The sequence below is a fragment of the Rhyacophila brunnea genome, unplaced genomic scaffold (genome assembly GCF_057557595.1).
Source record: "Rhyacophila brunnea isolate RB1 unplaced genomic scaffold, BYU_Rbru_1.0 scaffold_7, whole genome shotgun sequence".
NCBI classification, from domain to species: Eukaryota; Metazoa; Arthropoda; class Insecta; order Trichoptera; family Rhyacophilidae; genus Rhyacophila; species Rhyacophila brunnea.
The window spans coordinates 26,696,619-26,752,031 of NW_028233339.1; the positions used below are offsets into that span (position 1 = coordinate 26,696,619).

The following is a 55,413-nucleotide window of genomic DNA, read 5'->3' on the forward strand; positions in this document are numbered from 1 at the left end:
ATATTATTCATTTGTATTTATCTGTTTATGAATTTTGTATGACCCATATGTCTATGAATACAGTCGTTTATGACAGCCTTTTTATTGTTGACATGCTTTATTAGTAACAGTTATTTACAAGTCAATAATGGTATAACAATATATTGTTTTCAATAATTGCTTTTCAATGAAAACCAATTTTACCAATTTGTCCCCTTAGCAACAGAACAAGCCCAACTGATTTTTTGTGAAAATACTTTTATTGTACTAAAAAATTCCTTTTTTGATTCGCTATATGGAGTCAGAACAACCGTATCTGAATTATGAATGTAAAAAAGGTTATCAGCTTAGATTATTCCAAGCTTAACTTCAATCTTAAAAACATTTTGGAAAAAAATTAACCTATCTGTCGTTATCTGAAGAAATATGTAACAGAATATACTTTTTAATGTTTTTTTTTTTAAAAAAATGCTTTTAACTAATGCATTATCATATATCTATCAATAAATCTTATATTTACAGTTTTCAAATTAATGACAAAAAAAGTTTAAAAGTGCTTTCCTGTAAAGTGTCAAAAAAATCAGTTAGGATTGTTCTGTTCTAAGGGGACGAATTGTTCCAGTAATTCTTACTAAGCATAGTATATTATTTACTGTGGGATTTTTGGGAGGCAAAATAAATTTAATATTGATATTCGAAAAATGATTTTTCACATTATCCAAAAAATCATGGCAAAATAATCATTAAAATTCAAAGTGTTTTGTACTTTACTTTGGAAGTGAAAAATTTTGATGTTTCAATCAACAGAAAATAATTGAATAATAATTGTTAGAGAAATACTTGCTATATTGACTTAGTGTATATTATATTATATTTAAAGCAAAAGCTTAGCACCTGAAAATCACTATGAAATAGGGAAAGATATATTAGAAAATTAAATATAAGCAAATGCTGTCTTCCTCATTTTGTGAAGGACATTGGGAATATCACCCCATCTTAGAAAAAGATGAGACATTAATGTAATTAACACATTTAGTGCTAACACCGCGATTGGTGCGGTTTGGAGCAGTTGGCCATTCAATATAATTAACGTGTTATTTAAATGTGGTAATTAAAACTTCAGCAGTGATTGTGTTAACACAATGAAGAAGACAAGATAGGTAAGATTTTGTCAGAACTTGAAAAATTCAAACCATTCTACCAATTCATGGAATAATAAGACATCAATGGATATTATTAACTCCTTCAGAACTTTTAAAACATATTTAATATATTATACAACATAATAATATACCTAATATGATATTGTGTATCTTATTACTTATTTACAAAATAGAAAAGAAATGATTTATAATTTCTGTTCGATCAAAGTGACTTTCAATAATATATAAAAAAATAAATCTTCTAATGTCCTAATAACTTAAAAATATGAATGCGTTATTCCACAAGGCATTTAAAAATCGTGTTGTGAAAAACTAGAAGACGCTAACTGATTTATAGGTATACTGAATGACTTCTGTGTAAATTAATTGAATTAGCATTTATGTGGTAGAACGGCATTATAATCTTTTTATTTACGATGATAGCTGTTTCAGGTTATAAAAAAACTCCAACTATTAATGTAGATGTGAAACAGTTTAACAGTCCTCTCATAAAACTGTTTCAACACTCAAAGATAATTGAACTCCATAGAAATAAATCTTTGCAGTGACATGAACAATAATAGAAATAAATACAGTAAGTAAAACAACAGAAAAGAGACCATATAAATATACACTGGGAGTTGCAAGCATTCAATTTTAGGTTTTGGAAATCATTGTCTTTCTGAAAAAGATTATCCGAAATAGTTATCAAAATAAATAAATGAATTATCGAAGAATAAAAAACTTTGTTTTAAAACAATTATAATTAATTGCATAATTCAGAGTTAAGTGAGTATATTAGTAAAGAAAAGATTTTTTATATGTTATACTTAATCGAACTTAAATGGAAATTATTAGTATATCAATTAAGCCTATCATAAAATCATAACTGATTTCTGAAATATTTTACTTTATCAGATCAATGACTTACGTAATACGTAGAATAGTAAACTTAAAATTAATAATAATTCGTCAGTCATTTACTGGAATGCAATACAAATGATTATTTTTTCTTATTTTTAGGAAAATACTAAATTCGATATAATATATTGTTATATTGCATCCAATCTTTGATTTTAATATTAAACTCAGGAAAAGCTGCATTTAGATTTATTATCATTTTGCATTCGACTAAAACAATGAAAACTATCTAATAGTTGTTGATAAAAAAATAAAAATATTTTATAATAATAATATAATATGTATATGCAAAATGAATATTACACTATTCGATAATCCTACACAAATAATATAAGGTACAATCTGTTATTGGGTAAAAGAATTTTAGAATAATTATAGATTTTTGTCCAATGGAAAATAATCTGTAAATGTGATGTTCAATATTGTTTTTACATTAATAACCCCACCCCCCCACCTCACACAGAAATATGACAGTTGTTACTAGAAGTAATTTTGTGTAACTATTGTAAATTGTTTAACTCTAAAACACTGTTTTCTAAAAATGTTTCAAAATTCAAAATTTTCAGTTAGAACAGTTTGTACAATACAAAAAAATATAATACATTTATTGCTATGGGAAGATATTTGGAGCTGCCAGCAGCAATCTCATAGAAATGATCAAATAAATACAATTACTCACTTATATTTTTTAAAAAGTAAATGCTAATATTTTCCCATAGTATACATTCATTGAAAAAATATCAATTGTAAGCTAACACTCATTTATATTTATTCCAATATGTTTTCTAATACATGTAATGTCCTACAGAATAAGTCCTCATCATTTTAGACATGACATAAAACTTGAAGCAATACTCAAAACACTATTATTTATCACATTCATAGGCGGTTTTAGGTACGTGGAGGTATGCTGACCAGTGATGCCCCTATGCGAAGTGTCATCGTCAGGCAGACTTACAATGCCGTCTCCTTTCATTTTTAGTCTCAAATTATATGTAAACTTTTTAGGTGCATACATATCATCTACTGAGGATTAAAGAATTTCTTCGAAATCTATTCTCAAACAGCGGCAGTTTTAGGTACATGAAGATCTGAAACGCTGACTATTTTGGAGGCACCCTTATGACTTTTTAAAACAATGATGTCGGTACTTTCTAAGGAAGCGTCCACTCGTCCACTTAGTGGAAAACCTCCAATTTTCAAAAATTGTAATGATAGTATTCGTACATTAATTTGCAGTCCTTTAAGCAACTCATAGCCTGCCTACCCCCACGAAACGTCACTGATGCTGACAGGTTTGTAAGACGTCTTTTTTGATAAATCACCATTGGTGTTATTAAAAATAGCAATATTTAGGTTTTTAGGAATAAAAAGCATCTTAAATTTTTACACTCATTGTGAAAAATACATGTATTTAAGATTTTTGTATTCTGTACGAAACAATTGGCTTATCTGCTTTATGGAAAACCGCCTCTGATCATATAAACTTATGAGTCCCCGCTGTATCACGTATCGATATTACAATATATCAAAACATAACCATGGATGTGCTAATTTGCAGGTATGTTATACTGTACTGTATTAAAATTAACCATCCGCATATAGACTAACGAAGATTATTCTGATAACGAATTTCCTGTAAGTAACAAATTATTGTCACAGAACAAAATCCACTCTGTAAATGACTTAACATCTAAAGTGTAATGAGCAAAATGAAATGTTAACTTTAGGACACATGATGTATTCCCCTCTGCTTGAGAGATTCCAAATTGAGAGGCTCCTTCAATGAGAAAAATTGAACGAGTGGCTCCGACACGAGAACTCGCTCCAGAAACTGTTCCAGGGTAATGGCCCACTCGAGGTTTGGACGGGATGGGTTGCCGTTGCGATCTGACATCTGGAAACATTACAATTAGATTTATAAACTGCAAAATTCTACCAGTTAAGTCAGTGTTTCTTAACCTTTTTGATCTGTGACCCAATTTAGGGTAATAATTTTGGTTCGCGACCCAAGATAAAATAGCATGCACTGACAAAAATTTATTTTATTTTAATAATATTGAATACAGTTTCGGTAAACAACATTATTTGATCCTGTTAATGTGAACCTTGGCTTTGGATAACCTTTGAGAGCTCATCAAAGTTTGGTGTTATATTAGACAGGCTGCATCTTAGGTCTTCTTCTGGCTGCAGTCTATTTCGAAATTTGGATTTCATTACACTCAAAGCAGAAAATCCTGATTCGCACATGTATGTTGTTGAAAAGTTTTGCAAAGTTGCAAAGAAATTATTAATTTTGACCACTGCGATCGCGTGAAACGTCAATGTTAAACAGTGTTGCTAGAATATTGTATTCAATACAAGATCTCCAGACATCCAGCTGGTAAGAATATTGTTTTGTTGAGAATATTTCACGACCCACTAAATATACCAATCGACCCAATTTTCGGTAGCGACCCATAGATTAACAAACGCTGAGTTAAGTGGACACACTAAAAATCAAGCTTGTCTAATGTCCCGTATAATTTTATTCAAAGTGAGATTTCATACTCTTTTCCAGCTTTCTTCTAAAAATCTCGTCAAGTAGGTAGTTATATACATAGACATAAAGAATGGCTGACAACTTTTATTGTACCTTTCTTACTTCTGTTATTCTTATATTCTTTGAGACCACTGTGTGGTGGCCATATGATTCACTTAGTTATATATACACTTAGGATTTGTATGCAACAAAAAACATAGCTATATGCATGCACGTATGCACTTAAAATCAATAAAATATGCACTAAAACCGAAGAAATATGCAGTTAAAAATTGACATTTTTTGTAGGAAAAAATTGTAAATTCCCACTTTACCCAATATTACTGACAAAAAATCGAATAACTAGTTAATAATTTTTCAACATAATATGATATCAGAACAAAAAACACAAACAAAGAATATAAAGTTAATCAATTACAATTTTCAAAATAGTTTTTTCACAAGTACCTACAAATAATTGAATAATAAATGCAATGTAAACCAAACATAACTTAAAAAACAAAAACGACACACTTAACTATTCCTAAATACTATTTTCTGTTTTTTGCTAGAAAAAAAATAAGTACATTATTTTTTTCAATATTATGCTCTGGCATTAAATTTTTCCGCATAGGTATCTGTCAGTATTTTGTTTATATGCGGAAAACTACCTCTCAACGTCCACTTGGGCAAACTTTAAATAATAGTGCCCGAGTTGACTTCACTTTTTCCACTGATAAATCCACAGCTCGGAGATGGCATTAAAAATGCAAGTGCATCTAAACTATCTTTCTTCCTAACTTAGTTATATTTCGATAAAATAATTTAAAAAAAACTAAAAATATACATTCAAAAGCTCTAAAATATGCATTTATTTATGAAATATGCACTAATGTCTCAAATATGCTCTAACGTCTCAAATATGCATTTATATGCACAATAATTTTTTTATTTTTGGATTCTGTGTCTTTCAAAACAGATTCCTGTGCAACTCTCATAGCTGTGCATACACCCTAACAAAACATGCACAAGCATATAAATCCGGGCTCTAGTGATGATGTATGAAGAAAAAAAGTAGTTGGATAATTTTTTTGCCTTAAACAATGAGACTTTATTTCGCTATCCCTACCGGAGACACTTTAAGCTATGCACAAAAACAGCGTATTGACTACTGTCAGTATAGACATTCTCGAAGTTAGCTGCATAATAGTGAAATAAAACCTCATTGACTGCACACCGCTTCATAGGAATTGGCTGACCAACGTGTGTTAAAAACTATCAACTCGTAAAACCTATATGAAATTTCAATGATCTTAAAACATAAAAGGTGAAAACAAGGAAATGTTCCTTACGGGTGATAGTATTTCATGGACGTCCCTAGCTTCCGAAGAGAGACTGTCTATGGATGTTTCTCTTTCAGGAGGCCAACAGCATCTCGCAGCACCGATTTTCAGTAAATCTTCGCCTGAAAATTGCATACCAATTATTTTAATATGATAATGTAATAATATTATGATCAGATATATATTTTTTTTATAACCCAAGGATAGATCAACCAGTATAGTAACATGTATATTGCGGCATTTTTTTGGAACTCAAAACTTATTATGAGCTGTCTACAGGGATGTTAAGATGAATACTTAGAGCACACATGGGATGATTTTGTAGATTAATTAGTGCATATATTTGCTTTGCTCCAACATTTATTTTCTTTAACCAAAATCATAGTAAATTTCCATTTTTGCTCCTATGCAGAGCATATCATATGGGTCTCCAAAGAATTGAGGTTATATTAAAAATTATCATTCACCATTCGCCTAGATTTACAGCAAATAATACACTTTGAAAAATTATGTTGTTTTTGGTAGATACGGTATTTGAACCCTGGAGCTATATTAAATAATATTAAGATGCATCTCACAGCAAATGATTAGAAGATGTTACTTACCAACGTTGGCCAGTTCCATGGCCAGGTCGTCGAGATCGTCTTTGGGCACGATGTCATTGAGGAGTTTCCACATTTCGATGAAGTGCGGTAGAGGCAGGGAGAGGCGGCTGTATTTCACCTGGTTGAAGTCGTAAGCGGCCATTGATGCGGAGGGAGTGGAAGGGACGGACGACTCGGATCCTGCTGAACCCATAGCGATCAGCAGCAGGGACGTCATGCTGTGGACATCCCAGCACTCACTCACACCTATAATGAATCAAGTATCTTCATGTTTACACTAAGGCTTGCAATCCTAGAATGACAGGATTAATTTTAAATGGCTTGTTGACAATAGTAGATTTTCATTATGTAAATAAAACAACCAATTTCTATATTAAATGGACAATTTATGCGAAATTGTAATTCAAGTCCATGTAATTTCATATTCATGATAGAAACCAATGTAGCTTAAAAGTTGAATGACCATTTTCCGAAAATAGTTTTGAAATTAGCAGACTTATTTATTATTTTGTAATTATAGGATCGGCCACTTTGTTTATATAGATGTTTGTACATAACTGTAAAACATGCTCCCTGCTTAACCAATCACGATAAAAAAAAATGTCACTAAATGTGTTTTTTATTGTATAGGTACATTTTTTTAACATAGAAGGGCACAGACAGAAAAATGGTATGGGGGGTCCATTTCGAAAAAATATTCTTAATAATATATTATTGATATTTTAAGGCGACGAGAGGAGGAAAATCTAGCAGGTGGCATTGACTTCTGAATTTACCTCGCCTTCTACTTACAGCATCTCGACGCGTCAACCGTACCCCCCCCCACACTTTCTGGGGACATTCCCCATATCCAGACAGAACACCTGGCCTGCAGCTATAGCAACGGGTGCTCACTTACGACTGGTTGCATTCAAGAGTGGTTATTGAATGTGTGTGGCCTAATAATCTTAATTATCAGGATTGTTAGTGTCCGTTAGTGTCGTCCGTGCTGTTTTTTAGAGATCTCACATCAGAACATTAGAACAAACATGGGATGCCTCAGATTGTTGCACTAATTCGTGAGTTCCACTGACACAGGCCTAATGTGTCGTACAATGCCGAAAAGAGAGAAGCCTCTTCGTCAGGTTAATTGTTTTCATTGAATTAAGAGTACAAATTGCAGATGGTGTTAGTTAGTTTTTTAATCCATGTTATCTTTGTCTAACCAAACCATAATAGATAAAAAATATTCTTCTATCTATAAAATATCTAAAATTATGTACCTATATTTTAATGGCATAATTTTAAATATTTTATAGCTAGATGCATATTTTTAGACCGTTATCTATTATGGCTTGGTTTACGCAGGGTTTAATTGAAATTAAAAAATTAACCAACACCATTTGCAATTTGTAGTCTTAGTAGAAAACAAATATGAATGACTAACAAAATAATATAGTGTGCACTATTAATGGCGAATCTTCACAGCCTACCTCCATCATTTGCCACTGTAAAATATAATATACATTCATGTGGTGTGATCATGATTACCGAGCATATATATGCCATTCTGTCTTTTAAACTATGGTACCTATAAGTAATGTCCTGACTCAGTAGTTGAATATGTCAAATAAATTTAAGGAACCAATTGAGTAGTGAAGAATGAATGCATCACAAAATAAATAATGTACAAACTAAAAAGCTAAGAGTATTGCAATTCTTCAACGATGTATTGTAGATTTATATCGATTATGGGATTCACAAGACCTTGTTGACTAGTCGTGCTGCCTGTAGACTGTTCCATCTGAGTGGCTTCGACGGCCGAAGACGACGCCATGTCACTGACGGAGCGTTGTAAGGAAGACGAGCCCATGGGGTCGAACATGGGAGATTCCAAAGGTGTGTCAGGTGTCTCCATGCTGAAATAAAACACGGCGATTTGGTTTATTCCCTAGTATTACAGCATAAGTTAAATATAGGCATGGTGGAGTGGGTCACTTTATTCAAGTCAAGAAGTCTTCCAGTTGCTACATTGAAATATGGCCCATGTAATAAAATGAGATAATTATAACCTGGAAAAGATGGTTGTCACTGGGAATGTCTTTCCATATATGGCAACAGGATAATCTCCTGTTATTTGAATGAACAGAGAGAAAGAAATAGGATTGCAGTCCCTTATATGCTGCATTGGTGAAAGTACAGAACTGATGAAAGTGGACGTAGATGGTGCAAACCGTTGGCATTGACTATAATATTAAAACATCAGCAATATCATGGAAGCTATGGGTAACTCAGAATAAACCAGCTCCTGATATTAGTAAAATAACATGCTGGTTCATATTGAATAATTGCTAATCTTCTTCTTCCACGGCGCTACATCCCGGGGTGGGATTTGGCCTCCTTATCAACCGCTCTCCACTCACTCCGGTCTCTCGCTACACTTCTCCAGTTACCGGGTCTTCCTATATGAGAATAATCGCCAATAAGATTTCAAAATAAACCTATGGAAGAAGTCAACAGCATCGGCGGCGACTTCTTCTCCGGTGGGTAGTGGAGGAGGGGCCCGGAGATCCGCCGTGGCAAGGAGAGGTGGGGCGTGGAGGCAAAATAGAGCCCGGATTCTCACAGAGGCGGCAGCTCGTCCCCCGATACCTGCCCAAATGCATGCAATGCGAATGTTCACTGTTCCGGTATCCCCACGCTCTGAAAGCTTCAAATATCATACAATTTTATTTTAGACAAAACTGTCTTATCAAAAGGAAGTAAATAAATGATCATAACAAACTATAGGAATACACACTTGCGGCAGTAATCAATTTGTTATAATATATACTAACAGGTGGCAATTTGACATATCATCATATTTGGTTTAACTCAAAAGTTTTATAATTAACGGATATGTTCAGTTTATTTTAAATATTATTTTTGCATGAAAAATGGGGTTTCATAAGTGTGATCGCTAATAACCAATATTCATACAATAAAGTTATTAGGCCTTGATGGCTATAATGTCGTGGGTCCCAGGTTCGAATCCTGAGTCTGGTAAATACACATTTTGATTTTCAATTTGTGTTTGGAGGCTGAGTATGGACCTAATGGGTTGAGCAAGTGGCCAACATTCATTTTTCGTAAAAACAAAAATCTGTGAATACAAAATCTCTGGAGGCCCATATGATCTTATAAGGATCGATCGGACATGGTCAAAAAAAAATTAATTATAAGTTAAATTTCTCATAATTATTTAAATTGTTTTTAGAAGCTAAAATAAACATTTAGTATAGAGTCTTCGCCAAAACTATAATATGTCCTCGAAATTTTTGAAAGCCTTCACTATTGCTTTAGTTGGAAGAGAAGAATGTGAAGAGGTGAAAAATAATAATTTTTTCTTACTCAATTACTGTCACAAAATGAAAAACAATCCATTTGTAATAAATATACTGTACATTCCAACATTTTTATGCAAGGTTTTGTAAACAATTTTTAAAAACAAACAAGTGTTGAATTTACCCTGAACATTCTGGCAGCGAGGCTCTCAGCCGCCTGTCCCTTGGCCCAAGGGTTCATAACGCTGATGAGGGAGCAGAACTGGTTGAAGTTGAGCAAGTACGCGTCGCATGGGGATCCGCCCAAGCCGTCCGATTTCTCGTAGAGCGTTCTCTTGGCCCACAGTATATCTTCACGCACCACTCCTACAATCTCCTGTCAACGGTAATATAAACCATTACAGATTCGGTGATATTTTTCATGACAAATTACTAGACTAAAACTACTATGTTAAGTAGATATTCTTAACCCGGCACCTGCCTCAAAAATCGTATGACGCACCATAACTACGCATGAATTTCATTATCGTCTTTGTTCTATACTAAAAAAAGCAATAAAAAATATGTCACAGCTCCAGTCGAGAACCCAAAACCATTAAAATAATTTCGACACACTAAAAAACCGTAATAAATCAGTTATAATATCAGAAACACTCGAACAAACGAATGCTATCCAAATTTGAAAGAACTCACCGTAAGACGCCATTTTGTAGCCAATAGTTAGAGCTCTGCGCGGTGTGTACTATTTCGACACTTGTGCATTACGTTCCCACGAATTGAAGTGTTACTAATTTTCAAGTGCATATCGATAAATCACATATTAATGTCTTCGGGTTGAGTCGTAAACAAATATAAAGGGGACCCTTTTAATATATTTAAACTACACAAACACTTAACTTATTGAATATTATTGATAAATTAACACGAACTCAGATATTAAAAAAAAAACAAATACAATAATAAACCTATTTTAAAATTCTTTTGACGTGTGATATATTTTAAAGCAAGGTGACAGACATAACGCAACATCACACGTTGGGCACATATAGCGAGAGAGTTTTGTTTTTTTCGGATTTTTTTTAGAATTCCCGCATACGAAACATCTCCTTCTAGGCTTATCGGTATTTTGTGTCGGTAAAATGTATTCTGGCAAATGTCCCGTTGCACTTTTGGGCAATAATCGTACGGGATTATCGCTAGTTGACGCTGTCGGCTTGGGCAGGGGTGCATTTGAAATTCTCACACAATATTTGTTCACTAATTGTTTTATTACACAGAGTTGAAAATCGCCCAATGTTTTTTTGTCACATTTAATAAATTTATATAAATAAAAAGCATTTAATAAATATAAGTCGATCATGTAGAATGCGACCTTTTTATACCACTTGATCGACTTTCTCATACACGACAAGTTGCTAAGCATCATGTCGGACTTATCTACCGTACCCATATTTTTGTTATAATCTATAACACATTTTGGTTTTTCGATGTTTTCGCCAGTTCTATAGTTCACTTTTCCCGTTGGTCCAAATGATGCATCGTGGAGGGTGGATAGCATGTGAACATCCCTCCTATCGTGCCATTTCAGAGCCAAAAGTGGACTATTGTACTTAGACTCGGTATCTCCCTTTTTCAGTTTGCTGAACTCTGGCATATCTTTACGATTTTTTCTCACTGTACCGCAAGCATTCGTTTTGTGAGAGTGAAGGTATTTAAAAAGCGCCGGACTCGAATACCAGTTATCACACCATAAGGTGTGACCTTTCCCGATGTAGTCTTTCATTAGCGTTGTCACTACCGCACCGGAAATACCGAGATTTTCATTGTCTTGTATGTCAGTCCCTTCCCCACAATAAATTATAAAGTCAATAATATATCCTGTCATTACGTCACACATCACAAACATTTTTATTCCAAATCGATGTCTTTTGGAAGGAATGAATTGTTTAAAAATTAATCTACCCTTAAACACGATTATGCTCTCATCTATGCAAAGATTCTGATACGGTATCATCGTTTCCCTAAAAATTGTTCTTGTGTGTTCTAACAGTAATCTAATTTTAGCTAGTCTATCATTTGAGGCGGTCACACTAGGATCAGAAAAATGAAGCATTTGTAAAATAAGTTGGTATCGATTTCTAGCCATTATTTTCCCAAAAATGTCTGCATGCAGGTAAGGATCGGTACTCCAATGTTCCTCTATCGACGTGTGCTTATTTCGAGTCATCAGCATTGATACGGCAAAAAATGTATACAACTCCGGCACTGACGTGTCTGTCCAATTGTGTGATCGCGATTTCGGTCCAAGGTCTCCCGCACTGTACGAATGGTTAAAAAATGTATTCGTTTGGTTCACTATTTCCGACATTATATTTTTATTCAAAAAATGTTCAAAGAAAAGACATTCGGGAGAGGATTCGTTCAAGTCGTTCGATGTCACGCCAGATCGACAATCATTGAATTCGTGAACTATTGGAATATACGGGCCAGTTCTCCACGACCGCAAAAATTCAATTGGCTCGTCAGAGTCCGTATCGTCGACGTCATGATCAGTCTCATGCTGTTCCAATTCCTCTTCCGACATATCATAATCTGAGTCCAATTCCTCATTAGTACGCACATTTTCTTCCTCCATATTTACGCACTATAAAACTATGAAATGTTTTTAAAATGTTTAACTACAGTATTAGGGAACGCCAAATCACAGAAACCATTAAACTCACACACAATAGTTATTGATATCAGTATTAATTTTCACATTCACTAAAATGGGACACGGTAGACAGTACAAAAAGTATTTTAAAAATCGCGGTAAAATAAAATCATACGTTCAATAGTTAATCATGCCAGTTTTAATGTGATAAGTACACCAGACAGCAAAAAAAGTATTTATCAACGATTGCGGTAAATATTCAACTTGTATGCGATAAATACAATCCCGCGCAATGGCCCGCTCGGTTGAAAGTCTGTCGTATACTGCGCAGTCGCGGCGCGCAGTTCAAACTGATTTCTGTCGACCGGCAAAACTTGGCCGTACGAATTGGTTCGAAACTTTGGTGATTATTTTATATTTAGAACCAATGCTTTTAAAATATGTCATAGGTGGCAGGAGAAGGACAAATCAGGCCAAATTTACGTGAAAAAATCAGTCCCGTATGATAAATATGGACGCGGTGACATCGATTTATACACATGCGCATTGCGAATTTGGCCGATTTGTACAAGGTGTGTGACATCGGCGCCGGCCGGGTTAAGAATATTACATTTATTTGATATGGCGAACTGCATATTATGTACCTACAATTTAAATGTAACCCGTTTTTTCACAGTATCTAAATTGATAAAGCAATAGGTCTCCCACCTGAAGCTCATCTTGTGAATAGAATCCATCTTGCTGCATGGACCTGATGGCGTTCTTTTCCACCAAGTTCTCCAGTTGTCGGATGACTTTCAAGCGATGCTTGAGCCGCTTCTCTTCGATAGCTTCGCTGCTCATCTTTCCAAAGCGAGTGTACGACTCGTACACCAGCTGCTGCACAGGAATCAACTGGAATAGATTTTTTTTCAGATTACAAAATCAGTTATTAACTTTACTCCCGTTTGAGAGAGTGAATATGAGGAAGTATAGATTGCAATACCGAATGAAAATACCAATACCGGTATTTCGATATTTACTATTGAATACTGGTATTCGTAAAATAAATGGGAAAAAAACAGAAGTATTTACCAATATAATGTATATATATATATATATATATATATAAATCTCTTTAAAATATTAATATTTTACAGCATGTATCATTGCTGATCACTAAGGACGATGAAGGGCCACGGAGGTAAACCAGACATTGCGTAACCTTACAAAAAAATTAGTCCTGTTAATTAATACATTATGTTTCCACTGTCAAAACCGAATATATCGGTAGGTATTGTCTGATTTTTAAAACCGGTATTTCGGTATCGAAAAATACTGGGATATTGTTTTGAAATACCGGTATTGCAATCCCTATGAGGAAAGACAATGGTAATTCGTTGTTGTGAAATATGGTGCCTAACCCAGACCGAAGAAAATAAGTTAGCAGTCTTTGAATGAAAAATATTGCAAAGAATTTTTGGACCAATTTTAGAAAATTGGGCTTTCAAAAGAAAAATTAACCATGAGCTGGATATCATAATGAAACAAAAATCATAGGTAAAATTTGTTAAGTGTAAAGATTGCAATGTGCAAGTCACATGAAAGGATGCCAGACAACATGGCACCAAAGATCCTGTCCAGTTGAAGCGACCGAGAATTGACAATGTGAAGAAGAACTGGAGCCAAATGGTAGACCTGGAAACTGGAAAGAACTGACGGGAGATAGGGGTCAGTGGAGGACTTTTGTGGAGGAGGCCAAATCCCCTTCTGAAATGTAGCGGATTGATTTATGATTAAAAATATTGCCTGAAGGTCAGGTTAGTAAATGCGAGACTTGATTGCAACATGTGCGTGAGACTTCTATGTATGGGGTGCAAGTATAATATTCCCTTTCTAAAACGGTTGATAGTGGATGGTATTTGTAACAATGCGATAATATATTGTGTTTGATTAAATTCATTTATTTTATTTACTAGATATTCTTGTAATATAATAAAACTACTTAACCATCAACAAGATGATATCTTTCTTGTCTTTTTATAAACAAAGCATTATGTAATATTTTGTTTTTTTATTTATGGTAACGATCTATTAATAATTATCTCTGGGATCATCTTGGTCATATTGACACCTGACAGTCCAATTTCCAATCCGCAGTATGTTTTAACAAAGAAACTGAAAAATATATTATGTTCAACCATCTGCTCGAATTTTGGCTCTAGCGACTGCAAAGTTTTGTTTACTCTATGACATGTTTAAAGTAATTCATTTTGTAACCTTCATTTGGATTTGTACTCCTAATTGAAGTGCCTGTTTCTTTTTTTGTAAAATGCTGCCCCGTACCATTATTTTTTTTGTAAATTAAGTTCCTACATACTTAATTTTATTATTACTTTTCGCCACATGCAATGAAACTCTTTAAAATTCTGACATACAGATCACACGGCATTTAAGGGTCGTCCATATATGACATCATGCCATGTCATTTATTGTTGCTTGCTGCATAATGAAATATACAAAATATCATCCATGAAAATCTTAATAATTATTACCTGGACTATGTTTTCCATAAACATGGTAAAGGTAAATGATGTCGTCAGTTAACCCATTGTGCCCAAACACGAGAAATTCTAGTGTTAGAACAGTTAGATGGTAATGTTTATTTTTACACTATATTAGGGCATCTATTGAATATTTCTGGTATTGAATGTGTTTAGAAATAAGTTCGCTATAGGATGAATATATTATTAGAAAACAGGGATTCTTACCAACCAGTATAAAATATTAGATATTAAAAATATCATACAAAAAACTACAGCACTTTAAATATTTTTTTAAATTTTCCGTTACAGAATAAAATGATGTATTCATGTTTCCGTGATGGAAAACATTAAAAAATATGTGTCACAAAAGTTGTTGACCTTTTTTTATCGGTGTTAAGAATGAACATCTGTTAAAATATTAACTTTCGAAACGATTTTAGATACAGGATAATACAAGGAACAGTTTTATTACACATTATCATTTGTATTTTGAAGTTACGGAACAAAAAATTCTAACCTCTGAAATTTCGGAAAAAGTTGGCGAAATTACACTTATTGCTAGAAATGCGAAAAGTATGGAATTTACAGATATTTTATGGGTTATCGTATGAAAATAGATTACGTTATATAATAAAAGCAGTTTTTTAAATCTTTAAGAGGTATTTGGTAATTTATTTCGCACTAAACTTAAAATTCTGAAGAAAAATAAACGAAAGTTTTTATTTACTGAACTTTGAACCTCCCTATATTAAATCATATTAAAGCATACTATTTTTATTTATGTTCAAAAAATCAAATGATTTAAAAAAAATATAGTTCTTGAGTTATTAATATTTGATTGTTGGAAGTCAGTTTAGTATTCTATAGGATAGATATACAAAAATAAAGTCAGTCACAATGGGTTAATTAAAACTATTATGGCTCGTCTTACGTGAGCGACGTCGTCGAAGCGATGAACGGCGTGCGCAACTCAAACTTATCAAACATATCAACCAATTTAATTAAAAATAATATGTAAGTCTAAAGTTGGGAGAGAATAAAATATTTTATCGTTATCTGCAACACTTTCACAAAATAGATAAATTGACTTATGTATTCCATACCGATTAAAAGGTTGACCATCACTGCTTTATGTGGAATGTTTGTTATTGATATAATCAGATTAAATAATAACAGAAAACATTTTTCCTTTATTTCTGATAACATAAAATAGCAAACAATAAGTATAGAAACATAAACATAATAAGATTAATGCCATTGTTGATTGACACTTTATCAGTTATATAAAAGAATATGATTGATGAAGTAACATTTACAATAAAATAATATAACCTGTTACTACTTGATACATAACACTAGATATATATTTATTTATATCACAAATCAGTGTATTTCTTTGTCATTTGTATAAGGCAATAATGTAATGATTTGGGATCTGCTTAATTCAAACAATAAATACCTTTGGCCTGTCCTTGTGTTCGCTGGTAGTCGCTGTGGCCGCCTCTTCATTGTAAACTCCTGTCAAATAGTCTGCCAGGATCTGCATCGCCTCTCCGTCGTCGTGGCAACTTAGCAGTTTTTCCTTGTTCTTATCCAGGATGGTCAAGGCCACCTGCAGGAAAGAATATAAGGAATATAGTTGATTCTGTACCTTAGAAGATATCATCCTTGAGCTCTTAATACTTCTGATGTGACAATTTTGTCAAAATGGTTTTTTTTTTAATATTTTTTATTTATCTTATATTAATTTTACCACAGTTATTTAGTAAAAACTTCAATGACATAATAATATACCTACCACCAAAATTAATTATAGAAACGTATGATTTAATAGCTATCATAAGAGCATAATACAGTGACATCCTGTGGGGGTGGGTAGGCAGGCCGTGCATTGCTTAGGGGAGGCAAATTATAAAGGGCGGTAAATGAAGAAACAAATACGATCATTATAGTTTTTGAAAGCAGTGGCTGTTTTCCATGAAGCGAAGATGAGGTCACTTCCTTATTATGTACCTACTGGGATCTTATTTTTAAAAAATCACAAGGGATCCTCCAAACTAGAAAGCACTTCAGACCTCCATCTACTTACAACCGCCGTTGCTTGAAAATTGATTTCAAAGAAATTCTCTAATCTCCAGTAGATAATATGAGTGGCAAAGGGCTAAAGCAGCCTATACAATGAATATGTTGAAATGAGATAATGGGAATCCTAACGATTTTACATACAATTTACTAAAATGAAATGAAATTACTAAAAATGAAAGGGGACGGCATTCTTAGTCTGCATAAGGGCGGCACCTTGCCTACGGAATGCCGTAATACCTCCAATGTGTGATAGTGACAAGCCCCCCCCCCCACAACCTGTTATTTAGATTCTTCAAATTATTCAGACTTACAAATAAAATAATTGTTTCATTTTTGTGTTTATAAAGTGATTTTTTTTGTGTCAAACGTGAAATGTGAACAAAATAATCAAAGATAAATAGATAAGATTGATCTTCAATAAAGTTAATATAGAAAAGTCTCACGCTTTGGTCTGTTTGACAAGTTGATAAATAAATAAATGATCAGTTATTATCTTCCAGTCATGATCTATTACCTTATCAAAGCACAGAGACGAAAAACAATTAAATAGGTCGCATAATCTGATTTAAAAAAATATGATTTAATCATAATAAGGTTTAAAAAAAACATTAAATCTATACAATATGTGAAGAGTTGAAGATGACAAGGATCCAAGTGCATAGTTAAACAGGTTAAGTAAATCCTAGTTAAAGATGTGATTGTAAATCTAACATTCTGTAATATTATTGTGGTATTCTCAAATGATCCATTATTATTATTCTCAGGAAAAAATGATATCCCACTACATGGCCGCTGCTCGTTATATGGCTTTGCACAATTTCGATTTATAACCCAATTATTTTGAGGATTGAGAAGAATATTTTTCATTTTTGACATTGGAAAAAATCGATTGTTCTTGTAAAAATATATTTATGCATAGCATGCATAAACGATAAAATTGGAGATGGAAATATTTGAACCAGATGCAAAACGGTAATAAATTATGAACATCTCTGCATCATAAAATTCAACAAATGACATGTGACAAGAACTACTCAGCCGACACTTAGCCCTCATTTCGAATAAGGAATAAACATCCCAGTTCAATATGATTTCGATAAAGAACGCATTTACTTTTGTAATGGAAATGTTATTTTGAAATAAATAAAATTCAATTTCAATTTAAAACTACTTATGCGATATTATAATTTTCTGATTCTACGGAAACACTGCAAATTTATATGGAAATAAATGATTAGTACCACATTTCGCATTAATTTTTCATTAATACAATTCAGCCGTAAACCAAAGTGTTAGTGTATTAATTTATGTTTATTAGTATTTGATGGTACATGTCAGGCAAAAATATTCAAATTAGAGGAGTTTCTATGAAAATAATAACACCATTTTGTTCACAGGGCACGAGGAGTAGAGTTGGGTTTCGAGAATTTCCAATGGGAATTCTCGAGAAATTTTCAAGATTTTCTATCCCGAATCTCGAGAATCTTTTCTCGAGATTCGGGATTTCTTTATTATCAAATATTAAATTGAAAAAAAAACGATTTTTCTATATGAAAAAAGTGGACAGAAAACACAAAAGGTTCAAAGACTGATCGGGGCATTTAACACAATTAAGCCAACGTCGCGACTCAAAATGAGGGCAATTTTTCAACTTCAGGGAATTTTGTATCTCAAAAGCGTACGCGATTGTCAGACGCAGCCATTGACAGTCTGTGTTTTTTGAAATTCTATTTTAATAAGTAATGTTTTGAATTATTTTTGTTTTCCTACTTCTATTCTTCTTACTTAAATAAAAAAAATCATATTTTTTTGGAATTTGTCTGTTTTAGACTGATTTTAGGATTTTTACAGGTTTTTTTTTTAATATTCTCGATATATCGAGAATTCTTTTCTGGAAATCCCGAATCTTGTGATTGAGATTTTCTCAGGAAATACCCAACTCTAACGAGGCGTGAATGTTAGGAATAAAATGATTATAATTTTACATACAAAACAGTTACATGTTTTAATCTTTTTTAATGCATACATACATGTGGCAATGTGAAAACTGTTAATTTTTTTACTTATAATGTCATCTAATGCAGAAACAGATAGTGATCACTTCACGGGATTTTTTTATAAGCTCCTGCCACGGGCACAGTCGTTTTCCTTGGCATTAAAATGTATCAGAACAATACCGAAGTCACCTCACTTACTTTATGTCATACCACCAACCTCACGTATGATAGAACGTTTTTTTTTTTAAATTTAAATTATAATATTTAATTTATACATTTTCGACTCATATGATCTTGGTGCTGCTGGTGGGCTGGTTTGAAAATGGACAAGATTTTAATTGAAAAAGTTGGAGAAATGAGGCATACACAATCATAGATTGTCTCATTATCAATATATTTGCCAAGAAGCTTCAGAGGAAATTGAAATAGAGTTACAAATGGTGTGCAATTAAAATAATGTTTTTGTACGTTATAATCATTAATAACAATTTGTTTCTGGACTTATACTCCTTTAATCTTCGGCCCCCCATATATAATTATTGATTTAACTATACCAGCACGGAGAAGAAAAAAGAAGTGATAATAATATTATTGTGAAAATACTGTACTGATATGGGTAACAAAGAGAAAGTTATATGCCAATGCACTTTTAAGGGTCACTTGTAATAATAGTATTGTTAAGAATGATATGTTGGTAGTTTGCTCATTGTTATGTTACCTACCTGAAATATAACTTTGGCCCCGTCATAAAAGAAGCAGTCCATAATGTGGACGGCGCTCTCGTAAGACATTACGCTGATGAAGATGGTGAGGAACCAAGCCAGAGAGATCATCTCCATCATGCCCAGCTCAGGCAGCTTGGCGTGAAGCTCCGGGAGGTGCTCCTCTGTCAGGTCGGCCAACACGCCCTGGTCGATCTGTCCATGACAAATGTATCAATTATCATTTTGACTAAATCAACGTTGATTATTATGACAACTTGTAATATAAATTATTTGCCCACCGCAAAGTAGTCCGGCACGCTAAGCTTGCTTTGGTAGGTTGCTGGTTTGAAGTTCACTAAATTACTTTTGAATACGGTAGAACCTTGATTTTAAATTATTCAGATTTCTTTTTGATCATCAGTTTCGTATGATTATAAGAAAATGGTATGTACAATTTAAAATATATAATTGGTAAAAAAAGGGACTTTAAAAACGTTTATTCCAGACGTAAAATTAGTTATAATTATGATTATTTTGATTATTTGAATAATTATATCATTATTTGGACTATCTTGATCCCCAATTAGTCCGGATAATCTAGGTTCTATTTATATGCGTTTCAATTCCATGACATAATTTCAAGTTGAGCGAATGACCTACAACGAATTCTCGAAAGATGTTTGTTTAGATACCTCCACACTAAGTCTTTGGTTCTGATATAGTAATTAATCTAAAGAGATTGAACTATAGAAACTCTCTTATACCAAAACATTAGATAGTGATTCCGGCTGTCATTTGGTAGATGTAGTTCAATCGGTAAGTATAGAAAAATTAATATTGTGTGTTGGCAACACTGAATGCATTGTTTGTAAATAAAAAAAAATAAGTTGATATCGTACTTCGGTATATTTTGAAATATGAAATTGAATCATTAATCTTGTATTAAATGGATGTGTAATAGTTTACCAGGGCCCCGATGACTCTAGTGTTATAGTAGTCAGTGAGGAGGGTCTCGCAGATGGTGGTGAGGAGCCAGAAGGCCTGCTCTTCCGGGCAATAAATTAACAGCACCGACGCCACAATGTTCATAGCCTGGCAGTAGCCCACTTGGGGATTTCGCAGGGCATACGCACACAGGACTCGTCTCAGTGCAGAAATACCTGAAATCACAATTATTTATCTTTCTAAAACAATCCATATTTTTCAATAAAAAAATTATATAATGACAACATGTTTTATTTATTGGGTCATGAAATGTTATCTAATGTTAGCGGTGTTTTGTAATATTTACAAATTTCATATATTTTCTTCAAAGCCAACATTTAATTTTCATATGGAACAGTAAATACTACAGTTGTCAGAATGAAGTATGTATTTTTTTGCTTCTAAACTATTTCTCTAAAGGAATTGCATTTGACAAATAGTGGATAGTCATTTAACCATTCGATGGATGTTTGGAATAGAATGGAAAGGTGAGGAAATTAGAGTATAGAGACAGGAGCAAAAGCTGGCGAAGGACACGTGAAGAGGTCAAATCATGCTTTGGGATGTAGCGCCGAGAAAGAGAAGAAGAGGATAGATGTTCAGAACTGGCATCTTCATAAATAAAAAAATTGGTAAAGTATCATTTTCTGCTCCAATGCAGATCATATGGACTACAACAGAATGCGGATTATCTTAATCACTTTATTTTAACGAGGAATGGTTGTCAGCCATTCACTCAACTCATTAGATCTATAGTCGGGATCCAAAGACAGATTTAACAAATAACATCTTGAATTTATAAATATTGTAATGTATGTACATATTATATTGTAAATTAAATATTTGGTACAACCACAGAATTCAGAAATGGCCGTGATAAATACTAGATCAGGGGTCGGTAACCGGCAACATAAATTAGAAATGATTAATAATACTAAAAAAATGCCCACTGATGACCGTTATATTAAATTAATTTAATAATAAATTGTATATGTATTGATATCATCATGCAACTTGGTATGAGTCGACTTTACTGTCAGAGTCAATGGATGATTTGATGGTGAAATATTTGATCAATCACTTTCACGAAGAAGATGATGGTCATATTTGGAAGAATATATTATTATTATATTTACGAACAAGCATTTTCTGCCTTGAGTTTTAAAAAGAATAAATTTCCTTTTTGACTGACTTTGACTACAGAAAAACAGTTACAAAGGTCACATTAAGACTAAGCGAAGAGACATGCAGTGATGCATAAGCTCTATTTTGTTTTTAACCAATTTCATAAAAAGTGCTCACCGACTTCATTCTGGAAGGCGGGGTGTTCCGGCAGTGATCGATGCAGGTCACGCTCGATCTCATCATTGGCCTGGCTTTTGCAGGAGAGCGCCTGGTCTACGAGGCGCCGGTAGAGGCCATGATGCTGTGCCCTCATGAGGACGGAGCCCGAGAAGACGCCCCATAGCTCGCCACGAAGAGCCTCAGGGATGCCCTGCACCACCAACTCGCAGCCCGCCACCGTGCGGTACATGCTGATGCCCCGTCCCATCTCTGCCATGTGTGCCTCCCATTTCCTCTCCTGGAATATTTTCAACATATCCTTATATTAAATTACTAAAAATATATAGATGGGTACTGTCGACATGCTCAAAGTACTTGAATGTCCCTGCTGTTGCAAAACCGACTTTAACATCCTTCAAAAAATATTTTTAAATAAAAATTAATTGCATATTTTTTTGTTGTTTTTGTAACATTTAGAGTCAATGTTCGCAAGTCGATGCTGAAATTGCATCTCACTCGTGCACTCTTCTCTGGTCACTCAGACAATGTGGAAGGTGGTTTTGTGAATTCTGGCTATGGAAACATTTTTTGTATTTATAAAAGTGTGCACTGCATAATATGTTGTTAATTAATTTTAGCTGAGTTTGGAATCGAAATATAAGTAAGCCAATTGATATCAGTTTTTGGAAATGCAATACGTGTTATTTAATTTTAGTCTTGAAGTCGTAGATAGATTGGTCTTGGTTCTCATTAGGAGGAGGGATGAATAAGCGTAACTAATTCCCCACTCACCACATTATCAATACAAGTTTCCAAAGGATAATACGGGGGGAATGAAGCAATTTCCTCACTACTACCCCCCTCCCAGAGATATCAGTACATACCAATTATGGTACCGTGTTTAGGAAAAAGGGCGTAACCCTCACAGAACAAATTTTACAGGAGGGGCAAATAACGTTTTTTGAATGATTTTAGCTTAATATTTTAAAAAAAATAGGCACAGACATTAGGTGCATGATGATTTGGTGTAATATATTTTCGATCTAATAATAATTAAAGAAGTTATTACAGAAAAATCATTAAAATTGAGGGTAAATGTTTTTTTCCTTAAATTCAAACATAATTAATCACAATTAAAACCTGAATTTAGATAATAATTCGGCATTTGCGGCTTACTTCCTTTTTCTAGAACGTGTATTTAGTTGTATGCATTGTTAATATCTAATAAAAGCACTTTTCGAAAAATCGAAGGTTACGCCCTTTTTCTTAAACACAGTCGATATTATATCATTAGAAGTTTCAGATGCAACAGGAATATTCAAATATCTGTTTTTATCAAGTTTCTATTGAATGCTCTTAGCAAAGGTAGTTTAGTTAATAGTCACATTAATTTTTTCACTAATAGCTTTGAGAAATTTGTCTAGAAACTAATATTCCTTAAAAATTTTGTGCAGGCAGTAATTATTATGACAAATTAAATTGTTATTATATGAATCTAAATCATATCCATCTCTTTCTTTTCCTAATTGACAGATAAAGAAATATTATGTCTTTGTATGTGTGCGATGAAAGTGGTAGGGAAGACTTGTGATTGAAATCAGTCGTTTAATGAAATAAAACATTCCTTTATAAATAAATCACAATTGTTTGTTAAAAGGTCAGTTCACTGGCGGCACTGGCCACAGTAACACGTCAAATAATAAAGTGAAGTTTGTGAAATACATACATTGGTAGTGTGATATAAATTGCATTAGGCATTTTTTTTTATATAGTGAGGGTTTACAGTAGGTACTGTAACATTATCTACATAAGTATAGTAAATTTGTCAAGATCTTGACGGTAATTGTCAAATGGCATTTCTTATAATCCTAAAGTGAACCACATAAATTGGCCTAGTTTAATGTCAAATGGTTTTGTGTTTTTTTTTTTTGCTCATGTGGATAATATTATAGGATATTATTTATGTTCATTTATACCTACAATAATGATTAATTTTATTATGATATGATTTATATGAATATATTTGATTGGCATGCTATGTTTAAGGAAAGGAAAAAGAATAACAAAAAAACGTAATATAATTGTTGATATATTATTTACCTACTGTACAAATTATCATAAGGTTAGAGGTTCATGTTTCATTATCTTATTCAATATTGATATGTGCAAGCACAATATAAAATAGTTTAAATTAGTGACGCTAGAACAATTACTTACAATTTTAAAGATAATACCCAATTGATTACTTAAACCTGTTTCAAACTTTTTTGTTTCACGGCGCCCTTGGTCTATCTATATCTTAAAAAATACCTATTATACTCGGTTCGAATTAGAATGGCATATAGCTGGAATATACACACTGTGTCGCTTTGATATTTCTCTCGTCCAGTGGCCAATAGAATATACGAGGGTGGGTCAATAAGTCCTTAGAAAAGCCGACAGGTGGCGCGACTAGTACTGTAAGCGGTTTGTTTTCATGCAGCGGCACTACCGATTCAGTATGCTGCGAAGTTTCAATCAGATTGGTCGGGTTGTTGTGTGTTTCTCGTACATTTAAAAAAAATTTTTGCTTGTGGAAAATGGAGAAAATTGAGTTTAGAGCTGTTATTAAACATTTTAATATAAAAGGGTTAACAGCAAAGGAAATAAAAAATGAGTTGGATTTAGTTCACGGCATATCTGCTCCTTCACTTGCAACTATTTATAACTGGTTAAATGAATTTAAACGTGGTCGTACATCAACAAAGGATGAACCACGCTCAGGACGTCCTGTAGAGGTGACTACACCAGAAATGATCAATAAAATCCACAATATGGTGTTAAGTGACCGAAGATTAAAGTTGAGTGAGATAATTGAGGTTACAGGGATCTCAAAAGGTAGCGTCATTTCTATTTTACATGACAAATTGGGCATGAAAAAAATTTCTGCAAGATGGGTGCCGCGTTTGCTCACAGTCGACAATAAACGCAATAGGGTGGTGGCCTCTAAAACCCTGTTGTCGCTCATACAACGCAATCCGGATGAATTTTTTCGTCGCTTTGTGACTGTAGATGAAACATGGATACACCACTATACTCCCGAGACGAAAGAACAGTCAAAGCAGTGGATTGCGAAAGGCGAACCATGTCCAAAGAAGGCGAAAACCGTAAAATCAGCTGGTAAGGTTATGGCTACTGTATTTTGGGATGCACGTGGAATTATTTTCGTTGACTATTTGGAAAAAGGAAAAACAATAACAGGGGATTATTATGCATCTTTATTGGACCAGCTAAAAAACAAAATTGAAGAAAAACGGCCTCATTTAAACAGGAAAAAAATCCTCTTTCATCAGGACAATGCCCGTGTTCACACATGTTTACGATCAATGGCTAAAATTGAAGAATTGAAGTTCGAATTGGTCGACCACCCACCGTATTCGCCAGATTTAGCCCCCAGTGACTTTTTCCTTTTCCCAAACTTAAAAAAATGGCTAAGTGGACAACGTTTTTTTTCAAATGAAGAAGTCATCGATCGGACAAATGCTTATTTTGAGGACCTTCCGAAAACTTATTTTTCTGACGGTTTAAAAAAAATTGAGAAACGTCTAACCAAGTGTATTGAGCTCCAAGGAGATTATGTTGAGAAATAAAAAAAAAATACAAAAATAAAAACTGTTTTAATGCTTTTTTCTAAGGAATTATTGACCCACCCTCGTAGCACAGTACCGCGTGGTATCTAATATCAACATTTGTCAATACAATGTAACATTTTACAAGAGCTGGTGGTATTTTAATGGTTTGATTTGTACTGTTGAGCTGTGTTCTAACAGTGGCTTCAATTATGAAAAAACAAGTTATTAAAAAACAGTGAAGTGAATTCATAGTTAAGCTACGTGATTGACTGATTTATGGATGCTAGATATATCAAAGATGAACAGATACAATGTTACATGGATCAAAGGACAGGGACAACATGTCCGATTTAGCTATCTGATTTCTTATGGTGGATAGACTGTAGTGAGATGGGTGGGCTTGTTGTTAAGTCAGTTTGTAGAGGTAAATCATCACAGATGGAATCAAAGTTTGCTAAGTTTTATCGGTTTACTACTCGGCAAAGGACGTCCATTCTTTAATCCAAAATTCAACCAGTGTAAAGTTATATGACGTAGACTAAGTCGCGAATGGGACTTGTACACGAATTACATAAAAAATCTGTTACTGTGACCGTGCATTGATTTAAGATTACTTGATTTAATATCCGGTGGATATCGATGGTTTAAGTATAAAAGATTCCAAAATAGTATAATCAAGATATTGAAGCTATTCATCTAGATCAGCGATACACAAAATGGAGATGATTGCCCCCCTAGGAGGCATTAGAAACGTGTTAGGATGTTCAAAGAGGCAAAAAATATAAATCGAGACCACTCATCTTCATGTGCGTTAATCATTTGATGTATTTTTGAGTCATGCAATGTTTATTCATGAAAAGAATAAACATTGTGTTTTTAAGTGATGGTACGTTCTGCTTGTAAGGAACAAATAATTTTTTAAATGTCTCATTTTTGTCTGACTTTACAGTGGATGATAATATAATATGATATTATGCTCTCAAAGGGGGCAACAGTCCAAAAAAATTTGGGAAACTCTAATTTTGGCATACTTATTTCACAGCATTGTAAATAATATCAGTAGGTATAGGATTGTATGTTTATCTTTAGAAGCGTGAAGACGTATTTTATCGTGCATGTTAAAAATTAATAAACCTTATTATTAAAAAGAAACCATTTTGTTTAATGAAGTAATTAATTAAAGTGTACCATGGGGTCATCGACTCTAGGATTATCCCATTACCATAATTGATATATTTTGTAGTTTAAAATAAAGGATGCCACTTGTGTAATAAATTAACCAAAGTGTACCAAGGTTGTCATCGACTAGGATTAGGCCACAAACATAGTTGATAAACTTTATTGTTTAAAAAAATAATAAATTTGCGTAATGAGCTAATTGAGTAGGTAACCAAAGTGTTCCATAAGCTCATTTGCTCTAGGATTACACCATGAACATAATTGCTTAAGGTACGAGGCAATACGATTTCTTGCATTAAATAAATCTATACTTAATAAAATTGGAGTGATGTCTGTCTGTCTGTCTGTTAGCTGGTTATAAATAAAAAAATACTAGACAAATATTAATAAAATTGTATAGCTTATAGACTTCAATGATGATTGGTGACTAATATAGTAAAGTTTCATCATATTTTTCTTCTTTTACGTTTTTCTAAAAAACTGACTTTTTTTCAATAATACTATCAATATGAAGCATTCACCGACAGACTCATCACGGTCGGTTTCCATATATAATTGCAATAAAAACTTGGGCAGCGTCTATTTACTTTTCGAGATAATAATTGACTTCCAGGAGCATTTCTACCTCATTATCCCTTCCATTCATTATTCAGTTCTCGATATCTCAAAAGAAACAAAAGCATGCACCAAACAAATTTTAAATCTATAAATCACACTCACGTAAAGTCGGGTCCTTTAGCTAGTGTATAATAGAAAAATAATTTGTTCCTCATTGACTTTGTTTCATAGAGTTCCTTTAAACTCAGTCATAATATTGTTACTTTGCACCAATGACATATTAAATGGACAACTCACTTCATACCGGCGCGCACGAGAAATTGTGCATGAAAGTCATTCACAGATGTATAGGTAGATGTCACGTGACCATGTGACGTATCCATTTCCATTATGCGATACAAGCTTCGAGAATTTATAGTAATATAACCTTTATTGTAATGGCGTATTAGTGTCATGACTCATTGCGTTAGAAACAGATTCTCGGTTACTTACGACTTCTCGGAGATTAGACGCAAGTGAGCCCAGCGCATCACAGGCGATTGTCCAATGGTTTCTGTCATTCAATTGCATTGAATAAACATTATCTTAAAATGGCATTTTATAAATAATAAATAATACTAACACATGAAAAGTGATATCCCATCTTTCTTGGAGTGTTTAGTAGATTTTTTTTACAATTTTTAACTAGGCACATTGGCATTTTGTAACACAATAATAACGGTGGAGTCGAAACCTGACAGTCAGATATTTTGTATGGGCAGACCCAGCAGTGTCGCCAGACCGCTTGCAAGCAGAATGTTCATTTGAGCGTAGGATACCGATATTAAAATATGAATTTCGCCATCCGGCAGACCCGACACAAAGTGAGTGTCATTTTGTTTTCTAGATGCTTCGTCCATATTAATGTCATTGCTTTGCACTCATTGACTGTACAAAATGTTACAAATTAGAATTTCATAATGTAATGGTTGAAATTAACAAAAAAAATATCCAAACGTATTATCAAAGTCTAACCATGCTATCACAGTTCGAAGCGGGCTTGAGAGTGGGTCGATTGTTTGGACCCCACATCACTTAAACAACAGCATTGTTGCAGAAAGGGTTCAAAATAAATTTCTAAGACTCCTATACTTTACTCGATGGATACTACCCGTGGCTTTATCAGATTGATTTTCTCTTAGATATGTTTACATATTATAGTCTAAAATTTGGAAGAGATATGTCATTCTTGGCAGTGTTGAACTGCATCCCTCTGATAACTATGTTAGAAATCGGTAGCATCAATCATTATCGCACCCGGGGAATAATAGTGGCACAAGTCCAAATTTGTCATTTTTGAGTTAAGTATGCAGAAATGTTCCAAGATATCATTTCTATCCGCACAAATAGCGGCATAATTCTTAAAAATATAATGGTGGCCTTAAAAGCATTTTTGTCATTATCATATTATAACATTTTACTTGAATTCAAGCAGAAATAGTGGCACAATGATCATTGTGCCACTGTTATTGCGGTTAACATTCAAAATGGGATGACTCAAGTGTGCCAACTTCATGCTATTATAAAGTAGATTTAAAAAAAAATGATTTAACACACCAAAATAAAATATTCAAACTGTTCTCCTGTAAAATCAAGTTTTTCGAGTTGTGCCACTATTATTCCCTGGGTGCAATTTGTTATTGGATATTGACAGGGCTTTTTTTAAAAAAAAAAAGGTGCCGGAACTCACTTCATGTCAAGCTTTTTACTAAATAAAATTATATTCAAATGTCACTTAAATGAAATTTAAAGGAGCTATGCCACGAAGCGAACAAAAAAAGGTTGATTTTTACGATAATTTTTTATTTTAGTCAAAACAAAGCTACAGAAACAATAAAATACATACATTATATTTGAAATATATTGTACAAATAAGACTAAATAAGACTAACTTTAAAATATAATTGTAAATACATATGTAATGTATTTATTTATGAACTTGAATAAAAGTTTAGAGTGATTTCCAAAGTTTTTTCCAATTCTCGTCTGACACATCATCTCGATTCCTTTTCTTAGTGTTAGAGTCTAAGGCCGAATGTCTTCCTTTAAGTAACCACCTATCAACATATTTTGAAGGATCGAAAAGTGTCAAGGGTGGTCCCACGAGTTTGATGAACAAGAGTGCCGAAACTGTTTTAGTGTTTAACGAAGCTCTTGTTGGGGTAATAATAAGATTCATTTGCGAAAACCCCCATTCACATTCACTTGAAGAAATGGGAATAGAATTCAGAGCATATACCAAACGCAAGAGTTTTTCAGAATATGTCTTTTCGAGAATGTATTCGCGAAATCCACGAATCATTTCTCGTTCATCTAGTTGTAGCCTGATCGAAATGTTTCTAATTTCCATCTCTCCAAATGTCAACCGATTATCAATGTCTTCAGGCCAATATTTTTGGTCAAGTACGCGAGCCCAAAGTGCAAACTCAACATCTTTATTATCTAGCAGCCTTTTTTCAATTGACGTTTTCAACGTGGAATAAAATATTTTCGGATCAATAGGAGGATCATTTTTAGAAACTTTTTCGTGAAGTAAAACTCCACGAAAATGCAGATTGCTTATAGCAGCTGCAGCACATTTATAATAGGGTCCAAAATTCTGTTTTCTTTCTTCAAAAACTTGAACGAGTTCATTTATTTTTCGATTTGCAATGTAAAGGTTCACATTGCGATTTTGTAGGTCCAAACTAAGTTCCGACAATTCTTGGAGAGCGTCGCACATCAATGCTAGATCCAATAAAAATGCTGTTGATGTTATTTTGTTCTTTAAGCCACTGTAAGTACACTTGTCATTTTTATCTCTTGTAGGGTCATTCATCGCTTCTTCAAAATGACGCACAAGGGATTCATAATTATTCCACACAGCCGAAACTGAACGAAAACTAGATGCCACCCATCGGGTACTTAAAACTCTTCCGATTTTCAGTACCTCAACGCCTAGTGATTCTGCACATAAATGCAACTCTCTATTATTTTTCGGCGACGCGTGGTATAAAACATAAAGTTTATCAATAAATGATTTGAATCTATTGATCCCTGAAATTTTTTTTACAACATCACTTACTGATAATTCTAATCTGTGATTAGTACAATGCCAAACTATAATTGAAGGAAATTTTTCTGTCAGCAATTTTTTCACTCCATTTTTAGAACCTAACCTCACAGCAGCGCCGTCGCATGCAACCGAAACTAAATATTTTTTTAAATATTCTTCTGTCATCCCATATAAATCAAGAGATTGGAGTAATGATTCAAATATTCCTTTTGCCGTTACATCTTTAAGTTCAATCAAATCCAAAAACAAATTAATTGGTGAATTCATTCCAACACTTTCGACACAGCATCGAACATACACAATGAGGGTGGTTTTTTGGCTTATGGTGGTAGACTCATCAATTATCAAAGAAATTATATTTTTCGATTGAACAATTTCTTTGAAAACATTTTTTCTCATTTCATCACATATATGATTTACAATGTTAACACATGCGTTAGTGGAATGGAGAATATGACCCATTTCGATCCCATTTAGTTCTTGGAGATTAATTTCACTTTCAAACATATTGAATGATTGATTTTCCTTAGCTACTTTATATGCAGTTCGAAAAATGTTTGCTGTTATTACTTTTTCGCGAGATAACGATTTTAAAAAAGTATTTTCAATCTGCTTTTTTTTGGCTTCAGAAATGATTTTTAACGCTGCTTTGTGTGCAATAGATCCTCTGTGATCGAAAAAATTTTTTCGAAGTGACCCCAATTGTAGCTTCCTCTCTTTCCCAGAATACGTGATTTCATTATTGGCCCATTCTTTGGATATTTTCATTCCCATTGTCGTTTCAGTTCCAAGAGTTCCAACGTTTCTGCAAATTGTGCAGCCAAGTTTCATTTTGTGTACGTTCAACCATTCGTTTTTTGAGCAAAAATCGTTTTTTTGATCTAATGACCAGCAGTCTGGCCAATCGTTTTGAGTTCGACCTTGATCCCCGAGATCAGCTAGAGATGATTCAGGAACATCTACATGTACCGATATTTCCATATCTTCTGTCATCGTTTCTGTTTTGAGCTTTTTATTTGCGGAATCGGCGCCGCTGCCGGTGGTTGAGAAGTAACAGGAAATTTTTTTCATATTTAAACTTGGGGTTGCACTAAATAATAGATAAAATAGTTGCACAACACGTAATCGTAACACAAACTGACTAAACAAACGTAAATAACAATATACGCAGATGCTGCCATGCGATAAACGTCAAACTGTCAAAATCATAATACGCAGCATACGTATGAAGCTAGTTGCATACGCATGTTTGCTATTTAAACTATACGGTTACTTCACTAACACTAACACGCCAACATTCAAAATGGCTTCCACCTGTACCTTATTTTATCATTTTAACGAATTATTATTGTAATTACTTAAGCGCAAATATTTTTTCGTTTAATTGATTTTGAAATAAAACCGTGAAAAAAGGTGCCGGAACGCCGTTCCACCGCGTTAAATGGAAAAAAAAGCCCTGGATATTGATATAATCCAATTGCATGACATGAGTTTAGGTGGACCATGTTTTATAAGTAGGTACTTATATAAATAGAGAGTCTACTTTGTTTACTTGATGTACTTTATTATTTTGTATGAATTGTGGATTACTAAAACAGATTGAATTTTGTTACAGAAGATAAACTCAGATACATGCAAACAGATAAATAATTAAGATGAAGTCAATTATTGCCACATATGTGGTCATCAGCGTAATTCTGGTGCTATCTGCACGATGCCAACTGGTGAAAGTGATCGATTCTTATGAGGCTGAAGACGGTTACAAGCCCAATTGGGAGAGCTTGGACAAGAGACCATTGCCTATGTGGTACGACGACTCCAAATTTGGCATCTTCATGCATTGGGGAGTCTACGCCGTCCCGAGCTACGGCAGCGAATGGTTTTGGGCGGATTGGAAAGGTAAATGAGAGAAATAAGAGCCTGACGATCTTATTCATTCCCCTCACATTGAAATCATTTATAATTTGGCTATTCTTATTAGGTTTTGAAAAGTGATGGAAGAGATACAACTATCTACTGCAAAAAAAATGAGAGCACTCAGTTATATAATATATTAAGGTTGACTAAAGTGTTGCCAAAATGACTACAAATCATATGAAATTTAATGTTGCTGTAATATAAGTAAAAATATCCTAATCTGTTATTGTATTTTATTTTTAAAATGATATTATTATGTTTTAGACATCAAAAATCTTATTAATATTTTCAGGTGGAAATAAACCAATCGAAGAGTTCATGAAGAGTTCGTATCCGCCGGGTTTTTCCTACCAAAGCTTCGCGCCAGACTTCAAAGCGGAATTCTTCAATGCTACAAAATGGGCAAACATTTTGCACGACTCCGGTGCCAAGTATGTGCAACTAAAGATTAAGAGATTAAATAAAAAATGAGTACGTGTCTTGGCTCGCACGGGAATTGAAACTTATTTAAAGTACCTAGTCGAAGATTTTCTTGACAGTGTTTTAATGTAGGAAATAAAATACTTCAGTGATTGCCGCTTTGAAAATTATATCTAACAGAAAATGATATTATTGATAACAATTATTAATCATACAATAGCCAAAACAGTGTAATTGGCATTGTGCACGATTGTTAAGCAATAGGTCTCAGGTTTGATCCCAACCATAGCAGATTTTTTTTTACAGTATTCGAGATAACCATGATGCTTTTTCATTCCGTATCAAGGGGATTTCCTCTGGCATTTTCATGTACCGATGTAAAAAAGTTTTCACTTCATTACATTGAAATTATTCCAGATATGTTGTTCTGACAAGTAAGCATCACGAAGGATTCACACTGTGGCCGTCGTCGAAAGCATTCAGTTGGAACGCCATGGACGTCGGGCCGCATAGAGACCTAGTTGGCGAGCTATCCACTGCCGTCAGGAAGGAAGGTCTACATTTTGGGGTGTACTATTCACTCTACGAATGGTACAACCCGATATACTTAGCTGACAAAGCATCAAATTTCACAAAGCAAGTGTATGTAGATGAGAAAATGCTTCCGGAACTGAAGGAGTTGGTCCACTTGTACAAGCCTGACGTCATTTGGACGGACGGAGACTGGGAAGCCGAGGATGAGTACTGGCGAGCCGAAGACTTCTTGGCGTGGCTCTTCAATGAAAGCCCAGTAAAGGACACCATAGTCACAAACGATAGATGGGGAAGAGATATTCCATGCCATCACGGAGGTGTATACACGTGTACTGACAGATACAACCCACGTGAGTATTAAGTACATCTTCTTTGACTAGGTATATTTCGTCCCCTTATTGCAGAACTAGCCTAACTGATTTTTGGACATTTTACAGGAGAGCACTTTTAAACTTTATTTCGTCAATAATTTGAAAACTGTAATTATAAAAAAATTGATTTAAATATATGATAATGCATTGGTTAAATGCTTTGTTTATGTGAAAAAAAAATACCAAAAAGTATATTCCGTCACATATTTTATGCAGATAGGCTACTTTTGCACTACAGTATTTGAAATCAGCACTATCTTATTTGAGTTAAGCTTGTTCTGCATAACTATTAGGATATAGTTGTACTACAATAATTCAGATCAGAACTATCTTAATTGAGTTAAGGTATTTGAACGCGAACATAAGGCAATAAAAAATGGTACCTTAAGCGCATTAGGAAGTTAGGCTAAATTTGTATAGCACTACAAAATAAAAATTAAATCTCACGACATAGTTTTTTTATTCACAAAATCTACCAAACACTTCAATGAACATGGGTACTTATAATATACTGTAGTTATTAATGAAAGTTAAAGTTCAAGAAGTTATATAAATGAAAAGGCAATAAAACCTATTACTCATAAGCACTATTTTTAATTTAATCACTGTCTGTTTCATCCCTATTCACTTCTTGTGGTGAGGTGATCAGTCCTGTATAGAAAGAATGGTAGTCAACAGGGATTATTTTCTCCGGGCAAACATACATTATGTCACAATGTTTTAGCTTAGCTATTGGTATGACCGAACTTCTTACTGGCATCAATTTGAAGTCAGTTATCTTTTGAATTAGTGGTCCACGACTACGCTCAGCTGTATTAACTGGTGCAGGCGAATCTTCAAAGTTGTACTCGATTTGGAGTGTGTGTGGATTTTCTGGCATTACTGAGATTCGTTTTATCTTTTGCCAAGAAAATTTGATTCCACGTTCATCCTAATCCCAATTTTTGGTTGTTGATTTCAAGCAATGTAGGCGTAGGGTCTCTTCCTACATGCTGATCGTGCTATTGAATACCACTAGCTCGGTGTATATACTGGTATTTTCTTGGCAGCCCTTTCAATAACACTATGAATCGAATCAACTTCATTCTGCGTGTGACCTTTTTCTGAAAAAATATGTGTTATTTTACAAGAGAAATTGGCTGCACAGAACAGGTATATACAGTACATGAAATGGATACAATTTTTTCCAGCACGATTATCTGAAAAAAATATGAATTCTTTTATCCCTTCCGATACCTGTTGTTTGATGAAATCAAAGACACAGCTTCCAAATTTCACACACTCCTCTCATTCCAATTGATCCATGCCACAAAAAACAATGATCTTGTTGTGATCCTAGATCATGAATACTGAGATTGTATGTGGCATACTTTCGTTTATGTTTATAGTATAGTTGTGCGGCTTCTGCTCTGGGATTTGTAAGACTTGTTGCGCAATAGGAACGTTTTATTTAAGTTTGCCTGCTCCTTGACATTTATTTTAACTTTCGGGTAATTTCTTTATTTTTTAAATGAGTATCATAATATTCTGCTTTCATAATATCTTTTTCTTCATTACTGTTCTGCTCATATTTCAATAAAAAGTCACACTGGTCCTTCTTCGGAGTAAAGAATAATTAAATTCATTACAAAATATGCCTCTATATGTAGGTACATTGAAGCAATGGCTACTGTCAAGCTTTTTCCTTCGTAGTCCTTTTTATATAGGTAAAACATCTTTGTTATATTTAATGCTGCATCCAAGTACTGCTTCGTGGTCTTTTTTCGGCAATAATGGCTGCTTACTGTAGAAAAGCTGTTAATGTGATCCCTCACGTTTTGCTTCATGTGGTCACTTACCGCAAATATCCTCTGCGACCCTCTGCTTTCATCAGCAACCGTGCTTGAATTAAGGTGGTATGAATTCTTTGCAGCAGTCTTAACCATTTGATAACGTATGCTCAATGAGTTTAAAAACAATTGGCATATTTTAATCTTGTTAAGATCTTCTGAAAGAAAATTTGAGTTGTCAGTCATTTTACGATGACTTCTTTCTCGACCTTCACTTATATCAATTGTAGTTCTTTTTTTTATTAAATTCAACGAAGCGGTTCACGTTGATTATTTATATCACCTAAATTCCAAAACTGATGAAATATTGCAACCCTCTGTTCTTGGGTAATTTTTATAGAACAACCAAATTTGCGTGTTTGAGGAGAGGGTTCCTTCATTTGACGCTCACATATTACATTGTTTTTCCAGTTTATAAATTCGTTTCCAGAATTTCGCTACTTTTTTATTATATTTCTGCGCCACAGAGCTTCATTACGATGTCTTTTCCTAGTCTTTTTTTCCCTGGTTGACTTGAGTTATACACCTCTAGGACAGGTGCTGAAAGTCGATTTACAATATTACCAATACCATTTGATGAGTTTTCATCACTGTGTGATGATAGTGAATGCTGTGGTGGTTCATAGTCTGATATACTGTCGGTAGAAAATGGGTCCACTTTCCCATCATTATCAAAGGAATCAGATGTCGAAAGAACCTCTTGATCATCCATAAAATTATTGCAAACCTTGTCGATGATTACAGAGTCTGAAAATATATACATCATTGAGCTAATGTGCGGGATAGAATCAAATTGCAGTTCTTATTTCAGTCAAGAAAGTGTTTATTTTTGTTGTAAAAGTGAACAATAAAACTCATAATTACCTCGTTGTTCTAATGTAAAGTGGGCCACTGTGGCACTGATTTCTCCTTCGTTATTTGGAGTCAACGGGATCAATCGATTTGGTGTTGATTGAACTCCAGTCATGCCACTGATCTCGGTAGAAAATGTGTTAACTATCTCATCATCATCAACCGAATTAGATGTGGAAGGAGCCACTAGATGGTCCATAGAATAATTGCAATACTTGTCGGTAATTACAGCATCAGCGTAATTACGTTGGCAGTTGACATTGACAGCAAACTAGTACAAATAAATCCTAACTGCAATAGAAAGAGGCAATATTGCCAACGTGTAGGTGTACTTTTGCGTGCAGAACTAGCTTAACGTCAGTTGGGCTAATTTAGTTCCAAATTATTTTTAAGATTGAATTTAGGCTTGGAATGATCTAAGCTGATAACTTTTTTTATATTGATAATTCAGATACGCCTGTTCGGACTCCAAATAGAGAATCAAAAAAGGAATTTTTCTATCAAATAAAAAAAAAATCACAAAAAATCAGTTGGGCTAGTTCTGCAATAAGGGAACGATTTGTTTACTAAGTAGAGCATATTATGACTGCCACATTAAGTTTTTAGAAATCTTCGTCTTTTTGTTTTAAGTACTTAAAAAAATATCTTCAATCAAAACTTTTGAAGACAGCAACAAAAGCTTAAAGGTCTATTACTGCGGCCATAGAAAGCCATCAATAATGTTCCTGCCTAATTAATTTTCCAAAAATTTACTGGGAAAACTGTAACTACAATGTACATAATATATTTTCAAATTAGAACTTTACCATTTTTATAAATAATGATAAATATAAGCAAAAGAAAATTAAACATAAACGGCAGTTATTTATTATATCATTTTAATTAATCAGATCGATCAGGGCCGAGCAGCTAACTCGGCTTATAATGTAGAGCAAATGGACATATTGTTTTCCAATGTGTGTTTGGAGTCAGAGTATGGACCTGATAGGTTGAGCAAGTGGCAAACATCGATTTCGCATAAAAATTAACATCTGACAATACAAACCACCACTCTGAGGAGGACCAACGATCTTCACAGACATGGTCAAAAATAAATAAATCGGTTTCTGTAAACCATTAAGTTTTTAAACATTCTTTATGGATTACATAGTGTTAATCACACAGAATATGTTACGTATTTTTTATTAGATTATATAGACATATTGGATTTTGGAAATAGATTTTGGGCCATCACTAAATATATAAAATTTTAAAAATTTACTGTCAATAATAATGACATTAATATTGATGATGACAGAAACACTCCAGAACCACAAGTGGGAAAACTGCATGACAGTAGACAGAAAGTCTTGGGGATTCCGCAGAAATGCTGACATCGCAGATTACTATAGCATTGAAGAACTTCTGAAAGAATTGATCACGACAGTCAGCTGTGGAGGTATATATGGTTTCATTATTTTCTAGTGATATACTCAATATTACATTTTAAAGTCACATTTGGGTTCTATAATTTTAATATTGTTTCAAGGAAATCTTTTAATGAATGTGGGACCGACGAAGGAAGGAATGATTGCCCCTATATTCCAAGACCGTTTGCAGTCGATGGGAAAATGGTTGGACATCAACGGAGAGGCCATTTTTAAGACTAAGCCGTGGTTATTCCAAAACGATACGTTGAACGGAGATGTCTGGTACACTGTCTCAAAAAATGAGAATGTTAAAAAATATGATGCAACGCATCAGAGCATCTATGCAAATTTCTTAAAATGGCCGAAAGGTAACCATCTCGTTGTCGCAAGTCTTAATGGGAAATTGAAGCAAGACACGTCCAAAATTACAATGCTCGGGGCTGAAGATTCAGGAGCATTGAAGGTAATTTAATACTCTTTAAATAAACTTGTCTATATTAATATTATAATGTATTGTTACAAAGATTAATAATTAAATTACCAATGATGGTGAGAAAAACCTTCTTTCACAGAGGTGTCTAATCATATGAAATGAAGCAAAAAAGTACTTCTGCATTGGCGCTCGTCAACTAATTTGCATACAAGACATGAAGAGTCTACAAAGTTTTTTCTTGTTGTATATTAAAATGGCACTTATAACAAATTGAAACTTGTTCAGAAATTTAGATAATGTAACCACAGAAGGTGCCATTTAGTTTCTTCAACGTCTTTCTAAATTACAAAATCGATGGGGTTGTCGTAAAAATAAGAATGGAAACACTAGGAGCATTCAGTTAATTTCAGCATAACGTCTCTTTATAATGAAGTTAAAAAAAAACTGATGTAATTGAATTTTTTTCTTGAAAAACAGTAACGATAGGTGATTTGCTTTTGAAAAGTTGAATTAAAAAGTGATCCGATGGCATCGGGCCCTTTCACGAAACTCATTCAATTGGTGTGACAATCGATAATTGGATAATCATAACTTCTTATGACACAATATGTATTACTTTCCAAAGAATAATTATAAGTCTGAAGTCAAAGTAATTTTGCCAAATTCATCTACCTCGTTAACTGAGTTATTTCTGTACTCCTTTAAGACAAGGCTTAGGTACATTATATTATGAAATAAATAAAAACAAAATGTATTTTTAGTGGGGCACAGAGAACTCGACAGTGTGGATCGCTCTACCAGACATGGCAACAGTCAAGTCCCAGTGGGCATGGAGCTTAAAGATTACAAACTGAAAACAATTATCAACAGAACAACATTTCGAATCCTGAATAGAATTTATGATAATGCCAATGTTATAATTACTTAAATTACTATGTTAAAATAAATAGTATTATTATAAGCACATGTTTTCTTTTTAACTATGTTCAGAGTGAAGTTGTAGCCATTGTGTCCGTGCAATGGATAAAACACACACCATGAAAAATATAACATGTATTACCCCAGCAGCGGGCTCTAACCTGTGATCCACGGCTTCAAAATGGCCACTCTTCCAACTAGGCCACCATGGGGGCATCTTATTTTATACCTAAACTAGTCTGACTCAACTTACATTAGGGGGTTTTTCATTTGACATTTCACTTGGACATCTGTCACTAATCCTAAGTGCACATGCTTGCACCCCGTCATGTTCATTTACATTTGTTTCACCTTCCGTTAAATACCCAATAAGTAGAAAGCAAGCAGCAATGGTAAAATAGCATTTAACGATTCGTGACAATCCATGCAGCTCGACCTTAAAAACTAACTTCTGTTTTTTAATTCTTTTAAATTTACAATGAGGTACATTTATAATAATAATTTTATGTCAGAACATTTTTATCTAATTGTATTTTTTTCAGTGATCTTATCTTAACCTTTCCTGGGCAAAATTTCAAAAAATTCTTATAGGAAATAACAATAAAAAACACTTATCTTAAATGATAATCAATGGTAGATTACAAAATGTGTTTCGATAATACTTTTAAATGAAATCGGTCAATTGATAACAAATTCTTTACCTTTTCCGCCTGAAGTTCTTTTATTCTGGCGCCGTGATTGGTTTTGAATATGGTGGAGAGCGGAGGCTGCGGTTTCCATTCCGTTTCTTCTGATGCCTCCGAATTGAAGACTTTTGTCGGCTTTTCTCTGAATAAAAATAAAACACATGGTCCAGTTTGGGTAATCTCACGTGCCATTAAATCACACACATTGAAGCTTTTCTTGAAACTTTTTTCATAACTAAGTTCTTCACAAACAAAATTTGTATGACATATAGTGAAAAAAGCACTATGCTTTAGGGCCCAACTTTTTTGTGCCCTAGATACATTTTAAAATATCGGTAGGGCGGCGGGGGCACAGCCTACTTTAAAACAAATTTATAGTTGGACATTGGTAATAAATAATACACAAAAAAAAATTTGTAAATTATTCGTCAAAATAAAATTGAAATTAAAAAATTCTGACGCGGTCGAATAGTGGTGGGCGCACACAAATCGGTAAGCGGGCGCCGTGGCAACCGCGGGCACGGGGTTGAGAATCCCTGCTTTAGGCAAACATTCATTTTGTTATTTTTTGTTTTAATGAAAATTATGTAGTATACATTTCACACAAAGAAAATGGACCTTTTTCTTTACGTGGAGTTAGGATCTTTTATACAGTTTCTAGTGAGAATGGCCACTGCAATGAGTCCAAAACGTTGAGGAAAAAAAGGCAAAATACACAGTGATAACCCAAAAGCCTAATACATACAATACTATTGTGTTGGTAACAGTAAGTAAACAAAGTAGAGCTGCCAACATAGAGAATAACTTTCCTACATTATCAACGCAACCATACTGAAAACCTTTGTGAGTAAGTTGTCTCACCTTGGCAGTTTGGTGAGTAGTTCCAGCAGCTTGGCGACGATGAAGTCAATATCGTCCAGATTGGAGAAGAGGAAGCTATTGTGCTTCATGGAGATGAACACTGAGTAGACGGTGGAAGAAGCACTGCTGCCGGCTCCGGCTCCTCCCCCGCCTGTCGCAGCTTTCTCCACATTGACGATTTGGTTCAGCGGTAGGGTCACGCGGACAAGATACGGCACCTAATATTTGAGGCCAACATGCTGCTATTAAATTATCTCTTATGGCACAATAATTAAGTTTGTCTTTTATTCGACCTTATATCAGTGGTTATCAAACTTTTTAATTTTACAGCACTCTTAGTGTATAAAGATTCTTCTATGGCGCTCTAAATAGGTATATTAGGAGTAGCCAATTGGAAATCTATCGCTACCTACCTGAATAATGGGATAACTCAAAAATACTAGTTTCGAGATAATTGAACTTTAATGTTTGTTTTATACAAATCAAATCATTGGCTATAATATGTTTATTTTGATTTTTTCCGCGGTTTATTAAAATGATAATGTTAATATTTTTTGTATAACATTATTAACATTAAGAGTGGGTTATTTCAGTTATCCCACTGTTGCTTTGAAGTCTCATTGTTTCATTATGTAGGTATAGCTTTCAGTAATCGATTGGCATATTTATCTCGAAATCAACTTTTTTCACTTTAACTCACTGTTGCTTTCAGGTAGCGTTATATTCATTATTGAAATGGCATCACGCTCTCCGTGTTCACTCCATCGATTAATCAGTATGTCAATTTTTCAAAATCCACCAATCATCAATAATTATTGCAAATGATCACAGATTATTCATTCTTTTTTGGTTGGTCAATAACAAATATATTTTTGTCCGAAACTATATTGACTATTGTATAAACATAATTTTACATATTTGACATCGTCAGTTTTGTCTCAATCTTTTACCACCAGCGTCGCAGCCTGCGTGTCATTAGTCACTATTTATAGAAAAGTCCGCTGAGTAATGATTATGTTGACTTATTTAAATATAAATATGTACTATGCATATGGCCCAAATACTTTTCAAAAGTGTTGTTTAAACAAGTCAAACGTATGAGTGAGCTGACTATTTCTCCCACTGTAAAATGTAGATACTTCTGTACTCCATTAAAAAAGAATACCATTTTAACTGATAAGTAAGGCACATAGGATGCACACAAGGTGGAGGTTATATTAAAGTGGTTATTCATCCAACCATGTTGATTCTTTTCTCAAATTAAAAAAACAGCATATGATTTTTGTCAGATGCGGGATTCGAACCCACATCCATGGCTTCAGAGATGGGTATTCTGCTACTATTCCATCGTGCCCCTCAATAAGGTATTATAAGGTACGAGGGTGGGTCAATAAGTCCTTAGAAAAGCCGACAGGTGGCGCGACTAGTACTGTAAGCGGTTTGTTTTCATGCAGCGGCACTACCGATTAAGTATGCTGCGAAGTTTCAATCAGATTGGTCGGGTTGTTGTTTTTTATTTTCGTACATTTAAAAAAAAAAATTGCTTGTTTACAAAAATGGAGAAAATTGAGTTTAGAGCTGTTATTAAACATTTTAATATAAAAGGGTTAACAGCAAAGGAAATAAAAAATGAGTTGGATTTAGTTCACGGCATATCTGCTCCTTCACTTGCAACTATTTATAACTGGTTAAATGAATTTAAACGTGGTCGTACATCAACAAAGGATGAACCACGCTCAGGACGTCCTGTAGAGGTGACTACACCAGAAATGATCAATAAAATCCACGATATGGTGTTAAGTGACCGAAGATTAAAGTTGAGTGAGATAATTGAGGTTACAGGGATCTCAAAAGGTAGCGTCATTTCTATTTTACATGACAAATTGGGCATGAAAAAAATTTCTGCAAGATGGGTGCCGCGTTTGCTCACAGTCGACAATAAACGCAATAGGGTGGTGGCCTCTAAAGCCCTGTTGTCGCTCATGCAACGCAATCCGGATGAATTTTTTCGTCGCTTTGTGACTGTAGATGAAACATGGATACACCACTATACTCCCGAGACGAAAGAACAGTCAAAGCAGTGGATTGCGAAAGGCGAACCATGTCCAAAGAAGGCGAAAACCGTAAAATCAGCTGGTAAGGTTATGGCTACTGTATTTTGGGATGCACGTGGAATTATTTTCGTTGACTATTTGGAAAAAGGAAAAACAATAACAGGGGATTATTATGCATCTTTATTGGACCAGCTAAAAAACGAAATTGAAGAAAAACGGCCTCATTTAAACACGAAAAAATCCTCTTTCATCAGGACAATGCCCGTGTTCACACATGTTTACGATCAATGGCTAAAATTGAAGAATTGAAGTTCGAATTGGTCGACCACCCACCGTATTCGCCAGATTTAGCCCCCAGTGACTTTTTCCTTTTCCCAAACTTAAAAAAATGGCTAAGTGGACAACGTTTTTTTTCAAATGAAGAAGTCATCGATCGGACAAATACTTATTTTGAGGACCTTCCGAAAACTTATTTTTCTGACGGTTTAAAAAAAATTGAGAAACGTCTAACCAAGTGTATTGAGCTCCAAGGAGATTATGTTATAAAATACAAAAATAAAAACTGTTTTAATGCTTTTTTCTAAGGAATTATTGACCCACCCTCGTAAGTCAGGGAAAGATGCCTAATTTGGATGACTGGACTGGTGGAATCTTTATGTAACTTTTATGCTTTATTTTGGCATATTACTGTACGGCATATTTGATCAAAATAACGTTTTCTGAATATTTGTCAGAACAAAAATAAATCTCTTTTTAACAATGATTTGTCAGTGAACTTTTAACATGAAACAATGAAAAAATTCCCCATTTTTTCATCATATTTTCAAAATGGCACCCCGACAAAACCGCTCAGACACTGCAGCCCAGACATTGCCGCCAAACCAAATGCGCCCGTACCAGTGCTCGTCAATACCCCTTGGACAAATTCGCCTGAACAAAACCGCCCGAAAAAAATACAAAAATATATAAAACAAGTGCCTTCTTGGTTTTTCGAATTGTGTATCGATAGAATTGCGTATCGATGAATCAGTGTAAATTGAGATTTAATCCGTTGCAGCTTGTAGTAGAGAAATAATTAAAAATAATCAGCTTTTAACACTTAGTTAGAATATTTAAAAAGGTTAGCACACAATATTGAAATTTAATTTGAAGCAATTTGTATTTTTTTTATATCTTTATTCGTATGTTTTTTTTATTTGTGTATCTAAAATATAATATTATGTAAAAATAAAAATTGTCTCATTTCTAAATTGTTTTGGCGGCAATGCCTGGGCAGTAATATCCAGGCGGTTTTGTCGGGACCCCTTTCAAAATATCAAATTTGATAGGTCTATCTTCTAGCGTGTCTTTTGTCGTCACTAACGATAGGTCCTAAAAATGGTTAAAATACCAACTTGTAGTGACTGGCGAACAAATTATGGGAACTTAGGCATCTCTACCCGGCTTACTTTATATGTAGAAACTAGAATAGACTGCTGACATTAATATTTACCCTACTGTCGAAGCACAGATAATTCTGCGACAAAAACATCTTCCCCCAATTGTGACGCTTATCGTACGGAGTCCAGAGAGTGCACTCTTGGATGCCGTCAAGCTTTTCCGACTGCGGCAGTCGGAACTTGAGGGTGAAGGCGGCCGAATGCTTCCGGGCGTCCAGGTCTCTCTTCAGAAACGACGGCTGTTTCTGGACGTTCTTGGAAGATTTCGTTAACAGGTCTTTATCTTCGTTGAAACTGCAATTTTTGTCATCTATCAAGCTGAAAGAAAACACCCAACATTAACCATACAAAGCAAAAAGATTGAATTACAATAATATAGGGAGTAATGTGAACATTTTTTATTACAATGCTTGATAGTGAGTGATTCCAGAAGATTTTTTACCATGTCCGATCTTAAGAAGATCATATGGGCCTCTGCAGGGTGGAGATTTTGTATTAACAGATTTTGTTTTAACGAGAAAAGGATGTTAGCCATTTGCTCAACCTATTAGGTCAATACTCTGACTCATACACTAATTGTAAATAATATGTGTATTTGCCAGACACAGGCCCTGGGACACCTGGGACCCACGATGTTATAGGCTGACGCTTAACCCGCGCAATACAAAACAATATAAATATTATTATTCTTTGTGTTGGCAGCATTTGTAAATAGTTTAGCAAATTGCTAATAAAACAGAAAATGGCATCATGCCTTTGATGTCTTGCTTAGGTGACTTACTTACGTACCTACTGCTATTTGTATTCTACGTGATCTATCGTTCATCTAAATAATGATGGTTCATTGCACACTTCTTCTAGGCTTATAACATTAATTGCGTGGTGTTTTTGTCTAAGTGCGGCACTGGAAAATAAATCTCAAGAGCTTATATGTGAAGCTTGGTACAGATAAAATTGCAGGGCAAGATGACTTGCGGGAAATTTAATCATTAGAAATAGTACTTTTATTCCAGGAATGGGACAACTGGACGCCAGGACAATTGGACGCCGCACTTTCGTAGACACGTATACAGAACGTAGAAGAGGAATTTAAATCAGTTTCTATCTACTACTTAGTAGTTTTAATTCATTTTACTCTTAACATAATGTTTTTTTATATTGCGGATTGAGAATTACCATGCCTAAGGCTTTATACAAAAATAAAAAACTCTTTTTTTGTTGGAACTTAAACATAATACGCACGATTAAATCAGTATTTACGTGTGCATATTTAAATTCTCACCAACTATTAAATCATAATATAATAATTTAAATATAAATAATAATATTACCTAAATATTTTTTTTAAAAGTACCTATAAGTACCTAACGTCTATTTATTTTCGAATTGCTTGGCGTCCAGTTGTCCTGGCGCCAAATCGTCCTAGACCCTTTATTCCAGCTTCACTTTTATAATATGCACAAAAACGAAGAAGATAAATTCTCCAACATCTTTGATACACAGTACATATTTATTTTGAATTCTAATTTAAATGTAATAAATGCCTGTCCTCAAATAAACTATAATAGATTATAGGCAAAAATAAATTACAGATCGAATAATTAGTTTCATCACACAACATTATTCTTATCATTTATCATAATGCTAACATAACAAATTATGTTAGTCAATGACTCAAAGGCTAAAAGCATTAAAATTAAATTGCATCCATAATTCTATATTTTATTTAAACTACTTTTAGGTTCCATTGTGCATGTTCCATGTTATACGATATACGATTAGTGTTTAGTTTAATTTTTTCGAAATAACCAATGGGTTATTTACCTTCTAGTAATTAATATAAAGTATGAAAGTATAACTCAAAAAATTTCCAAGTGCAATCGTATATGAACAAGCAATGCATAATACATATTATTTAATATTCCTAATTAGAGATAGTATTTATGCAGTGCAATGCATGGCAATTCTAATCAGTATTTTCAAGGCATGGTGGCATATTTACATAAATAAAATTGTTTGTATAAAATATAAATATCCTTGAGAATTTAAACTAGGCCAGCAATGATATTGGTAGTAATAATAAAATTAATACCGTGTTTTTAACCTTAACATTCGATCAAGCTGTTTACTTACACAGAATACAATATCTTTACGAAGATAATCTCAATATGTACTAAAGTGGCCACAGCTACACAACAGTGGGCGGAGGGTGGAGTTAAGCTGTTAAGATCCGCCATAAATAATGCACACCAAACTTTGTTAGCCATACGTATTTGTTTTCATTGAAATAAGACTACAATTTACAGATAGTGTCGGTTAGTTTTTAAAATTCAATTAAACCCTGCGAAACCAAGCCATAATAGATAATAGTCAAAAAATACTCATCTGTCTACAAAATATCTAAAATTATGCAAAAATCATACATAATTTTATATATAGTTAATTTTTTTATCTATTATAGTTTGGCATAGGTAGGGCTTAATGAATTAAATAAAAATAACCAACAATATGTGTATTATGTATTCTTAATCCAATGAAAACAAATAAGTATGAATGAAAAAGTGTGCACAATTTTGTCATATCACCCAAAGTATACCAAAACTATTACGGTTTGGTTTAGGCAGGGTTTAAATGTATTTCAAAACTAACCACCACCATATGTAAATTGTAGTCTAATGTTTAATAAAAACAAATACGTAGGGCTAACAAAGTTTAGTGTGCACTATTTATGGAGGATCTTAACAGCCTATCTCCACCCTTCGCTACTGCTGCATTATATGTACCCTTATTGCAATGTACCCAGAATTCATTTTTCGACTACATATAATATAGTATTGTATTTGATTGTGGCAATATTTAAGCAGATACCTGCGGACATGTTAGCAGAATAGGACCACATAGATGTGAAATTATGAACGTGTGAAGTATTGCGATGTCGGAATAGTTCATTTTTTAACCACACTCATTTGTTTTCAGAAGAATAAAATTTATATTCGTAGACTCAGATGTCTATGGGCAGGGTCATTTAGGACATACTTTTCACTGGGACGTCACTGAGTGGCTAAATCTATTTCTCATTAAAACAAAAATCTGTTAATACCTATACACCTCTACTCTGTGGAGACCCATATGATCTTATTAGGATCGGACATGGTCAAAAGAAGAATGAAGATACTACCATTTTAGCAACTGATTTTGTGTAATAATCTATACAAAAATTACACTTTTCCCGCTGTGTGGTAATGATGCTATAGATAGGCAATCTCGGAGTTGGGTGGAAGACACAATACCGGATTTTGCCCGGTTTTCGGGAAATGCAAGGAGCTGTAATGATGCCAAACATTGTCCATATTTGAATAGAATTGAGACTGGTGTTGCAAATTGGTCCATTATAATAAAATCGAATACTCATTTCAATAGACTTGTCTCATTATATCGGCACTTACTGTTTCATCGCCATATTAGTAAGCTGCTGAATAAGAGAGAACGCCTCCGCGTTATGAAGCAGAGCTGAAAAATAGTATTCCTTGTCTCTGGTCACAATTTTGATGGAGTCCGTTAGCACGAACAGCGTGTTTTGCAATCTGCTGAGTTCTGTGATGTCTGCCCATCGCAACACAATTATGGTCTCCTTGCCGAAGATGTACGAATAGAAGCACAGGTAGTTCACCGACAGATACATCCAGCCCTGTCGAGGAATTTTGCCTGCCCAGTAACTATAACAATACATAAATAATTCGTTCAATTAGGTACTGAAGGGTCATCAATAAAACAGTATAGAAAATAAGGTTAGCATTGAACTAATAAACTGTTATTCATTTTCTTTCGATAAATTAATATACTGATAGATATAGGATTCTTCCTGTGACCAGCACTCTTGTTTCAGACCAGGAAATCATGTTTCTTGGCATTTTTAGGTTAAGGTTAAGTTAGGGTCGCATTAATTGTTTGTGTGTAAGACGCCGAAGTTTCTGTATTGAGCCGTCAATTGGGATCAATGTCTCACATCCATAATATGTCATTAGAAGAATAATATACTAATTATATCACCATCAGCCTGAATCTATCCACTGCTAGATGAAGGCCTCTGCAATCTGACTCCACTCCTCTCAGTCATGTACGTTGCATTTCGACGTAATTCTGCAGAACTGATTTATTTCGTCAACCAGTGCTCTCTAGGATTACCTTTCAGACCGTTTGGGAATCACTGGATGACTACATTTCACTAATAATTATAATATATCATAAATTTTTTATACAAAAATTATCGACTTCCATTTCAATAATATCAACTGGTATTTTCATAAAGTTTAATTTCAATATCATTGATATGTTAATTAATTTATAATTATATAATTTATTTATATTTCATAATTATTGTACACTACAAATTTAAGTCCTTAAAACCTAAATAACAAGTATGGTGAATAGGGTGTAAGGAAAAATTATATAGGTATGTTGACCAAATAAAATAATAGAAATAAAAAACAACTGATAATATGGATTACTAATACACACATGTCCAGCAATTATACCATGATGTCACTCAGATGTAGAGATAAGTGCAAAACCCAATAATGAAATTTACTAGTTTTTTCCTCTTTGGAAATTCGATCCAATAACAAAACAAATTCGCAGCATACTTACATACCTATAAAATTGTTTATAACTCATTATGACAACAAAGAAATTGATTTCAAATGAATCATCTATTTCACTGCCAAATAGACACCTTCCCAGATCTGTCCTTTGAATACTTATATATTTCTTATTAAACGCAACGTTTCTATATTAATCGACAACAGTATAATCAAAACGAGTTCTATATATTATAATACGGTAGAATCTTACTACTTCTGAGCTCTACGGGCTGTACGAAGATTGCAGCACAGTTCAATCAATTAAGATTGGGAGACTGCGATGACTAGGTCATCAATGAACCGGCAAAGAGAGTGATGTCCAGCAATCCAATAGGACGTAGAAGAAGAGGGAGGCCAAAGATTCGCTGGTTAGATGGAGCTGCCAGTGACTGCCGTATTCTGGGGGTACCAAATTGGAAAGCGGCCACACTGGATAGGGACAGGTGGAGTGAGCTGTTGGAGGAGGCCAGGACCCACACCGGGTTGTCGCGCCCCTGATGATGATGATGATGATGAGGATCTTACTACTTAATCCGGCACTTCACAAGTCTGGCATGTTCAGTACTCCAGCACTATTTGATAACATTCTATGTTTTGCTATGATGTGTAGGAAATAATATGCATCAATTTCATGTTTTTTGTTTACAGTTTTCCAACGTTCCAATAATCAGTGCTATCAGCTTTTATACGGCGCTGGTCAGTGAGATTCTACGGTATATCTTTTAATACGATGCAATATATTATATTTTTAATTAGGTATTAACTAAAACTCAAAACTGGAAGACAACCAACCTGCATGAGTACTTATTGACGAGTTTCTCTTCTTTCGGCATGTTGAATATTTTATGAAATTTGTATATAATATTCTTGAATTTAGAAGAATCTTCATCTGAAATAAACATGTCAAAATAAACTTATAATACATCTGAAAATGAAGGGATCCCAATTGGACATAGTTATGCAGAAAGTAGCCAGTCCACAAAAAATAAAAAAATGAGATATGATATAGATCAGATGCGAGAAGGTTTTCTCTACGTTATGCTGAAAATAGCCAAGCCGCAAACAAATTATTCTTGAAATAAAATACTATTTACAATTTTATATACATTTTTAATATCATGTTGTTGCTAAAGTGCCATTATCTCAGCTCGACATTATTGTGGACTGGCTACATTCTGCATAACTACGTTCAATTAAGAGAATTTTCATTGAATCAATATTATGTATAAGATCTTAGATTAAAAAAACATTTTAAATATAAACCAATAATCGACCCACTACCATAGATGAAAATCATTAGAAATACTTTGCTAATTGACTCAGAATTGATATAAATGTATGCAAAAAGATTATAATGCTACAGCATTCGAATTCAATTAATTCAACCAAAAATGCCACAATTTTATATTTTGTTTGTATAAAATAAACATAGGAAGCGGTGAATAATGAAAATATTTTCACTGTGATTCCCTCGTATCAGTTATGGTTTTCTACAACTCTCTTCACCTGTCCCTATCCAAAATGGCCGGTTTCCAATTCAGTAACCAAAACATACAGTAGTCATTGGTTATCCATGTAACCAGTGAATTTTTGGTCTGCTTTGTGTTCTATTGGATAACTCGGCATTACCTACTCTCTATGCACGTTCACACAGTTGCACGCAGCCAAGGTAGCGAAGTGTAGATATAATAGATTGATAAAACATAATAGATTAATAAAACTGCGCTGAAATCTATGTACAGACTGTAAAGCTCACCATTGTATCTTCTACTCAAATGAGATCTCACAATGATTTCAAAATGGTTAATTGACAATTGAATAAGTTAATAGGTTAAACCTGCATAAGCCCTTCAATCTATTAGGGTGAAAGAATATATTAATGATATCTTGATAAGATTTACTAGTTACCTTCTGTGATACTCTCTTGTTCAGTTGCAATGATAGATTTGATTTTGCAGCAGACGAAATCTGTAACCTCATTTTCAGAATCAAATAAATTGAGGGTCGGCAAGATATTATCAAACAACCATTTCCAATCGCGCTCGATCTCCTGCTTTGTCAGAGCGCAAGCTATAACTGGAAGACAAAAGGCGCAATAAAATCAATTAGGTACATCAAACAAAAAATGTAAATAACAAGAGTATGAATTTTACGTGAAAATATCGCCTATATTGTATTTCATTAGAATATGTGAATGCCATAAACACTTTACCAACCATAATAGACTTCCGATAAGGGAGTTTGATGGAGAATTCGAAAGGGCGCAGGTTTTGTGTCAAATACGCTATCTAATGTGCCAACAAATAAAGATGACAGGCCTTTGGATTTTCCGTGTCCTTTTCTCCTTTGCTGCACAAAGAACTTGGTATTTTCATCAGTTTCCCTACAATAACAAATCGCCTTTAGTTTGAATGCCTAGCAAAACTGTGTCATTTTATTGTGACGTTTATCGAAACCAATGAACTTACCAAAAAGCCGAAGCTAAAAGCACCTCCTCAGGTTTAACCCACATTTTAAAAACTAATATTACCGGTTATTTATAACAAATAAAACAACTGTCATTGTATTCATATGCATTTCACTGTTGATTGTATTGTATTTAGATGATGATTTTGTTATCAGTAAATGTGTCAATCGTATTATTACTGCTCTGCACAAACTCAGCTGAACCGAACGTCAAAACAAAGTATTCAAAACGCGATCTTTGCACTCTCTAGTGGTCCAACGTGAAATGTCATAATGTGCAAAACAGAAATCTACAAAATAATTGAGATATTTGGGCGTTGGTAGATGACGCTGAAATGGTGGGAAATTTTGAAATAAAATATGAAATTTTTATTGGCCATTTTCTTCTACCTATATAAATGTAATATTGTCACTTTTCAAAATGTCATGTAATTTTTTCTGATATAGAGTGCGAAAATCATAAGTTGGCCGTCATGGCGCCGTCGTGGCGCTGCGATATATTATGAAGGATTGCCAGTACCTATTGTAGTTCTCGAAACGGCTACGTTTCACGAAACTTGCCGCAGTCTATCTACCCAATGACGCTCCTACTTAGGCAAAGCGCCGCCCATAAGGATCTCGAAATGCCGTTCTAATCAATTACTTTTATGTTTATTTAATAACTAGGTATGGTAAAGTCGCCTAAAGTCAGCCTTATCCATTAGTCAGCCATGTCCACACATTTTTGCTTATAAATAAGAATGTGTTGATGTGATGATGTACCTATCCACTGTGTTATTGTTACTAAAATTAGCCACTTTCTGATTGGTTATTCATATAAACTTGTAATACTCAAGCAGAATCATAATCCAACAGTCAGCCTCACTCACCTCCGTCATTATCAGGTCGCAAACCAGTCTGCACGTGTCACAGTAAATAACTTTGTTGTTAGGAAGAATCACCACATTTCAGGTGAGCTATACTAACTGCTATTGTATCATAATGGATTTTGATGTCTTTTTAAACTTAATTATAATGTTATTAAGCAAATAAAATGTATTAGGGTTTCATTTTTCGCTTATTCCATGAAAACTAAGTGGGCTGACTGCTGGGTTGCAAAATTTATGAGTGAAGCTAGAAGTCAGCCAGATCTGGCTGACTATTGGAAATATGTATGAAATCGTATTTTTCATTCAAATTTCAGTATCAACAAGTCAATCCTATTGTGATTCATATTAAATAAAAAATTCATCGTTTTATTGAAGTTAAACCAGTAGTCAGCCACAGTACAGCCACAGTAGTCGTGCGGCTGAGTATTGGTTATATTGACACTATTGCTCAGCCACTATTTATTTTATCGTTATTTACGCTACCTTGCTAGGTATTTATGTGATGATTTTTCTTACAACACTTATATTTATTGAATATATTATATTTTAGAAAACCACAATGTCCAAGAAGCCAATTCATGGATACGAGGAGAGCAAACTTATAGCCGCTATGGTCGCAATACGAGAGGGTATGAAAATTCGCGAAGCCAGCAGAAGATATCAAGTTCCACGAGGAACCTTTCAGGATAGGCTTCACGAAAGACTACCTGAAGGTCCACGAAAGATGGGTCCAGATACTATATTGACGAAAGAAGAAGAGAATGCTATTGTTGAATGGTGTTTAAACATGACAAATGTGGATTCCCTTTAAAATACATGACTTATTAAATACAGTACGGAACACACTTATAGAAGATTGTAGAAATACTCGATTTAAAGACTCACCCCGGGAAAGAAGTGGTATAAATTATTTTTAAAGCGACATCCAGAAGTGGCTTATAGAACTCATGAAGATATATCAAAAGGCAGAGCGATAATCACTGAGGAATCAATTCGAAAATGATTTCAAAACCTACAATTATATCTTCAGCAACAGGGGCCGAAAATATTCTTGATGACCCGCATGATGAGCCGCATTTTCAATTGAGACGAAACTAGTTTCATTCTTTGTCCTAAAACTGGAAAAGTGATACCAACCAAGAGGGTACAAAAATGTTTTCCAAATAATTTAAGACAAAGAAAAAGAAGCTATAGGGTAAGCCGCCCAGTAAATGAACGCCCCCCAGTGAATGAACAAAACTCGAGTATTTGAAAATCATAAGAATGGGTGATATTTTTCTGAAGTAGGGATTTTTTTACGTTGGGAATACTTATATCCTTATGAAAACAACATTAAAACCCCCCTCCTGCCTCACTTGCCAAGGAGGTGGGCTGATATTCGGTCAACTTTTTTGGTCATGAAGTTTTGTTCCTAGCTGTACTAAGGAGTGTGCGTAGCCCGAAATTTTCATTGTAACTTTTTAACCCTTTTCCCTGCATATATTACCCAATTATTGATTTTACTGAAGTAACTGAAGATTATAAAGGTAAGATATCCTTTTATTTGTATGTTTTTTGTGCCGTAACGTTAAATATGAGTGTTCATACCATAAAGTGATACCAACCAAGAGGGTACAAAAATGTTTTCCAAATAATTAAAGACAAAGAAAAAGAAGCTATAGGGTAAGCCGCCCAGTAAATGAACGCCCCCCAGTGAATGAACAAAACTCGAGTATTTGAAAATCATAAGAATGGGTGATATTTTTCTGAAGTAGGGATTTTTTTACGTTGGGAATACTTATATCCTTATGAAAACAACATTAAAACCCCCCTCCTGCCTCACTTGCCAAGGAGGTGGGCTGATATTCGGTCAACTTTTTTGGTCATGAAGTTTTGTTCCTAGCTGTACTAAGGAGTGTGCGTAGCCCGAAATTTTCATTGTAACTTTTTAACCCTTTTCCCTGCATATATTACCCAATTATTGATTTTACTGAAGTAACTGAAGATTATAAAGGTAAGATATCCTTTTATTTGTATGTTTTTTGTGCCGTAACGTTAAATATGAGTGTTCATTAAGTGGTATTTCTAATGGAGGTTAATCCAATTAATTATTCTTCTTATTGTGCCATCCCCTAGCGGAGGTCGGCCGCCATCAAGGCGATCTTATATTTGTCGTCTGCTACCCGGAACAGTTCGGTGGAGCTGCACTCGTACCAATCACGGAGGTTCTTAAGCCACGAAATGCGGCGCCGTCCTCTGCTACGCTTCCCATTGATCTTTCCTTGAATGACAAGTTGGGGATGCTGTATTTTTGTCCTCTCATAATGTGGCCGAGGTATTGTAGTTTCCTGGTTTTGATACTACGTAGAACTTCTCGGTCCTTCCCCATTCGATTGAGAACTTCAACATTTGTCACCCGGTCAGTCCAAGGAATTTTGAGGATGCATCTATACAGCCACATCTCGAAAGCTTCAAGTCTCCGTGACATCTCTTGGTTTAGCATCCATACTTCCATACCATAGAAAAGATTTGAGAGCACATAACAACGTACCATACGCAGTCTCAGACCTAGGTTAAGATCTCGATTGCTAAGGAGGCGTCTCATTTTGAGAAAGGCGCTCCTTGCGATCTCAATTCTAGTTTTTATTTCCTGAGACTGGTCCCATTTCTCATTGACCCATGTACCTAAATATTTATAATGGGTCACACGTTCGATTGGTTCGCTGTTAATGACAAAATTTGTGTTGGTGTCTGGTGTCGCTGTTTTTGATACTAGTAATAGTTTTGTTTTCTTGAGGTTCATTTTTAAACCATAAGAATTACTGACCTCATTAACCTTTTCTACCAGTTGATGTAAACTCTTTAAACTATCAGCAATCAGCACAGTATCATCGGCATATCGTATATTGTTAATATGTTTGCCATTAAACATAATACCCACCGATTCACCTTGTAAGGCTTCCTTGAAAATAGCTTCCGAGTACACGTTAAATAGCAAAGGTGACAATATACAACCCTGTATTACACCGCGACGAATTTTTACCTCTCCACTGATTTCGTTTTCAATCTTTATATTCGCTGTTTGATTCCAATATAAGTTAGCTATCAGTTGAATGTCTCTTGCATCGATGCCTTTCTCCTGTAAGAGTTCGAGAAGTTTAGGATGTCTAACAGTATCGAATGCTTTCTCGTAATCGATGAAACACATATAAACATCAACATTAACATCTAGGCATCTTTGCACTAGAA

At 34.2% G+C, this 55,413-nt stretch overlaps 2 protein-coding genes across 6 annotated transcripts; one reads left to right on the forward strand and one right to left on the reverse strand.

Moving 5' to 3' along the window:
- Positions 1-3,423: 3,423 nt before the first annotated feature.
- Positions 3,424-51,523, reverse strand: Tbc1d8-9 (TBC1 domain family member 8/9). Its single transcript, XM_085958134.1, has 19 exons — positions 51,319-51,523; positions 51,067-51,233; positions 50,759-50,926; positions 49,643-49,739; positions 47,657-47,926; positions 44,264-44,528; positions 40,718-40,935; positions 39,872-39,998; positions 22,064-22,343; positions 20,744-20,937; positions 19,796-19,990; positions 16,451-16,603; positions 13,175-13,360; positions 9,998-10,189; positions 8,992-9,200; positions 8,258-8,409; positions 6,512-6,757; positions 5,916-6,028; positions 3,424-3,939 (listed from the first exon to the last, which is right to left on the reverse strand). The coding sequence occupies exons 1-19, from the start codon at positions 51,360-51,362 to the stop codon at positions 3,769-3,771; spliced, it is 3,447 nt and encodes a 1,148-aa protein (XP_085814260.1). The 5' UTR covers positions 51,363-51,523; the 3' UTR covers positions 3,424-3,768.
- Fuca (alpha-L-fucosidase) lies at positions 23,703-39,215 on the forward strand. 5 transcript variants are annotated; one of them, XM_085958135.1, is made up of 7 exons: positions 23,703-23,833; positions 32,103-32,386; positions 32,697-32,835; positions 33,242-33,708; positions 37,708-37,848; positions 37,939-38,282; positions 39,014-39,215. In XM_085958135.1, the coding sequence occupies exons 2-7, from the start codon at positions 32,143-32,145 to the stop codon at positions 39,104-39,106; spliced, it is 1,428 nt and encodes a 475-aa protein (XP_085814261.1). In that variant the 5' UTR covers positions 23,703-23,833; positions 32,103-32,142; the 3' UTR covers positions 39,107-39,215. The 5 variants fall into 5 exon arrangements, with proteins under 5 accessions (XP_085814261.1, XP_085814264.1, XP_085814265.1 ...); XM_085958138.1 differs by having other exon boundaries at positions 23,706-23,829; positions 39,014-39,206; XM_085958139.1 differs by having other exon boundaries at positions 23,716-23,775; positions 39,014-39,206.
- Positions 51,524-55,413: the final 3,890 nt, after the last annotated feature.

Bases quoted from the DNA above. Each gene is read 5' to 3' on its own strand.
- Fuca (XM_085958135.1), top strand. From the start codon at position 32,143: ATGAAGTCAATTATTGCCACATATGTGGTCATCAGCGTAATTCTGGTG. The intron at 32,836-33,241 runs GTATGTGCAACT...AAATTATTCCAG, and splicing joins TTGCACGACTCCGGTGCCAA to ATATGTTGTTCTGACAAGTA. The intron at 38,283-39,013 runs GTAATTTAATAC...ATGTATTTTTAG, and splicing joins AAGATTCAGGAGCATTGAAG to TGGGGCACAGAGAACTCGAC.
- Tbc1d8-9 (XM_085958134.1), bottom strand. From the start codon at position 51,362: ATGTGGGTTAAACCTGAGGAGGTGCTTTTAGCTTCGGCTTTTTG. The intron at 19,991-20,743 runs GTAAACTATTAC...TGTCATGGACAG, and splicing joins CTAGAGTCATCGGGGCCCTG to ATCGACCAGGGCGTGTTGGC. The intron at 3,940-5,915 runs GTAAGGAACATT...TAATGTTTCCAG, and splicing joins TCCATGAAATACTATCACCC to ATGTCAGATCGCAACGGCAA.